Here is a 72,089-nt window from a genome sequence, read left to right as displayed (position 1 = left end):
GAGGTCTTGCTACTAGTAAAGCCTCGCTAGACCTTCTCTTCAATTATGAAACATCGTTAGTGAGTTCCTTTAAAGATCTGTTCAAGGTATCAATATACATATAATCCTTTTCTTTGGCCTTACTTGAAGAACACTTAGACTTCTTGGCAGTGTCCTTGGAATCTTTAAATTCATCGTCATATGTAATATATCAAATGGTGCGCAAGTATTTCTCCACGATGATCGCTTCTGCAAAGTTTAGAGCTAATGTCTCCTTTGAAGCTCATTTAACAAAAGAGGAAATGTTTCTGGGCAAGGAAGTTGTATAATAATCAATAGTAATGGAATCGTGAGGTGGCGTCCCCTGGGGAAACATTTTCATTATAAGATGGAAATTTTGATTGAAATACTTAACTTTTTCCTTCCCCCCATATTAATATTTCCAAGCTCCTTTAATAGCATGATCAATGTCTTGTCGTCAGCAAATTTATCCAAAAATAGTTTCTTAAACTCCCTCCATCCATGGATTGAATTAACAGGCAGACTTTGTACCATGTTGTTGATCTACCTTCTAAAGTGAAATGGAAAAGGCTACAAGAAACATCTTTGTACCATACCTCTAACATCCATAGATGCATCTAGAAATCATCGATATGATATTTTTCCTTAGTCTTATTATCTAGATCAAACTTAGACAACAACTTATCCAGATGTTTTGGAATTCTATGAAGATTATTCGAAAGAGTGAGTGACCCTTGTGCCATCCAATCCAAGTCCTGATCTACCATGTCTTTGTCTCTTTTCTCCTCCTCCCTTTACAAATTTGATGAGCGTTATCCTTCCCCGTTCAGGCCTTCATTGAACTCAAAATCAAGTTTCAGTTTTTATCCCTTAGAAAGAATAATGTCCTCCTCGTGCTCTTCATGAATGGGTGGAAGTGGCTCTTATTTAATTTTGTCTTACGAAGACTCTTTTAACTCCTTAATAGCAGCGAAAACTAGATATTCCACTGATGTGACCAACACACCAGTACGAGTGGTTTCTTTCTTCTTAGGACGATGAGGAAGATTATAAGCAATAGGGAGTAAACTGATAGCTTTCACAAACTGATGGGTAATAGGCTGAAGTGACCAGAGTTGTTTGTAGGTAACCTTGTAAGCCAACTCCAGACAATGTTGAGAAGACCCTCCTACTTCAGGAATAGGAGTTTGGATGGTGCTTAAAATATTATTTCCTTGACCAGAGGATGGATGATTGGGATGTTTAGAGTTATCAGCCATAAAAAAATAGGTTTCCTTCCTTCTAGTGCCAAAATGTTGATGGTGTTGGAGACTGCCAACATACATGGGATCTCCCTGATATGAATCCCCAATTAGATCTCACATCATTTGGTGTAGGATTCTCATCCGGAATATGGCCCAACTACCGTCTACTTAAATATTTTCCTTGGCTTAAGTGATTAGCACAAGAGAGAGGAGCATATGTGCTTTTGAATGAGCAAGAGAGTGTGCCTTGTGAATGTTCAGTTGTCGATGTATCAAGGTTCTTTCACTGCGAGGAAGAGATAATGAGTCTATAAAAGATAAGTATTGGTACTAATCTAATGGAGACACACACACACATAAACAATAAATAATCATTGAACATCAAGCGAAATAATTCACATAGATGCCACAATCGTTATATCATTATAACACATTTCCAACAAGTTAAGCACCAAATTCACCGAAATAGTTCAATTACTTTAGTATATATGTAAGCCAACATAAACCACAAAAATTAGAAGAATATTCTTAAAACATTCATGATTCATGCATGAAAATGTGTTGGCCAAAAGGCTTCAAGTATTAAGTTAAAGTTCCAAGATACATAAGTACAATGAACATCACTAGCTCCAATAGTGGAGCGTTAGAACCACTACTTGCTCCCCAAAAGTACTAATTATATCTATCTAATGCATATGGGAGAAGCCAAAGTTAACATTCCTTTGCATGAGAAATGAGGATCCTTTTATAACTTAAGGCATGACCTTTCACATCCTCGTGACTCTTGACTTTCCAAATTCTAATTACCTTTGGACTTCTAGAACCTTTGGACTTCCAAATGAATTTTGAAATTACGTATGACTCTTGCTAGTATATGTATTTTGGACTTCTATACATGGCTCTTTTTTCCATACATGACTCTTGGACTTCCACTTCTTTGTCTTTACAATGATTACATGATTACATCATAACTTCCACATCATCATGTGATAAGGACATGACAATTCACTACTATTGATGACTTGGACTTGTAGTGGCTAATGACATGAACTTTTTCAATCGTGACATGTTTTTCACTCATCTCTTTTCTTTTGCATGCAGCTTCTGATTGTTGATGTCTTCACCCTCCAAAGGGTCTTAGTGCTTAGGGAGTCTTTTGGGGGCTTCGATCATCAAGAATTCAATGTGTTATTTGTTCTTTAGTGCTTACTTTATCTACCTTCTTTGCCCAATCTTCTTCATGCATCCTTGCAATGTTGTTCTTTGAATTACCTGTAACTACAATCACTCATGGAAAGAAAACATTTTCTAAAAATCTCTCATTCTATAATTTTTCATACAACCTTTTCTATTTGTGTCTTAATAGTGTGCTTGGGAGGAGTAAAAAGAGTTTTTGCGCACAAGGGCACACTTTTAAAGGCTCAAGAGAAGGAGCTTCAGGGTGTGGGGATGCAATCATGTGCTCAAGAGAAAGAGGAACTCAAGGGAGGGCGCAGGGCAAATGTCCCTCAACTTTCAAATGTTCAATAATTATATTTTTAGAGCTGAGTCATATCGTGAATTTTATGTGGACCACTACTATCAGTTATTTCATAAAGATCACTATTATCCAAATGGAAACCATCTACATCACTGGTTTGATAAGATATTTCAGCCTCAACAAACATATTAATCAAGTCATAAGGTTCTTCTTATTGCATATCTGAGGATGTGTAGATCAAAGAAATTCCATGAGAAACCTAACTTGACAAATTATCCTCATGCAAGACTAGAAATTGCAAGGCATGGGATGGATGGGCAATGATTTCATTATTTTCTTCCTCATCATCTGTGACCCTACCACCTTGTGTCAATTCAAAATTATGCTCATCAAATTGTGAATTTAAAGAGCACGACATATTTTCATCACGAGTTAATTCATTATGAGTGGTAGGACACAAGGGATAGTGAGCTGAAGATGAAGTTCACATAAGAAAATCTTCTTTGGCCAGAATAGATTCTAGATTTGAATTTTGAAAAACAAAGTCTTCTTGAGAAATCAAAAGATCGGTTGATGTACCTGGAAATTCATCACCATATATATCAGTGGAGTCAATGTCATCAGAATAATGGTTGTCTAAGGCTTTATTTTGATTAAGCATCTCGATTTTGTTTGACTGATTAACAACATCACAATATTCTAGATCAGCCAAGAATGATGGAACAACATCTTGACATAGAGGACTTTGAAAGAGGGAAGAGAGATTAAAAGCATCTTCACCCTTTTGCTCCTCTACCTTAGGAATGTGACCACCTTGTACTTAATCACCATTTGGCCTAGAAAATTGAGAATTGAGAGTATCTAAAGAACTTGCTAGTGTAGTGGATTTATCAAGTGAATTGAGGTGAGCCATGAAGTGTAGGTGATAGAGGATGACAAGTATCCCTTGAAGAAACAATACTTTCAATAGAATGAGATTCAAGATCAAAATTATGTGTGTTAATGTCACATTGGGGAACCAATGGATTTAACTTTACACTAGGATCCATGAGATTATGAGAACGTTGAAAGTTTTCCTGAATAAGATCTTGATCATGGAAAATAGAAGAAGGTGGAAGAGGCGGATCAACTATTTGATTTTTGGATTCTCCAATTTCAACAACATCACTAGATACTACCTTGTTTGGTAATGAAAAGGGGGAGGAGAAGGGACAAAAAGGGTGGAAACTTCCTCTTCTAGGGGTTGAGGTGCCTCATGATTGAGAAAAGTTGGAAGACCCAAATTAATAGTGAAAACAAAATAAAATTGTTTAAAAAATATTTGAACCAAATGTCGAAACTTTTCATCAAAAAAAATCCTAATCCACATCTTCTTAAGGAAACTCATAACATAGGTGAATAAATCTATCAGTGAAATCCTCTACTGATTCATTCTAAGTTTATTAATCCTTTTATAAAAATCTTGATAATCATACATGTCAAGGGATCGATGAAGCTCCTTAAAGAGTTGTTTGAATGAGTGAATGGAAGTGACTGGTAAAGTATGAAACCACTACTTAACTCAACCTTCAAGTGTGAGGGTAAAAAGTGTACAAGCAACCTTGTTTTCTAGACAAATACCTTCTATGGACAGAATATATCTCCATAGGTTTAGTGGCTTAACCTAGAAATAACCAAACAAACTACACTATATTTCCCTAGAGATATTCAAAGTGAAAGAAGAAGACCTACCTGGTGTCCAGCGCAAGCTTCCTTCTCTTCACTTGCTCACTCTAGCTACAACTTTAACTCTTGAAAGCGTAATCTATAAGTTAACCAAGAAAAGAAAAGAGATCGAAATATACAACAACTATAAATAATATATCAAGGATCCTTATTTTACACACGTATAATCAAAGACATGATGTATGGGGAAAAACAATGCACTTTGGATTAAGGATAGTAGAGAAAGATTACAACCCTTTTTGAGGCCTTGATGTTGCAAATCTCTCCCAGCCTTCTCGTTTTTTCTTTGCCACAATGATAAAGCCTTTAATCTCACCAACGTATAAGGATGGATTTTGGACCTCCAAACTCAAACTGACACCATAAGGGAAAAATCAGAGTCTCCAAAAGCCAACCCAAACTCTATAGAAGATATTGCTTTTATAGGGAAAATAAGGAAGTTTTAGATCGAGCATACTAGGGCTAGATCCGCATTGAAAGGAGGTAAGTTCCATGAGATAAGGGATAAAGCCTAATTAGTAGGAATTTGAGATCATATTCAACATAAAATGGATGAATCAACTCTTGGATATTCTAAAGGGGGAAGCTTCAAAATTAATTTTTATTTTTCCTCATTTTTAGGTGTCATTACACTTTTAGTAAAGGAAACCTGCATGACCAGCGCAGGTTGTATGTATGAAACATGCATCATTGTAGGTTGTAATGAAGCTAAGTGCAATGGAGTCTCAAATTAGGGTTTTGAACCAATGTAATCCAGGATTCTTATCACTTTTGAGAATAATTTTGCTATTGACCTTGCAGGGGATTGATGCAAAGTGTAACAAATGTCGAAAGATTCGGGTTCGAGGCTTTTTTCCTAAGTGTGACAAAATGGCTTGTAACAGATTTCCCCCTAAAGTAAAAATTCAAAATTTGTGAATGAGGATTGAAGTGATTTACCATGTGAAAAGTCAAGATCAAGAGTCAACTGGTTGAGATATAACAATCATTAATTAATTGTTACAATACATTATCATCATAATATCATCGTTGAGGTAAGCACACCGATACTCAACATATAAGCCATTCAAGTTCCAAGGCACTAAGGTGAGTTTCTAGATCAACTTCAAAGATAATGTGTTGAAGTCGATAGGAAGTGACCCATCGCAAGAGGGTCTTAATGTATCCCCCATAAACGACATGCAACCGATACCAATATTTGAGACAAAATGTGATGATGCATATTTAGTTCAGGGATGGTTGACATGAAAGAAGGCTATAGGTATTGCAACAAATGTCGACTGAGGGTGGAGTTCTCCTGAACATATCAGTGAAGCTTATATGGAATTTGAAACGTTGACTCAAAGAACCATTAGAAAGACTTTCAATAAGTTGTAATAAAAAAAGAGGAAAGAATATTTCCCAACCCAAAATAGTCACGAAGGTGAAAGAGGGTCATGTTCAATAGCGACTTATTGCCAAAAATTAGGTTTTATGCCCTGCTTCCCCAATTTCCCTACCATTTATGGCAAGTACCTCTTTGTTTTTTTACAAGTTTCATTTTCATATTTAGAGAGACTAAAAAAGAGGTCAAAAAGAAAACTCTGAGAGGTTCCTTTTAGTAAATTTGGTCCCTTGGGCCCAAAAAGGCATAAAACAATACCCAGGAGAACTCTTTTAGTCATGATTTACTAAAGTATTCCTTTTTTGTACATAGTCAACCTAGTCCGTAAAAGGGGTAAACTTACACTGGACATACATTCTTTCATTTACTTTAACGAGTGAAAAAGAGACAATTGTGCTCAGTGATATTTTCATATTTCGTGTAACAACCCTGGTAAAAATTCCATGTAAAAATATATAAGACCATGGTTGATGGGACACATATTCCAAGTTGAATGGTAGGAAAGACGTCCTAGTGTGGGTGTTCATTTGGTTGTTTATGGCTAAGGAAATTAGCGAAGGCAATGGATAAGGCTTTGGAAAGGAAAAATGGCATTTTTGGCACATTTATTTATGAAAATAATGGAAATTAGGAGAAAAGGAAGGTGAAAGGTCACAGGTTACATGTGAGGAGGAAATTGAAGGAAATTGAAGAAAATAGAGGCCTCATTGATAAAAAGGCTTCTAAGGATCAGTTGGCAAACTTGATCAGTTCAGTTTTGGAGCTCTCTTTTATTATCTCTCTCTCACCCACTCTTGGACACGTAGACTTTTCTTAGAGAACTTTGGCATTGGAGAAAGAAAGGCAAAGAAGGCAAGAGGAAGAAAAGATCAAGCAGCTACAATAGGCTTGATTACAGGTATCGACTTGCATGTGTATTTTCCTTGCTAGATTTGGCACGCATGGTAATGCATGTGGTTATTTTCTATCATGGCATGGGTTTTTCTAAGTGTGACATGTTCTTCAGCCTAGCCTTGCCATTTCCTAATAGCCTTGATGAGAGGGGTTCTCATACTTCGGTTGATGTGGGATGGTCGGATGGATTCGAAGTTGAGTGGGGAGGATCTCCGAAATGACAAACACATGGCCTAGTGGTCCCTGAGCCGAACTATGGATCACGGTAAATCCACTGGCCTAGTAACCCCTGAGTTAGACTGTGGGTTGTGGTAAAGTCAGGATTGTGTGCCTCGGTGGGCCTAGGAATCCTTGTCGGTGAATGGCAGGATATACGGTAAAGCCAAGAGGTGGATTTATCTTTATTGGGCCTATTAGTCCCAAGATGGGATGTATGGTAAATCCTGGAGAGTGTGTCTCGGTCTAGGGCCTAGTGATCCCTATATCGGACTATGGATTACATTAAATCCTAAGAGACTAGGAGGAACTCAAATTCCTCACGGTGTAGGTGGAGAACTCTAGTGGCATCTGTGCTTGTTTGGTATTTTTTTTGGTGCTTTCTATGAGTCCCACATTCATGATTGAAATATGGCATGGGGGTGATTGGCTGAAGAGAGACTTGGCTTAGCCAATCTATGGTCGGGTGGAACGTGGTAGTCCCATCTCCGGTTGGTTTATTACATTCATTAATGAGACATTCATTCCCTTGGTTTTCATGTGTAAATGTATTGATGTATATGCGGATTTTATGGATGATATGTTTATGATATTTTTGTCCCTATTATTTTGGTTACATGTATGTTCTATGACAACAACTATGTATGGATCTCAGCATGTTTTTACTTGTAAATGAAGGGATAATGTATATATGACCTAATAGATGATAATGCAGCAAATGACATGAGGGAACAATGGTTCTTAGTGATTCTCAGATAATTACGAGATCCCTATGTTTAATTTTGTTGGTTATACCTATAGATTACATGTTTGTGATACGTTTGCAAAAATTCTTGTCATGGCTAGTAGGGGTTTGATTAAGGTCTTGTTTAAATCATTGCTTTTGCATCATTATTTCCCTGTTCTTTTACTGGTCTTAAGTTATCATTCCACTGCGGGCAGTGACCTGGGCTCTGGGCCCTAAAAGTGGCTCAAATCTCAGGGACGCTAGCATAGGTCTGTTGAAAAGAGTCCAGGGACGTTGGCACATAGGCCTGTGAGAGCGACTTTGGCTTCTGGATGTTGTCATGCTTATAACATGAGAGCGACTAGGGGTTAAAAGGCTTAAAAATTTAGTAGGACCCAAGGGAAAGTTGTCTGAAGTGTTGGATTGGTTCCTGAGGGTCCTAAAATTGATGTGGAATGTCTATGTGTTATGTTTCCATTGATTCCACTTCCTTAAGCTCACATAGGAGGTTGAATCCAAACATAGTAGCCTCTCATCACATGTTTACCTCAGTTGGCTAGTTACTTGGGTAGATGTGGGAGGAGGGTGTTACATTTCGAGAGTCTGAAAAGAGCTAAAAGAGGACTCTAGGGGTTCCTTTTTTGTAAGTTTTAACGAGCACAAAAAAGTGATAAAAGTATGCTCAGTAATGTATTCTCATGTATTTATGAGCAAGGAAAAGAACAAAGAATAAGCTCGGTAACATATTCTCATGTATTTATGATCATGAGAAAGAACAAAGACTAAGCTCGGAATAGGTTTCATTTTTTGCACAGGCTTGAAATTGAGAAAAAACTATGCTTGAGATAAGTACATTTCCCCTATAATAACGGTAGAGGCATGCCCCCCCAACTTCATTTCGTCTGCCAACTCTTCTCATGGAACCAAATAGATTGTTGGTTACTAATAGAAATATGTTCACCAGAAAGGAAGGAAGAGGATCATGTGATACAGGTAGATGAAATGAAGGTTCATCTCTGAGCTCAAGCAAAAAAAACTGAAATTAAAATTTATGAGATCTAGTCAAAGATTCAAATCAACTAGAGGGGATTTGTTTCATTTTTTAATGAGCTTGACAGAGTAAAAGGATTATGCTCAAAGGTTTGTTTCATTTTTATGTGAGCTTGAAATAGTAAAATAACTATGCTCATGGAACTATTTACCTTGATCATGGCTCCTAAGAGGCCAAGGATCTAGAAGGAAAGGGATCCAATAGGGTTAAGAATATTATGCTCCAATGCTTTCAATAAATAATTTACCATGTCACCTACTAGATATTGGTTAAAAGAAGTGGAGAAAATATTGAGACACTCTTCTTCATAAGTAGGTGCAGGCATGGAACATGTTTCCACATACTTAAATTTTGGTGAGGGGGATACCACTCACATATTAGGAACATTTAGGGAAGTTGGATGATTGGTAGTCAAATAAGGACCAACGAATGAAAGCTAGTCAATAGTCACAATTTTTCCATCATGCAGGAAAGACATCACTCGAATGAGTGTGGGCATGATAACGTTTATGGCATAAACATAGTCTTTCCCAAGAAGAAAATTGAAATCCAAGGGACCTTGGACTACCATAATATCAATAAAGATAGTTTTTCCTTCTAAGGTAATAGGAAACTGAGAAAGGATCCCTAAAGTTTCACTAGTTCTTCTGTTGAAAGCCAAAAATTTCTAAGAAATAGACACAAACTGGGGGGAACCTAAATCTTGCCAAGCAGTTGAGAATATAATGCTAATAGAAGCACCTTCATCTACGACAATTCAATAAATGTTCTTATCACAAGCCTTCACCGTGATTTGGAAGGGCATGTAAGAAGGGAGACGAGGCTTTGTCAGTTGATTCCAATCAAAGGAAATGACCTCATTACTTGGAGGGGATTCTATGAGGACGGGAGAAATGCCCCCTTTTCAGTTGGATCTGAAGTAAGAAGAAGAACATGAGAAATATTAACTTCACTCTCTAAGGGGAGAGTACGATCGAATAAACATGGAATCCAATCAGCCACATTCTCAACGAATGGGTGGTTGGAAAAGTACTCATGGGATTCACACTCATGGAGAGTGGGATTGACTGAAGATGGAATGAGATCGATCACTTCATCAATTAATGAAGGATTGGGGGAAAACTTACGGTAACCAGTAGGAATTTTTTGCTGAGAAACAATGAGGTTTCCCAACAATTTTTAGGCTTCGTCCATATGAGGGAAAAGGTGAGTTTGATGACTCCCTTCACTTAACCTACAAGGAAACCTAAATTTACCCTTTTTCCCAGGAACCTTATTATCACTAGTTGACGAATTATCACCAGCATGGTCTCCAGAAGTTGAATATAAGGGATGATGTGAGACTGTCGACCACACTTCTAATACTTGGGGAATACCAAGGAAACCTCTAAGAAGGTGGTCACCCTTACAAATCTTGCAAGGGAAATTAATTTTATGAGGCATTTTGTAAGGTTTTTCAACATTATCCACATTCATAACAATGGTTGTTTGGTTGCCTCCTTGCTTATTTTTCTTCTTACTCTTCTTCATTTTCTTCTTCTTCTTAACTTCCTTGTTACTGGCATCAAGACTTTCACTAGGCGAAAAAAGAAGAAAGGGATGAAGATACGATGGGAGAATAAGGCAAAGGGTCAATATGAGGTTGGTGTTGTTGAGGTGGAGAACTTGCCTATGAAGCATTTTGGACATTTGGGATCAAGGAGGTTGAAAACCACCATATCAGTAAACCTATCGTGAATTTGGGAAGTCACAACGTAGCTATGTAAGGAGGAAAAATATTTCCAAAAGAAGGAAAAGGACCAGGATTCCCATCAAAGGGGTTTCCTTGAATTGTAGAATCTGAAATTATTTCCATTAGACTCAACCTAAGGTCTACTAAGGAGTAAAAAGCGAGAAGTCAACCAAAGAAACAATAGCAATGAAAAGGGTCACAAGATATGAAGGGATTACTAGGTTGTTATGACGTACAATATACCGTTAAGTACATACAAAAAATATTCCCAAATGTTGTGTTTGGTGTATCACAAACAATAATGCGTCTGACTCAGTTACCTAGGGTTGGTTTGTAGCATAATGGGGACTTCATATATACCCGAGGGTACATGGAAGCACAGTCTGTGTTAGTGTTGTCTAATGCATAATTGTACAATGGTAGCATTACTACATACTTGTCATACATGGATCACCTTCTTATATACCCAAATGTACGTAGAAGAATGATCCTATATACATTGAATTGTGTGGAAAACCGACCATAACCAGAATGTAACACAGTCAGTTAACGATAACTCCTATGTTTAGAGACATCGAAACACGTCTTATAACCTATACCAATTAGATGTTTTTACTGTTTCATATGCTCCTTATATTCATTAATAAATTTTAAAAGTCTCTCTTTGATTAAGGTTTCTGTTTGACTGTAAAAGCAAAACATTCACCTGAATTCTTAAAATGTAGCTAATGTGAGAGAACTCTTTTCGATTCGATGAAGATCTAACTAGAGAAAAGGAAGAGGTTTCAATTCAAAAGAAAATAAAATTCAACCAAGACCTGCAAAGAAACTATTGCAATTCTATAATTTCAAATTTGTAAGGCATAAGAAAATTAAATTTTCCTTTTTTTTTTAGTTTTCGGTGTAAAGAAAATTAAAACTATGACTAGATTACTGAAACAAAATAAGAAATTTGAACAACTAACTAATGAAATATGAAATGTCTTTGAACAAATCGATAATCAAGCCAAATTTCAAAAAACTGTGATTCAAAAGGAACAAATAATTTATTATCAAAGAGCAATCAAACTCAAATTTCACACAAATTGTTGGTTTTACAAAGAATAAGATAGACTGGAGACTCAGAAAACCATAGCAAGCAAGAGACAAATTAAAAGCAAGACAGGAAAATACTATTTTTTTCATTTTTCAGGTATCATTGTAGATAGTCTATAGGAATTAGTGCGATGGTCACACTTACTGAACTAAAAAAATGATAAGGTTCGCATCGTCACAGAAGAATAAGAGTGTTGGGGCTGATCCACGCAAAAAGTGAGGAAAAAACCTTAATCAATCTCAAAATAAAGTTTTATGAAGTCAAAATATAGTCTGGACAAGACAAAAAAGGTTGACTATAGAGGTCTTAAAAGGCCATGGCAAAGAAAACCACCGAAGAACAACTCGTTCCCCAGTCGAGTTGCCAAGTTTTCTGGAAAAATCCCTTCTGTAGACAAAAGCGATCTCCCTAGGTTCTGTGGCTTAACCTAGAAACAACCAAACAAAATATACTATCTTTCCCTAGATAGATTTGAAGTATAAGAAGAATATCTACTTGGTGTCCAGTGCAAGCTTCCTTCTTCTCTTCACCCACTCACTCCAGCTCCAACTCTAACTCCCTAAAACATAATCTGCAAGTTAACCAAGTCAAGAAAAGGGATTGAGATATATAACATGATATACTCATATAACTCTAAATAAGATATCAAGGAACATTATTCTACACATGTATAATCAAAGACATGATGTATGGGAAAAAACAATGCACTTTGTATTAATGATAATAGAGAAAGAATACAACCCTTGTTGACGCCTTGATGTTGCAAATCTCTCTCCGACCTTCTCATCCTTTCTTTGCCACAATGATAAATCATTTAATCTCACCAATGTGTAAGGATGGATTATGGACCTTTAAACTCAAACTGACACCATAAGGGCAGAATCAGAGTCCCCAAAAGCCAACCTAGACTCTATAGTAGGTACTACTTTTATAGGGAAAATGAAGAAGTTTTAGATCCAGCATACTAGGGATATATCCACTTTGAAAGGAGGCAAGTTCCATGAGATAAGGGATAAATCCTCAATAGTAGGAATTCGAGACCATATTGAACATAAAATGGATGAATCAACTCCTAAAGCTTCTAGATGGGGAAGCTTCGAATTTCTTTTTTATTTTATTCCATTTCTAGGTGTGATCAAAATTTTATTAAAGGTGACCTGCGATGACCAGCATAGGTTGTATGCATGAAACATGCGCCATCACAGGTTGTAAGGAAGCTAAGTGTGATGGAGTCTCAAATTAGGGTTTTGAGCCAATGTACTCCAACATTCGTATAACTTTTGGGAATAGTTTTGCTTTTGGCCTTGTAGCAGATTGATGCAAAGTGCAATAGATGAGAAGAGATTCGGGTTCAGGACCTTTTTCCTAAGTGCAACAAAACGGCCTGTCACAGACTGCCCCCTGAAGTACAAAGTCAAAATCTATGGATGAGGACTAAATTGTTTTACCATGTGAAAAATATGGATCAAGAGTCAACTGGGTGAGATCTAGCAATCATGAATTAACTGTTACAATACATTATCATCATGATATCATCACCGAGGTGGGCATACCCATACTCAACATCTAAGTCATTTTACATGTACAATGATCAAAGTCGCATCCACTAATTGTGCATTGTCGACCCATGAATGGAGAACTTTATGTACAACCATAGCCATCATAATTCAGAGATCTATGTATGAATCCTAAATCGCAACCCAAGTGGATGGAACTAGATCTGAGGTCTTCCATCTCGTCACTCGATAGTAAGAATCTAACCATGTGAACACATGTGTTGAAGTCGAACATTGTAGACACCATCTAATTACCGACCAATGATGAAAGTCGTTAACAGATGTGAGAGGGATCATCGATAATGGTAATTTCCCTCAAGGTACTAAGCACAATTTAGGAGGTGTGAATAAATGAGTTGAAGTTAAACACCACATAGAACCCTCTTGTCGAGGGCCAATGATGAGAATATGGTGCCGAAAGTGACAAAACTTTCTATTGAGGCATGCAAATTCCAAGGCACTAAGGGGATTTTCTATATTAACTTCCTAGATAATGTTCTAAAGTTGATAAGAAGTGACTCGTCACAAGGGTGTCCTTGATGTATCCCCTATCAATGACACGAAATGGATATCAAGATTTGAGAGAGAATGTGATGATGCAGAGTTGGTTCAGGGTTGGATGAGATGAAAGAAGGTTATAGGTATTGCAACATATGTCAATTGAGGGTGGAATTCTCTTAAACATATCAACGACACTTATATGGAATTGGCAGCATTGACTCAAAGAGCCATTACGGAGACATTTGATAAGGTATAATCAACAAGGAGGCAAGCATATTTCCCAACCAAAAATAGTCACAAAGTTGAAACAATGTTCATGTTCAAGAGCGACTTACTGCCAAAAATTAGGTTTTATGCCCTGTTTCCCCAATTTCCCCACCATTTATGGTAATTACCTCTTTATTTTTTTACAGGCTTGAGGAGGATAACATATTCTTGATATGTAAGCTCTTCCTTTGGATGAGTCATTTTGAGTATTTTTAATGAACCCTGAGACGTAGTGGTTTGGTCTCGTCATGCTTGATAAGTCCTATGTTGTTTATGTTTTTATGACTTTAGTAAAGGGGTAATACAATTTCTTTCTCATATTTAGAGAGTATAAAAAAGAGGTCAAAAATAAAACTTCAAGAGGTTCCTCTTCATAAATTTAGTCCCTTGGGCTTGAAAAGACATAAAATAATACCTAGGGGAACTATTTTAGTCATGCTTGACTAAGGTATTCCTTTTTCGTAAGTAGTCAACCCAGTTCGTAAAAGGGGTAAAATTATACTACATAGACGTCCTTTCATTTACATTAACGAGTGAAAAGAGACAAGTGTACTTAGCGATTTTTTTCATATTTTTGGATTTTGAAAAGAGCTTAAAGAGGATCCTTGGGGATTCCTTTTTCGTGAGTTTTAACAAGCCCGAAAAAGTGATAAAAGTATTCTCGATAACTTTTTCTCATGTATTTACGAGCACAATAAGGAACAAAGACTAAGCTCGATAACATATTCTCATGTATTTACGGGCAGGAGAAATAACAAAGACTAAGATCGGTAACATATTCTCATGTATATACGAGCACGAGAAAGAACAAAAACAAAGCTCATAATAGGTTTCATTTTTTACAGAAGCTTGAAACAGAGAAAAATTATGCTTGGAGTGGTTTCATTTTTACACACGCTTGAAACAAAGAAAAACTATACTTGAGATAAGTACATTTCCCCTAGCATAACGGTAGAGGAATTCTCCCCAGCTTCGTTTCGTCTGCCAACTCTTCTCATGGACCCAAATAGACTGTTGGTTACTTATAGAAATATGTTCACTAGGAAAGAAGGAAGAGGATCATGTGATATGGGTGGATGAAATCAAGGTTCATCATTGAGATGAAGTAAAAACAATTGAAATATAAATTTATGAGATCTAGTAAAATATTCAAATCAACTAGAGGGGATTTGTTTCATTTTTTAACGAGATTGACAAAAAAAAGGAACTATGCTCAAAGGTTTGTTTCATTTTTATGCAAGCTTGAAACATAGAAGATATTATGCTTGTGGTGACCTGTTTCATTTTTCAACGAGCTTGACACAATAAATGAACTATGCTCATGGCACTATTTACCTTGATCATGGCTCCCAAGAGGCCAAGGCTCTGGAAGGAAAAATTATCAAGGGATCCAATAGGGGTAGGAAGATTAGGATAGAATTCTTCCAGTAAATAATTTACCATATCATCTACTAGATCTAGGTTAAAAGAAGTCGAACAAATAGTGAGAGGATCTTTTCCATCGGTAGGTGCAAGCATCGAATCAGTTGCCACATAATTAACTTGTGGCGAGGGGGATACCACTTGCATATTATGAATGTTTAGGTAATTTGGTTGATTTGCATTCAAATCAGGATCAACGAATCAAATTTGGTCAATAGTCATCATTTTTCCATCATGTGGGAAAGACATCACTCGAAAGAGTGGGGACACGACAATGTTTATGGCATAAACATAGTGTCACCCAAGGAGAAAATTGAAATACAAGGGGCCTTGGATTACCATAATATCAATACAGATAGTTTTTCCATCTAAGGTAATAGGAAGCTAAGGAAGGATACCCAAAGGTTCAATGGTTTTTTTGTTGAAATCCAACAGATTTAGAGTAACTAACACAAGGTGAGGGGAACCTAAATCTTGCCAAGCAGTCGAGGATAGAATTCTAACAGAAGCACCTTCATTTATAATAGTGTGATATATGTTCTTATCATAAGCCTTCACCATGATTTGGAAGGGCGTGTAAGAAGGGAGACATGGCTTTGTTAATTGATTCCAAACAAAGGAAATGATGTCATTACTTGGAGGGGGTTTTGTGAGAAAGGGAGAAATTCCCCTTTGTTCAGTTGGATCTGATGTAACAAGAATTACCTTATTGGTATTAACTTCACTCTCTAAGGGGAGAGTACGATCGATTGAAGATGGAATTGAGTTGACCAGTTTATCAACCAATGGGCGGTTAGAAAAGGACACATGGGATTCACGCTTAGGGAGAGTGGGATTGATTAGAGATGGAATCAAATCAATCATTTCATCAACTAATGGAGGATTAGGGGAAAACTTATGGTAACTAATTGGAAGTTGTTGCTGAGAAATAGTAAGGTTTCTCAACAAATTTTAGGCTTCATCCACATGGGGGGGAAGGCGAGTTTGATGACTCCCTTCACATAACCTACAAGGAAACATAACTTTACCCTTTTTCTTGGGAACCTTATTATCACTAGTTGATGATTTGTCACCAGCATGGTCTCCATAATAAGACGACAAGGGATAATGTGAGCTTGTGGTCCACACTTCTAATACTTGGGGAATACCAAGGAAATCTCTACGAAGGTGGTCACCCTTAAAAATATTGCAAGGGAATTTTACTTTACGAGGCATGTTGGAAGGTTTTTCAACATTATCCACATTCATAACAATGGTTGGTTGGTTTCCCCCTTGCTTATTTTTCTTATTCCTCTTCTTCCTTTTCTTCTTCTTCTTAGCTTCCTGGTTACTAGCATCAAGACTTTCACAAGGCGAAGAAGAATAAAGGGATGAACAGACGATGGGCAAAGAAGGAAAAGGGTCAACATGAGGTTGGTGTTGTTGAGGTGGATAACTTGCTAGTGAAGCAGTTTGGAAATTCGGGACCAAGGCGGTTGAACACAAAGATATCGATAAACCTATCGTGAATCCGATAAGTGACAACATAGATATGTAAGGAGGACCAATATTGCCAAAAGAAGAAAAAGGATCAGGATTCCTGTCAAATGGGTTTCCTTTACCGAAAAACTCCATAACTATTTCCATTAGACTCAACATTGAAAAGTGTCACTAGGTATAGAGGGATTACTAGGTTGTTGTGAACTGCAATAGACCATTAAGTATGTGTAGGAAATCTCCCTGCATGTTGTGTTTGGTGTATCACAAATAATAAGGTGATTGACTTGGTTACCTAGGGCTAGTTTGTATCTTAATGGGGACTTCATACATAACCAACGGTATGTGGTAGCGCAGTCTATGTTAGTATTGTCTAATGTGTAACTGTACGATGGGAGCATTCTTATATACTTGTCGTACGTGGAGTGCCTTCTTATATACCCAAAGGTACATGGTGTGCCTTATTAAGTTTAACTAATATGTATTAGTTGGTGTGTGTCATGCAGAGACACAAAATGAAGAAGGTGAATGAAAAAATACTATTCAATATCATTTGCTTTATTTTTTCATTAATAATATACATAAGAATATTAGATAACATGTTTCAAACAATCCATTATTTCATATATGTTTAATTTACTACAGGGTTCAACAACAGAGGAAAAGATCAATCTCGTTCTAAGAAAATAAAAATTATGGAACATGCAAATGACGATGAATTGGTCCTTAGCTCATCTGGAGTGGTGTTGGAGGTTAATGAAGGGGGGGGGGGATTTTTATATAACTATTAGGTATCTAGTGGAACGAACATATTAACATATTTTCCACTCACAATACAAAAATCAATGCAATTATTCTAAGAAAGAAATTATATCTAAACTACAGAAAGCATGTCCAGAGCAATGGTCAATGAGACATGTGAGCTTGCAATAACGAAAACGTACAACAACAACAACAACAAAAGAATAATTCAAAAGGTAATATTCCTAATTGTATAAAATGATTTTCTAGAATTATATGTATATAATACTACAAACCATTAATTTATTAATACCTGTTTTGTTATATTTAGTTTTCATATATCATTATAAAAATAGTTTATTACTTTTTCAGGAAGATTATGAAAATCTCAAATGATCAATGCGTTGATATACGAAACATGCCAGTAGGGATGTAAAAAAAAAATGTATAAGGAGATAGTCAAAGAAATGGACATAATTGCATCATGGGAGGAGCCATATCAACAACAACATGCTTCAAATGTATGTAATCAAGATTGACTTTTTACATATTAAAAAATAATTTAGCATTAAATATTAATTTTCTAATAATTTCTTGCAGAAAAGAAAACAAGATGGAACTCATTCAGCACATAAAACAAGATGAAAAGGAAGAAAAGGGTTGATTTCAAAGTTTGTGAGTAATTGGTAATATTACCTTATGACAACTCAAGGTTTCATTTTCTAAATATTTTAAGTTGTTTTACAGCAACCATCCTTGAATGTCTTCAAATAGGTGTTAACATAGAAAGAAGAGTCATTGGAAGAATTGATTGACATTGAGTTAAATACCGATTGTGAGTATATGTTGGCATATCAAAAATTAATTGTGGAATTTGTGAGTATCTATGTTGTTTTACTTCTATGAGTTTATAATTAATAGAACAAAAAAATCCTTATATTAAATCTATGATTCATAATGGGGTTTAAAACACACAGGAAACAAAGCATGTAATTTGGCCAACATAAGACTTGTTGCATAAGGCATGAGATGTGGCTTTGAAACCACGTGCACAGTTTATGAGTCACTTCTTGCTATGGTACATTGCTATTCGATTTACATTTATGTATATTATTTATTTCAATTTTCATTATTCTCACCAATGTATATACACTCATTACACTTTATTTGTATGTTTGAAGATGGAACAAGATCAAGAAGATGAAAACAATCGATGCAATCAACAAAACATTCTTCCAAATAACCCAAGTCATGGAAGTAGCTCGAGCACTGATAACTGTTCCAACGAAGAATGATGATCTATTTGGATATCAATGCAACCTGTTGTATTTTTTGAAATAATTGTCTATGAATATCATACATTTTGTTTAATGTAAACATAGACATAGTGTCCCAATTGAAAGAAAAAGGGCTACCAATAACAATCTTATTTTGTATGGAAAAGAGCCTCTTATCGATATATAATAAAATACATTTTAATTTATTTTATTGTGTTATCCAATGTCGTTGTGAAATGTTACACCATTGATTAAATATATGGATGATTAAATATTATAATGAAGAGATGCAAAATATGATAATATAACAAATTAATCCAAACATCATATACAAATGCACTAATCAAATATTAATTTATATGAACATTGTTATAAGATATATGTTGATTTCTCAATGATTAACTAATTTTAAAAATTACAATAATTACACTATCAAAGGTCAATGTCTCTGAAAAAGAGAAAATATGATACAAAAACATTAGTGCGCCCATAACATAAAAACGCGCCTATGCTTTACTTTAAACAAAAGCACCGTGATGCCATCTTTCAGCATAGTTTGTGCTTTTTCAGAAAACGACAACACTGGGGATTTATGTTCTTCAAGCACTGATATTGTTTTTAATTAATGCCCTGATGCATTGTAACTCGTAAAGCACCAGTTATTTATAGAAATAACACCCTCGGTTCTACAAAATATTATTTCCATTCCTGGTTGACTATTAAAATTAACAGCACTAGATGCTCTATATAAAAAACACACCAGTGTGTTTATGTAAACAAGACGTTATGGTGTTGCATGTTTAAGAAAATGCACCAGAACTGCAATTATTTTTTGCATGCCCCAAAGTCGTTCCTTCATCAAAAAACGACCGAGGGTTTTTTATATAAGCACTAGTGCAGTATACATTTCAAGGTATGATGCTCTTTGAGTTTAATGCACCGGGAATTTTTTTGTTGTAAGCATCGGGGTGGTATACATTTCAGGTTTCGGTGCTCTTACAATTAGACGCCTCGGTGATTTTAATTATGTATAAAGCTCAGTGCATTTCTGTAAGTAGCACATCAAAGAAAAAAATGGCAAAGGCAGAGAGACAATCATTGGGATTTAATTATGAGAAATAATAGAAAATAGGAGAAAAGGAAGGTGAATAGAAAAAAATTTGCATGTAAGAGAAATTAGAGGGAAAAGGGAAAATAAAGGAAGATGAAGGAAAAAGGGAAATCAATGATAAAAAAGGCTTTAAAGAATCAATTCATAGCCTTTGATGGTACAATTTTTGTCAGTTCAGTTTTGATTATCTTCTTTCACACTCTAGTTCTCTCATACTCTTGCACACTTAGAGCATTGTTGGAGCATGCTTGGAGGACTCTAGGATTAACTTGGATTGGAGAAAGAAAGAAAATGAAAGCAAGGGAGCGCAAGGGGGACAATCAGATCAACAACTACAACAAGCTTACTTGCAGGTAACAGGTTGCATGTGTGATCTCTTTGTTGGTTTTTGGATGCATGTTATGTGCATGTAGTTCTTTGGTTATTGTTGGGCCTGAGTTTTGGTCTATTTTTGCTTAGGGAAACCTACTTAATTCTTATATTTTCCATCCATTTTCCATCACATCCATCTCATTTTGATGTATTTTATGCATATTCAGGTGTTTAATTTTAATTTTGCAATTTCTAGAAGTTTTTATGAAAATTGAGTTTCAAGTGCAATTTTGGACTGAATCAGAAATTCCTGTAATAGCTATGTGGATGACCTATTTGCAGGACACTTGGGCTCGAGTTTGATGCATGGATGGATAGCTTGGGAACTAGGACTAAGCTAACTCCACTTGGTTCGGCCAGAACAAGCTTTATTAGGCCCGGTCAAGGCTGGTCAAACATGACTAGTCACCAGAAAATCCCTAGGAAATAGGGCAGTTTTGAGATTTTATGGGATTGACCATATTTCTTGGGATGGATTGGATGAGTTCGACTTAGATAGGTGGATATGAGTAGATATGAGTGTTAGAGATAATATAGATCAGTTTGTTTCATTAAACCTCTATTTAAAGCCAACACTTTGATGGCTTTTGTAATGGAATTTGTATGTAACTGCTGTATAATTTGAGTTGGGAGCTAATTTGAAGAACTTGTTTCATCCCAATTTGTTGTTCATGCTTGGTTGATCTACTGAAGTTGTTTTAGCTGATATTTCTTCAAGTGTGCAAGGCAAGGGTGGAGGGCCCCCACACCAAGCTAAGTACACTTCTTGGTTTAATTTTCATAGTTTTCATAGACTAGTTTTTGTTTCAAATGTATTTAGATGTGTGATGATTGTTGAATGAATATTGGTTTAATTCTAATCTACATATGAAGGGACACACAAGAATTTAAGTTAAATTCTCCTTCTATGTGATCTTGAACTAAAACTGAATTTCATTCTCTTTTTTTATTTGAAGTTATTTATGCATTTCTGGTTTGAAGCAATGGTGATTGTGATATAGTAGGATTGTGAAGAAGGACAATCTGGACCTCCTTAGTTAGGAGCATCTTCTTTTACATCTTCTGCATCATAAGCCATTGTTAATTAGTGCTCTTAGATTTATCTTCATGAAAGTAGTATTGTAGGGAAGAACAACCTGGTTCTCCTAAGTTAGGAGCCTCTTCCCTCATATATTACATAAGTGAATTAGAAATTGTTAAAATAGGTTTATATTTGTAATATGTACTTCTTTAAATCTTCAAATTTTATCTTCTAAACTTGATTATATCTGATGTCCATATACAGTGGATTTGCCTCCAAGTTTTACAAACTCGGATTGATAATTAAATACTTGTGTTAATTTAGTCAATAAATTAGCCCAACAGTTATGTGTTGTCATTGGCATGGATATTTTCTTGGAATGATAGTGGTTTCAACCTTGCCTTGCCATTTCCTGGATAACCATAGTGTTTTTGGTTTCCCACTTGTATTTATGATGGGATCTCAGGTTCCCTGTGGCTGTGGGTTGGAATAAATGCTCTGGAGCCCTGAAACAGCTTGTATTGAGTTACTAGTTCCTAGAGCCTGCAAGTTGGGACAAACGCTCTAGAGCCTTGTCGGTTGATTTATTAGTCCCTTGGAACAAATTCTCTGGAGCCCTGATTTAGTTGTGGGTTGAGTTACTAGTTCCTAGAGCCCTGGACAACTTGGATAAAGATCAATATGGTTGATGTTAGTGACTTCTAGATCATATAGGTGAGATCACTGTGATTGAGGGTTGAGGTGGTTTGGCCTCTGGAAGCTCTGGTTGGTCTTTTTTTGGTTTAACCCTTATTATCCCACATTTCATGTTTGGAATATGGCACGGGGTTGATTGACTGAAAGAAAATAGGAGAAAAGGAAGGTGAAGAGAAAAAAATTTGCATGCAAGAGAAATTAGAGGGAAAATAAAGGAAGGTGAAGAAAAAAGGGAACTCGATGATAAAAAGGCTTTAAAGAATCAGTTCATAGCCTTTGATAGTACAAATTTTGTTAGTTTAGTTTTGATTCTCTTATTTCACACTCTCATTCTCTCATACTCTTGCACACTTAGAGCATTGTTGGAGCATGCTTGGAGCACTCTAGGATTAACTTGGGTTGGAGAAAGAAAGCAAATGAAAGCAAGGGAGCGCAAGGAGGGTAGTCAGATCAACAACTACAACAAGCTTACTTGCAAGTAACAGGTTGCATGTGTGATCTCTTTGTTGGTTTTTGGATGCATGTTATGTGCATGTAGTTCTTTGGTTATGTGTTGTCATTGGCATGGATATTTTCTTGGAATGATAGTGGTTTCAACCTTGCCTTGCCATTTCCTGGATAACCATGGTGTTTTGGGTTTCCCACTTGTATTTATGATGGGTTCTCAGGTTCCTTGTGGCTGTGGGTTGGAAAAAATGCTCTCGAGCCTTGAAACAACTTATGTTGAGTTACTAGTTCCTAGAGCCTACAGGTTGGGACAAATGCTTTGGAGCCTTGTCAGTTGATTTATTAGTCCCTGGAGCCGCAGGTTGGAAAAAATTCTCTAGAGCCCTGATTTAGTTGTGGGTTGAGTTACTAGCTCCTAGAGCCCTAGACAACTCGGGATAAAGATCGATTTGGTTGATGTTAGTGACTTCTAGATCGTATAGGTGAGATCACTGTGATTGAGGGTTGAGGTGGTTTGGCCTCTGGAAGCTCTGGTTGGTCTTGTTTTGGTTTAACCCTTATGATCCCACATTCATGCTTGGAATATGGCACGGCGGTGATTGAATAAAAGAGAGATTTGGTTCAACCCAATCTATGGTTAGGTGGTACTTGGAAGTCCCTGACTTGGTTAACATTTCCATATGTTAATAAGATTAATTTTTTTTTTTTTGATTTATGAGCACTTCTACTAGTTATTATGCTGACATTATGGTTGATTTGTTATGGTCTCTATTCTGGTTATATGTTGGTTATATACCTGGTTATATGACGTGCTCTAGCTATGCCTCTTGTTCATGATTTATTAAGTTATTGGAAGGTTGATGAATGCATGGACTAACAAGTGTTGTTGCAACTAGTTAGAGAGGGCTAAAAGCCTTCTTGGTGATTCTCAAATGAAATTTAGAAGTTTATGATCATATATGCATTCATGACCTATAGCTTTCATGTTTATCATGTGTTTGACGAAATGTTTGTTGTGTACCAGTCATTTCCTGGTCAAGGTCTTGTTAAAGTTCAAATGTTTGGCATTGTTGTCATCTTAATCATAATTCTGGAAAGATACATAAAGTAGTCTTGAGGCTTTCCCGAAAAAGTGGCATAGATCTCGCGCCCGCGTGTACTAAACTGGGGAAATTGGGTCATAATCTCACGCAGGCAAGCTTGTGAATGCGATTATATCCTTCCAACCACATGCATGTAGTCTTGTGGGTGTTGCTAGAGGGTAAATTGTGTGAAAAAAGAGTTCCAACTCAAGGATCAATCATTTGAGGTGGTTTGTAAGCTCCTGAGTGGTTCGTAGTTCTTGAGGGATGTCAATTTGTTTGTCCCTGATCCAAGATCTTTTACTTATAGATGCATCAGAATTACATGAAGCAGAGCTTATTAACTATGTAACTTAAAAGCACATAAAACAATGGGGAAATAACAAGGTAAGCAAGAAACCATAACACAAAGATTTGATTACGGAGTTCGTCCAATTTGGACTACGTTTCCAGGCCCTGCTTAATAGTGGGGAGGCCTTCATTCATTAAGTGGCATAAAAAGAGATAACAGTACAAGAAACATTCATTTACAATCCTTATACCTCCAAGCTAGAATATGGATGAAGAATGAAAGGCCCAACTTCAGAAACAGACGGTACCACTAAAATATTGGCAAAAAATTGTGCAAAATTGCCTATCCGAACACCCAATTCGGATAATCGGTTTTTTTGCACCCTCTCAGAACCTCCCTGCTGCTCAAGGTGAGGTCTCGGCTTGCTACCAGGTCACGTTATCGCTGTATGCAATGTGTTTTGAACTATCATGCCAATCTCCCTTTTTTCCGATGCAGACAGTCCATTATATAATCGGGTGGCTAACTCCTCAATCCTTGGGCAGTTCTTAACAAACGACAAGTTTAGCAGGCGGTGGTTCCTACACCAAGGATCTCAGGCCTAGAATAGTATGTGGGTAATGACTTGTTTAAACATAGAAAACCTTCATAACCTCTTAACCACACATTACCTTAACCCGACAGTTTTAGAACAGAGTGTCGAAGGACAGATTTGTGTCTTTACATCAAGCGATGAGCGAAAGGTGATCAAGGCGAATGAATTGGCGTTTTCCTGAACTAGTGGCTTTAACATCAACAGCCATAGTCTATCGACATCAATAACCCATCACAAATCGCAATCGGTTGGAACCAGGGGTGATTCCTCATACGATCCATTTCATTATGCAAACTAGCGGACCCTACGAGTATTCAAAACCACACCCTATACCATATAGCATTCGAGAACATCGGTGTATCGCAATCAGCGCAACAGGTGAGTCTTTCTGTTTATGAACTTGTGTTGTGCGACATGCAATTGCGATATTACAATCACAACCCTGACCCTGTCGGGGGTCGATTCTGTAAAACATCATCCCTTTGAGATGTGCGATCATCACATCGCAACCTGACATCTGACGGGGTTGATCATCGCAGCGCACCTGTCGGGGCCAATTATCGCATCGCAGCCTAACTTTGTCGGGGCCAATTATCGCATCGTAGCCTAACTTTGTCGGGGCCGATTCTTTACCACCAACCTCTTCCAATATGTGATTGCGAAATGCGGGACCAATGGCAGCCTGCCACTTGTCGCTTCCCCATTCGCCGAAGAATTCTGCCACATCACCTTCTCTTGCCACCTGTCCAAGTCAAACATGAACTTTGACTTGCTCTAACTTCTTGATATGAGCTCGTATTCGAGTGTCATTCGCATCGTTGGAGTCAAGATTACAAGCACTTCGATCCGATGCTAAGTTTATCTAGATTCTGCGACTTTGAATCTTTAAGCCTTTTTACCATGCCACGGGAACTTTTTAGAGATCCACCTGGATCAATCCTCCCCACTAAGAGCATTTGGACCACCAAAGGCATTTTTAGTCAATTGGAAAGTGAAGAAATTTCTCCCTCACTTTTTCCTTCTCCATCCACCAAGCTTTACTCGGATGCATTCCTTTGAAGCCCACATGAATGTACTCCACCAAAAGCATTAACACATCCAACACACTGCCTGTGTCCTCGCCAAACCACACTTTCAACCACCTCCACGCAAAGCCAGTACATCCTTTACAATCATATACAAACCATACATGACTCAGACAACACCTCACTTGCCAAGAGTTTATAGCACACACTCTTTGGTCAAGGATTACATGATAAAATCAATACCTCAACTACTCATAAGAAAAGGCCACAAACATCATTGTTGCATTTTGAAGCGATGGAAAACACATCATCACTTTTACATTTACTTGCAACACATGATTTACAAATTGTGGCCATAACAAGCTACTATATCTAAAAAAAAACCATATTTTACTTAATAAATAAGACCACCATGAATGTGGTGGATTCGTTTGTTGAGGATTTTCACCTGTTAGCTTCTTTATTGATGCTTTCTTGACATGGAGCACATGACATGTGGCTCCGTGGTGTCCCACCTTGTTGCAATGACTACAACGATTCTTTCTGCTCCAAACTTTTCAGGTCGTCTTGGAGCACTTTCCTCTGATGTGCCTCTGATAAGTGTTCATGGATCCCTCACTGTCACTGGAATGTGATGAGGTGCCCTCATCATCTGTCGTTGGTGGGTCACTAGTTGTTTTAGAGCATTCCACAACTTTCTTCCTGACATATCCGAGTCCTGCATGACGAGGAAATTCCTCCACTTTGATGGGGTTTACAATGCCCTGACCACTAATGTTGAGGCCCTTCCCCTGATACCCCATTTTCTTCAAAAAATTGGATCTGATACACGTAGTAAGTTTTTCAAAAATAGAAAAATCATCATCAGGAAAGGTACCTGAAATTGAAGAATCACATTTTACCTCAAGGTGGTTATGTTGTAGCTTTTCAAAGGCTTCGTCCTTGGCTTGCAACTGGTGTAGCAAAATTTGTTTCTCCTTTTCTGCTTCATGTAGGAGTCTCCTTAGCTCAGTATTCTCTACTTGAATGCTTTGGTTGATCTCCTCGAGTTCCTGGAGCCATGTCGCATTGGGTGTCCTTTTCATCTTTGATACAATATCTACTGAGAATTTTGTTTCATCGCCCGAATCGGAACCCAAATCGATGGGTCCATCTGCTGCGATCCCAAGGGCCACGATCTTCCTTTCATCGCTGGAATCTGACCCCAGGTCAATTAGTACACCTTGTGTAAATCCCGCAGCTGTGACCTTCCCATCTTCCTTTGATTTAGACTCGTGATCTTGTTGCATGGTGGCAGTTGTGTTCTACCTCTCCTTTTTGTCATTCCTCTCAAGTCTCAACTCAAGGTGCAGTTTCCAATAGTTCTCTTCGTCGTGTCCCTCTTTCTCACAATGTGTACAAGAGGGATTTTCCCCTCTTCTCTTGGTTGTTGCGGCTCTTTTTGGGTGGTCATTTTGTTCATGTGTCCCCCTGCTTTCAAGATGCATGGCCTTCACACTAGCCTCATCGATAGTAGTAGACTCGAATAATAATAATGAATGCCTTATGTAACTATGTAAGGAATTGATATACTTGGTTATAATCTCTGGTGAATCTAATGGAATGCTCAAATTCAATGCTTTTTTCCTAAATCATTTAGTGAAGTTTTGCACATTTTGACCCTTGCTTTTCCTTAGGTGTTGCCATTCCATTAATGCTTTTTCTTTATATCCCAGAGGGTAAAATTGATTCTTCAATGCAGAAACAAAATTTGACCATGAGGAAAGAAGGTTACCCACATTTTTGTTGTCTTGCAATTTTCTCTCCCACCAAATGAGAGTAGTGCCACTCAGTTGAAGGGATGCCAACTAGATCTTTGCCTCATCTTCTTCGATCTATTGAATTTGGCAGTAGACCTCAATCTACCTAATCCAATTGTTGATATTTTCTGCATTACATTCCCCAGCATACATAAGCAAGTCAAATTTGAGATCTAATTTAAGGAACGGTTTCTTAGATGTATGTCTGGAATCACGATTAGAGTGATGAGAATTATCACTTAAAGAAGGAGAGGGAGGAGGCTCTTCTCTACCACCTTCATGATTTGTTGATCCATTGTCACCGACATCTTTCTTCTCATGCCCAAGTGCCTTCTCATACCCTGAAAACAACTTGTCCACTTTCTTTGCCAGTTTTGTAGAATACCTTGCAGAAATTTTGTTCCTCTTCCCAACGAGCTTCGTCATTTGACATGTTTCTTCTTCATTGTGAAAATCCTGCTTTAGGATCAAAGGAATTAAGTGTTCCTTCGCCTTTTCACAGCTTGTTCCGGGTTAGAATATACTCATGCAATTCGCATCGATAAAGATCTGGCTCTGATATGAAACCTGATCCAAGATATTTTACCTATAGATGCATAAGAATGACATGAAACAGAGCTTATTAACCATGGAACTTAAAAGCACATAAAATAATGCAGAAATAACAAGGTAAGAATGAAACCATGACACAAATATTTGATTACGGAGTTCGTCCAATTTGGACTACGTCTTCGGGCCCTTCTAAATAGTGGGGATGCCTTCATTCATTAAGTGGCATAAAAAGAGATAATAGTACAAGCAACATTCCTTTACAATCCTTATACCTCCAGCTGGAAGATGGACGAAGAATGGAGAGCAAAGGTTTAGAAACAGATAGTACCACTGAACTCCTAGCGAAAAATCGTGTAGAATCACCTATCCGAACACCCAATTTGGATAATCAGGCTTTCTGCACCCTCTCGAAACCTCCCTATTGCTCAAGGCGAGGTATTGGCCTACTGCTAGGTCAAGTTATTATTGTACGCACTGTGTTCTAGACTATCATGCCAGTCTCCCTTTTTCCTGATGTGGACATTCCATTATATAATCATGTAGCTAACTCCTCAATCCCCGGGCAGTTCTTAACAAACGAAAATTTTAGCAGGCGGCATTTCCTACACCAAGGATCTCGGGCCTGGAATATTATGCGGGTAATGACCTGTTTAAACATCGAAAACCTTCATAACCTCTTAACCACGCATTACCTTAACCTTGCAGCTTTAGCACAGAGAATCTACATTTTAATCAGCAAACATACATGTGTCTTTACATCAAGCAATGAGTGAAAGTCGTTAAAGGTGGATGAATCAACATTTTCCTGAACCGACGGCTTTATCATCGACAGCCATAGCCTATTGGCATCGATAACTAATCCATTAATGAAAAAGGTATTATAGACTAGTGAATTCGCTTATGTTACTTAGTGCAACAGATCGAAAAGATTGAGAATAACATAAACACATAAACAACTTGAAAACACATCAACACAGCTAAATTTAGTAAAGGATTTCACCATACTTTCTGGCTACATCTCCTGGTCCTTTCACTTCCAGTGTTGATCTCTTTATTTTGTCTTCAAATTGTTGTTACAGGTATGAGCTCAAAAATGGAGTCTCAAATAAGAAAATGGACATCACCACTGCATTCAGCTCGAGATTTTGAGCCAAATGAGTATAAACTCAACCATATTTAGCCACTGTGACCTCCAGACCCCGTGGAATAGTCCAAAACCACCTCTGTCCTTGAAAAACCACCCTTTGTCCAGCAAAAACCACCTCAGATTGCGCACTGGTGGTAGGGCGGGTTTGGCACCTGCAATGGTTTATTAAAAAGTTGGTGGCTTGGTTAACCAAGTCCCACCCTTTGGCATGTTCGTTCTGTTTTGGTGATATGGTATTGATATACCATATGTAGTTTCAATCTGCAGTGAATGTTGGATAATGCGATAACCTAAAATCAAAGGATCGACGGTCGTGGGGTTGACCCCGAATGTCCGGCCTTTTTCTAGCGGAGATCCCGACACCAAAATAAATACCAGTTTATCATATCCATTACCGATTCCCTTCCAATCCAACGGCTATCACGTCACCCATTTGCTAACTATCTTGGCCAATCTCCACAGTCGATCAATCTCACTCGATCCAACAGATATCGCGTCGTCCGCTCGCCAACTAGCCCGAACGATCTCCACCGTCGATGTGGCTCATCCAATTGAACGGCTCTCGCGCAAATTCTTGCACTACCGATATCATATCGAGAATGCGTGATAAAAGTAGTTTTCTCGTGCTACGTTTCGCCCGCTAAGGTTAATCGCGTGAAATTGAGGAATATCGTTTACCATTTTATAAGTTCACAAGATACTGCTTACCACTTACGAATACTACTCCTCTGTTTTGCTAACATGTGGCTTAATCTCATCTCTTCATTTCTTAACTTTATTTTGCACGACTTAATCCTAGTCTTCTATCTCCCTCACTCTCATTTGTTGATCTGATTGATCCAACGATTGTGCTTCGCTGCTCTGATACCACTTTCATCTGCATTTGAAGACTTCGATCCGGAGGCAAAACTGAATCCAGTTTGGATCAATAACCCATCGCAAATCGCAATCGGTCGGAGCCAGGGGTGATTCCTCATATGAGCTACTACACTATGCAATATGCAATGTGTGAAACGGCAGACCTGACGAGTATTCAAAACCACACCCTATACCTTATTACATCCGGGAACATTGGCATATCACGATAGGCAGAACCAGTGGTCTTTCTGTTTATGAATGTGCGTTGTGCGACATGAAATTGCGATATTGTAATTGCAATAGCAACCCTGGCCTTGTCGGGGGCTGATTATGTAAAACATCATCCCTTTGCGATGTGCGATCATCGCATCTCAACCTGACATCTGCCAGGGCCGATCATCACATCGCACCTACCAGGGTCGATTATCTCATTGCAGCCTAACTCTGTCGAGGTTGATTCTTTACCGCCGACCTCTTCCGATCTACGATTATGAAATGTGGGACCAATGGTGGCCTGCCACTTGTTACTTCCCCATTCGCCAAATAATTCTGCCACGTCACCTTCTCCTGCCACCTGTCCAAGTCAAACCTAAACTTTGAATTGCTCTAACTTCTTCATATGAGCTCGGATTTGAGTGTTCTTCACATCGTTCGAATCAGGATAATGAGCACTTTGATCCAATGCTAAGCTTATCCATATTCTGCCGCTTTGAGCGTTTTTACCTTGCTACTGGCACTCTTTAGAGATCCACCTGGATCAACCCCACTTCCATAATTGGAACTTGGAGGTTGCATCTTATCATAGTAACACTCATCTCATGTTTACCCTGGAGAGCTTGTCAAAGTGGGTAAATGTGGGAGGGGTGGTTACAGGGTGGTATCAGAGCTTCCAAGTTCAAACACTTGGACTAGATGGGAAAATGTATATTGTTATGCATGCATTATGATGGTTATGGTTATCATGCATGTGGGAATCATTACAGTTTTGTGTCATCATGCATGATGTTGAGATGTTGATATATATATATATATATATATATATATATATATATATATATATATATATATATATATATATATATATATATATATATATATGGTGCTAATCTGGATTGATTTGTGCAGATGTGATAGCCTCCCATGAAATACACTAAAGTATGTGTTTGATTATGTTTATATTTCGTTTATCTAAATTGGCATGTTTACAGGAGATAGAAGATAAGAGATGAAGAGCATAATGGTGGACTAAAGTTCACATGACTCCCCTTAGATGCCTGATGTGAATTCAATGGAATGGGACATGTCAGTTGAGCAAGAAGGAGAAGGAGCATAATGGTGGACTAAATTTCACATGACTCCCCTTAGATGCCTGATGTGAATTCAATGGAATGGGACATGTCACTTGAGCAAGAAGGAGAAGAGTACTCTCCTAATATAGAAGATACATTGAGAAGTTTGAAGGCAAAAATCATAAGATGTAAGGTAAATAATAGCAGGCTGAATGAGGGACAAGAAAGGCTTACCATAGCTCAAGAAAAGCAAGCAGAGGTTAATGCAGTCATCCTTCAGAGCCTTACAGATTTGTAGAAGTAGTGACAACTAAGGATCAGTTGTGGACAGGAGGAAAAGGATAATGGGGCATATGGCAGCAGGTCTCGATCAAGTTACAAGTTGAACAGGGATGACACAGTCAAAGGTGGCAGATCTTTGAATACACTTGAAGGCGGGCTAGCACTAAAGGGTTTTATCCCAACTCTGGTTCTGATAGACATCATCATCATTACCGCCAACATCCTTATAAGAGAAGTGAGAAGCAATATTTTCCAAAAGAGTTCAAGAAAGCCAAGCCTCCTACTTTGATGGGGTTGTGAAGAAACTAGAAGATGCAGAACCCTGATTGCTTGGGATGAAGAAGTTCTTTGGATTGCCTAATTATTCAAAGAATATGAAAGCCAAGATCATTATTTTCAATATCAAGGGAAGAGCAAACATCTGATGGGAAGATGTGAAGCATGTCAGAGGAATCAGGGTAGAGGAGATTAGTTGGCTTGAGTTTAAAAGACTCTTTAGGAAGAAGTACTTATTTGAGAGATATTATGATGGGAAGGCCAAGGAGTTCTATGAGTTAAAGATGGGTTCCTTGACAGACGAAGAGTACACGACCAAGTTCCTGGAGTTGTTGAGGTATGTGTCATATCTCAATGATGAGAAGACAAAGATCCAAAGATTCATTAATGGGATACTGTTAGCATTTAAATATCGGATTGAGTATGATGACCCTTGATCATTGGAGGAAGTGATCAAGAAGCTGAAGCATTGTTATGAGTAGTCTAAGTGTAATTCTGAGCAAAAGAGAGATTGGAAAGGTAATGAGAAGACTAAAGGGAAGTGGGTTAAGAATCTAGGACGACCTCAAGATGTAGATGATAAGAACATAATGTTATGAAACTAGCTCAAGAAAAGATAGAAAAGATAGATCAACGCCTTAGAATTCAGCCTCTTCGAGAGGGCAACCTCCTTTACATTACATAAATGAACAATTCTTCGATGATAGAAATGAAAAGACCTCCTTTCTATATATAGGAGTCTAAGGGGTCATAACATAATCAAAGCCGACATAACAATAATAATGTAAGGGCACAATAATAACAATAGTGGGCTTCTATGGGGCACAATAGTAACAATATGGGCACTACATGGGTACATCAATATAATAAGTGGGTTGTACTAATAACAATAAGGGGTTACACTAGTAGTATAGGGGCCTAACATGCCCCTCTCCTTCAAAAAGTGTTGTCCTCAACGCTTGAGTAGTTCTTGATCCTTCTGTATAAAATTCTTGTCCTCCCATGTGGAATCTTCAGCGGGTAAGTTCTTCCACTTGATGAGATACTCTAAAATTGATTGATTTTGTAGCTGTCGGGTTCTTGTTTCTGTGACTGCTCCAGGTTCCAATATGATTTTTCCTTCCTCTTCAATTTTTGGCAATATTGTTTGAATTGGGATCTTTTGCAACTTTTGAATAAGTGGCCATACTTCTTCGTCCTTCTTCCATTCATCCCTTGCTTCGTTTAAACAATCTGGTTGGATAATAGAAATAGTACAAAACCATGCTTCCACATCCTCATCCTTGAAGAGTCTTCCCATTCGGTAAGGTCGCCATTTTTTAAGTGCATGTAGTATTGCCAACATTTCCTTCACATAAATAACTTGCTTGAGATGTAGCAATAAAAATACCCAATCACCTACATCAAAACATTTTTCACTACAATGTTGATCTACCTGTTGTTTCGTTTGATTTTTCACCGAAGTGGCATTATCCTTTAAAAGTTGGAGAACTTGTTGTTGATGCTCGATGTGATCTTTCACTGCTTGAACCTTTTTCTTCTTGATATGTCCTTCTATCTCTAGAGTATGAGGAGTGGCAATTTCTTCCAATCCTTTTCAAGATATGGTCGTATTCATTTCTTGATGCTCGATGTGATCTTTCACTTCTTGAACATTTTTCTTCTTGATATGTCCTTCTATCTTGATAGTTTGAGGAGTGGTAATTTCGACCAATGAATTACAAGATATGGTTGGATTTATTTCTTTTTTCTCGATGTGATCTTTCACTTCTTGCACCTTTTTCTTCTTGATATGTCCTTCTATCTTGAGAGTTTGAGGAGTCGTAATTCTTGCCAATGCTTTACAAGATATGGTCTGATTCATTTCTTCTTTCTCTCGGGTGGGGTCTTGGCGTATATCTTCTTCTTTTGATGTTTCTTGATCCTTTTCTTCCTCCTCTTCATATTCTATGTAAAATACTTTCTTCTCAGCACACTTATGACCTTTAGTGCATTTGCTATCACAATTGTAACAAAGCCCTTTTTCTCTTTTTTTTCCAATTGTCGTGGTGTAACCCTTGTAGGTTGTGGAAGGCTAGGAGAAACAACACTTCCATATTTATAGTTGTGAGGGGTATGCTTCCTGGTTTCCATAATTTTGCTTTCCACTATGTCACAAAGCCCTTTTACTCTTTCCAATTGTTGTGGTGTTGCTCTAAAGAAGGTGTTGCTCTTTGTATCCTCATATTGTGCTATCATTTCCTCTATGAAAATTGACTACGTAACAAGTTGTTTACGAGAACAAAGCCCTTCATACCATAAAAATTGATCTGGTTCTAAATATGAAGATGCAATACATACCTTTTGTAACAGTGGTACACCATGTAGATCAAAATATTGCTCCATATGAAGTATCCAATTTACTAGATCCTTGCCATCAAACTTCCTCATCTTGCTTTTTTTTTAGGAGCTCGATCTTGAAACAACTGTAACTCTGTACTTTTGGATCTTTAATTTCTAAAATTGCGACCTGTAGTAGCCTCTGTGTCCTCTTTCCAATGCCACTAGTTTGATCCAAATTGGATTCTCCAAGGAAGAGTTATGCACAATCTCCCAAGATGACCTGATTATAGACTAGTTCAGTAGAGCGAACTTGTATGACGTGCAATGAGTCACTGTTTCGACCTTTGGATCTAAAAAAGATATAAAAGAAACTACAATCTGTCCTCTTTCTGTACCTTCTTACGAAATTTCAATCCGATGCTCAGAGAGAAAGTTATGACAATTTTCCCCAGGTCACCTGTTTGGAATGTAATTCAGGAGTCTGCAAAAAGACCAACTTCCTCATATCATATCTCCGCAAATATAGCACGAAAAGCTCTGAAATTTAGATCCAAGATTCAGCGCATTTCTTCTCAAATGGGTTTTTTTTTAGCTTCTGAAATGACGCAGAAAAAAGTTATAGCGAAAATACCACGATGACCTGTTTGGAGCAGCGAAACCCTAGAATCCAAACCTCTGATACCAAATGTTATGAAACCAGCTCAAGAAAAGATAGAAAAGATAGATCAACGCCTTAGAATTCATCCTCTTCGAGGGGGCAACCTCCTTTACATTACATAAATGAACAATTCTTTGATGATACAAATGAAAAGACCTCCTTTCTATATATAGGAGTCTAAGGGGTCATAACATAATCAAAGCTGACATAACAATAATAATGTAAGGGCACAATAATAACAATAGTGGGCTTCTATGGGGCACAATAGTAACAATATGGGCACTACATGGGTACATCAATATAATAAGTGGGTTGTACTAATAACAATAAGGGGTTACACTAGTAGTATAGGGGGGCCTAACAATGTCGTACAAGAAGTTCAATGCAATTGACAGAGGATATGGATTTCAGCCTAAGGAGCAGAATAAGGGTGATGGTAGAAAGTCTTTGTAGTGTTGTACTTGTGGTGGAGAGTACTGCAGGAGAGATTATCCATCGCACCAGGGTGGTAGACCTCATATTTATAGCACTCAAGAGGCACAAACAGTTGGAGATGTTGGTCAAAGTATTCCTCAGATGTATGTAGTAGTCGATAATAGGCAAGTTGGTCATTAGGCATCCATTATTGAGATGGAAGGTAAGTTGCATGAACAAGTTGTTTCTATTTTTATTGATCCTAGATCTAATTATAGTTATATCAATCTTAACCCGGTGGATAAGTGTTGCTTGAATAAAGAAGTGCATGAAAAATCTTAGTTGGTGTAGTTGGTTAAAAGGACCAAGAGAAGAGTTCATCATTGGGTTAGATCTTGTGCGTTTGAGCTGAATGATATGCCTACATCAACACATCTAAATGTGCTTCCTTTGGGATCATATAGTATGTTTTTGGGCATGGATTAGTTGTTCATTCATAGGAATAAGGTCGATTGCTATGACAAGGGTATTAAGTGTCTAGATGACGATGAGGAAAGGAGAATCTTGCAAGGAAATAAGAAGCCTATATCATTGAGAACAGTTACAGCTACGCACACAAAGTGCAGTTGCTGAAAAGCATGTGTATTGTTTGCAGTTCATATTTCCAGTGACAAAGGGAAGGATATTGAGGATGATGAAGTCTTGAAGAAGTATCACGTTTTCCAATAGTTTCAGGATGTGTTTCCAGTAGAGATTCTAGAGTTACCTCCTCATAGTGAAGTGGACTTTTCTATTGAGTTGATGTCGAGAACAACACCCGCTTCTAAGGCACCATACAGGATGAGCACTCTAGAGTTGGTGGAATTGAAATTGTAGCTTAAGGAGATGCTTGATAAAAGATATATAAGGCTAAGTGTGCTACATTGGGGTGCAACAATGTTGTTTGTGAAGGAGAAGGATGGTTCTCTCATATTGTTCATTGATTACAGGCAGTTGAATAAGGTGACTATCAAGAACATGTATCCATTGTTGTAGATTGATAATTTGTTTGATCAGCTGAAGGGAGCTGCAGTGTTTTCCAATATTGATTTGAGATCATGATATCATAAGGTGACCACATTTTGTACCAGGTATGGGAATTATGAGTTTGTGGTTGTTCCATTTGGTCTTACTAATGATCCAACCACTTTTATGTGTTTGATGAACAGTGTGTTGCATCCTTACCTGGACAAGATTGTGATAGTGTTTATTGATGATATATTGATATATTCCGAGAATGAGGAAGAGCATGTAGAGCAGTTGGAAACAATGTTGATATTGTTGAGAGAGCATCAGTTGTATGCCAAGCTCAGCAAGTGTAGTTTCTTTCAATCTTACACTTACTGCTTGGGACGTGTTGTTTTCAAGGAAGGGATATCGGTGGACTTGGAAAATATTAAAGCTAACATGGAGTGGCCAACTCCTAGGAATGTGGATGAGGTTAGATCATTGATGGAACTAGTAGGTTATTACAGGTGGTTCATCAGGAAATTATCAAGAATTTCCTATCCTATTACATCTTTGCAGAGGAAAGGGAAGAAGTTTGAATGGACTGAGTGTGCAACTAGCTTTGAGAAATTGAAGCATTTGCTTACAAATGCTCTAGTATTGAAGATTGTATATCCTAATAAGGAGTTTGTGGTATGTACATATGCTTTCAAGGAAGGACTTGGTGAGGTCCTAATGCAGGAAGGGTAAGTGGTATGCTATGAGTCAAGGAAGTTGAATGAGCATGAGCAAAACTATGTGACTCATGATCTTAAGTTGACAATTATCATTCATGCATTGAATATGTGGAGACATTATCTTCTTGGTAGGAGGTTCGTATTGATTAGTGATCATAGTGGACTAAGGTACTTATTTGACCAACCCAATCTAAATTCCATGCAAGCTAGATGGGTGGCTACCCTCAATGAGTTTGACTTCGGAATCATGGGCGCTAAGGGCAAGGAGAACAAGGTTGCAGATGCTCTTAGTAGAAGAGTGTGGGTGAATCATAATTCAAGCAAAGATGAAGCAAATATTGCAGTAGTCGCAGGATGATAGGTACTAGCAGTTGAAGCAAAGATTGTAGTAGCAGGGTGAAGGTGATAGGGATGAGGAGTGTCACCTCACAGCAGATGGCTTGGTGAGATTGAGGAACATGATTTATGTGACACATAGCAATGAGCTCAAGAATCTTACCTTGAGGTAGTTTCATATCAATTCATACTCAGGTTACCCGGGATATTAGAAGACTTTGATAGTTGTTAAGAAGTTCTATCATTGACCGAATATGAAGAAATAAGTGGTTGAGTTTGTTGCGAAATGTTTGGACTATCAGCGGGTGAAAGCATAGTGTAATCATCCATTTGATTTGTTGCAGCCTATTCCGATTCCAGAATGGAAATGGGAGGTCATTTCTATGGACTACATTACAGGTTTGTTGATTAAACATCGAAGCAACATGATTCCATCATTGCAGTGAAGTCTACAAATTCAGGTAGTGATGTAGCTCCTATCTTCATTAGGGAGATAATGAGATTGCATGATGTTCCCAAGAATATCATATCAGATAGAGATCCCAAGTTCACTTCCAAGTTTTGGAAGGAGTTGTTTGCTGGCTTGGGGACAGGGTTAGTCTTCAGTACAACTTATCATTCGTAGACAGATGGACAGGAAAAGAAGGTTAACAAGATTCTTGAGGATATGTTAAGGATGTATGTCATGCATTAGAAATGAAAGTGAGAGGAGTATCTTCCACTGGTGGAGTTTGTGTATAACAATGGGTATCAAGAGTCCTTGAAGATGAGTCCATTTAATGCTCTTTACGGGCGGAGTTATAATACTCGTATCAGCTAGAGTGATCCAGTGAACAAGGTGTTGATTGGACTGGATATGTTGGCTGAGATGGAGTAGGAGATGCAAGTCATCAAGAAAAATTTAAAGGCGGCACAGGATAGAAAGAAGATTTATGCGGATCAACATAGAGCATTCAAGGAGTTTAAGGTTGCAGAGCATGTGCACTTGTGCATCGATCCCAAGAAGAGCTCCTTGAGGATTGGGTCATGTACCAAGTTGGCACCTTAGTATTGTGGGCCTTTTGAGACCCTTGAGAGGATTGGACCAGTGGCCTACCAACTTGCACTGCCCCCAACAGTGAAAATCCATGATGTTTTTTATCTTTCATTGCTTAAGAGATATCTACAGGATGTCGATCATGATTGATTGGTTTGTATTGCAGGTGGAACCAGAGGGAGAATTCCAGCTAGAACCTCAGTGCATTTTGCGACGGAAACAACTCATGCTCCGTATCAGAGCAATGGAGCAAGATAAAGTGTAGTGGAAGCACTTTAGGATTGATGAAGCTACATGAGAGATGGTTGATTAGATGTGGGCTTTGTATCGTTCTTTATTTGTTGGTTGAGCAGATGTGTTTGGTTTATGTGTTTCAATTTATATTTATATATGCATATATGTATTGTAAATACTGCAATGAGTTGTGTTATAAAGCTCCAATAAGCAGTATGGTGTTCATGGTTTCAATAGTTTGGTATGATTCCAATGTTGCATTGAGTTGTGTTATAAAGATCCATGAGCAACATATTTTGTGGGTTATAAGCATCATTGAACACTAAGGATGGTGTTCCCCCAAGGGGGAGGGGTTTTTAATAACCCTGGTTGATTTTCCATGTAAATAAAATAAGACCAAGGTCATGGGACATGTATTCCAAGTTGAATGGTGGGGAAAACATTATAGTGGGCATCACTTCTAGATTAATAATGGCTATGGAAATTGGAAAAGGCAAAGAGGCAATAATTGGCATTTAATTATGTGAAATAAAGGAAAATAAGAGAAAAGGAAGGTGAAGAAACATAAATTTGGATGCAATGGAAATTAGAGGGAAAATGAAGAAAAAGGGAAATCAATGATAAAAATGCATTAGAGAATCAGTTCACAACTTTTGACAATACAAATTTTGTTAATTCAATTTTAGTTCTCTTCTTTCACACTCTCATTCTCTCATACTCTTGCACACTTAGATAATTTTTGGAGCATGCTTGGAGCACTCTAGCATTCACTTGGATTGAAGAAAGAAAGCAAAGGAAAGCAAGGGAGCGTAAGGGGTACAGTTGGATTAGAAACTACAACAGGTTTACTTGCAGGTAACATGTTGCATGTGTGATCTCCTTGTTGGTTTTTGGATGCATGTTATATGCTTATGGTTCTTTGGTTATGTGTCGTCATTGACATGGAGATTTGTTTGGAATGACAATGGTTTGAGCCTTGTCTTGCCATTTCCTGGATAACCATGGTGTTGTGGGTTTCCCACTTGTATTTATGATCGGTTCTCATGTTCCCTATGGATGTGGGTTGGAAAAAACACTTTAGAGCCCTGAAACAGATTGGGTTGAGTTACTAGTTCCTGGAGCCTGCAGGTTGGGACAAATGCTCTGGAGCCTTGTTGGTTGAGTTATTAGTCCCTGGAGCAGTAAGTTGGAACAAATTATCTGGAATTTTGATTTAGTTGTGGGTTGAGTTACTAGTTCCTGGAGCCCTTGACAACTTGGATAAAGACCAATCAGGTTGATGTTAGTGATTTCTGGACCGTATAGGTGAGATAATTGTGATTGAGGGTTGAGTTGGTTTGGCCTCTGGAATCCCTGGTTGGTCTTATTTTGGTTTAACCCTTATGATCCCACATTCATGTTTGGAATATGGCACGGGGGTGATTGGATGAAAGAGATATTTGGTTCAACCCAATCTATGGCCAGGTGGTACGTGGAAGTTCCTAACTTGGTTGGCATTTTCATAAGTTAATAAGAGTTATTTTCCTATTGTGATATATGAGAACTTGTACTGGGTATTATGTTGACAATATGGATGATTTGTTATGGTCTCTATTCTGGTTATATCTTGGTTATATACATCTTCATATGATGTGCTCTAGTTATGGCTCTTATTCATGATTTATTAAGTTAGTTGATGGTTGATAAATGCATGGAATAATAAGTGTTGTTGTAGCTAGTTAGAGAGGGCTTGGAGCCTTCTTGGTGATTCTTAGATGACATTCAGAAGTTTATGATAAGGTATGTGTTCACGACCTGTAGCTTTCATGTTTACCATGTGTTTGACAAAATATTTATTGTGTACTAGGCATGTCCTAGTCAAGATCGTGTTCAAGTTCGAATGTTTGGCATTGTTGTCATCTTAATCATAAAGTTACAGGCAGTTCTAGGTAGCGGTCTCGAGGCTTGCTTGAAAAAGTGGCATAGATCTCGCGACTGCATGCACCAAACTAGGGAAATTAGGCCATAACCACACGTAGGCAAGCTTGTGAGTGTGGTTATAGCCTTCTAACCACATGCATGTAGTCTTGTGGGTGCGGTTGGAGGGTAAACTGTGTGAAAATGAGTTCCAACTGAAGGATCGGTCACCTGGGGTGGTTTTCAAGCTCCTAAGTGGTTTGTAGTTCCCGAGGGATACCAATTTGTTGTCGTTTTTTCATCCCCACTTCCATAATTGGAACTTGGAGTTCAGGTCATATCATTATAACACTCATCTCATATAATGTAATTCGACAGAGTTAAAATGTTTTATTAATAAGAATATTATGTATTTTATCTTATTATTATTTTTATTTTTATAACCGAGTCAAAATGTTTAACAGGACATTACAACATCTCTACCATACTGGGTTGGAGAGCACCTCTTGGCACAATAAGCTTCTTTCTATTAAATTGATACCAGATTACATAATATCAAAATCCTTTTGATGTAGTCTACCATATTGGAAACCAAACCAATTTCAAAGGTTAATGTATTTTGTCCTAAATGTCCATTTATTAATTTTATACATACAAAAAGGTCTATTGAACGATACTTCATTATGCAAGACATTACGCCACATTACTAATAAATTCCAAGCGAAGCAGAAAAACCATAACTCAACTCAACTTAAACCATCATATGGATATGGAAATATCAATAATGCCTAGAATGACTGGATTGATTAGAGGTGCAAGATTTGGATTGTTGCAGAGTTGCCCCTAAATGCAAGTTAGTTCTTCATGTTCTTCCACCCCCAATAAGGTTTCTTGATCTGTATTTATTAGATTGAGTCTCCCTCTCCATACCTCCCATAAGATATTGTTCTAGCTTGCTTAAAGATGAAGGTGAATGTCATTGCATCCCAAGTTGGACAGAATGCATGCTACCTTATTGCCTATTCTTCTAACATGAAAGGGAATAATGACTGGAATCATATGGATCAAATGGCTAATATGTATGATATATTTTTCCAATCTCCAATGATGGAAATTTGTTTTTTTTTTGGAGAAGCTCCATTGATAAATTTCTTTGCCCTTGAGATGACTAGCTAAGAATCACCCTCCATAATAAGCTCGAAGAATCCTTATGATGATGTGATAAAAGACTAGTCTCTAAAGATACAAACTCAGTTTCTTTGTTACTTGAATGTCCCATATTATCTGTGAATAGAAACATCGGTTGCCCTTAGTTGTCACGGAAGATTCCTCCAAGACCAAAAAGACTTGGATTGCCCTTAGATGCCCCCTCAAAATTAATTTTAAGGAATCTAGGGGGAGGATGGCTCTACGAGGTTGAAGGACTATAATATGGGCTTCTTGGAGGCAAAGGATCGATAGAAGGAGATGAAAACAAATGTAAATTACGTAAAATTATGGAATCCAAACCTTTATCTTCCTAGTCGAATGATGACCAAGGTTGGAGTAGTATTGTTTCATGGACACTTTGCAATGTTTTTGCCCATATTACCTCCCCTTTTAATGATTGGTTATTAAAGATGTGACTATTCCTCTCCTTATATATGTTCCATAGCAAAAACCCTAAAATGAGGGCCCAAGCTCAATTTACAATAGTATTCTTTGTCATATAGGTTCTCTAACCTTCAATTGTTTATATAATTCCATCATTATTTATGTTTGCTTGTCCAAATAAGATGAAGATTTGATACCATAAAGTTAAAAATAAAAAAAAATAAAAAAAAAAAAAAAAACATATATATTGAGCAAGTGTTGCATGTCCTCTACATTCAATCTACACTAAAAATGGAGGGAAGGGAAATCGAATCCTCTACGAATTATTTTATCCCATGAAAGGGCTATTTTGTGTACTAACAACCAAAGAAAATGAGTGACTTTGGGCCAAATGTTTTGATCCAAAACATGTTTCTAGATCGGCTGATGAGGAATATTGGCGTGACCTACAACTTGTCGATATGCACCTTTAAATATGAACATACCCTTCTAGTTATAACCCCATTAAATTTTATCATATCTCTCAGAGAGTGGCATCTTTCATTTGTGAAGTTATTCCATTAATGTGTTCAGATTAGCTTGATCAAGAGTTTGAGGCCAATTTTTCTTATTTTTCCATTCTTTCCACAAGGTGTGCTCCATTGTGTGGTTCTAATAATTTGCTACTATCAAGAGACCTCTATATTTCATAAGCTCTTCTATAGTAAGAAATTTTTCCTTGTTGCCAAGGTTTGGATATTGCTACCATGAGTCCATCCAAAAAAAGGCATCCTTTCCATATCGAACTACCCAAAAAAGATGCCTTTGTATTGTGAATTTATTAATGCTTACCAAATTCCATATTAAAGACTTTTGAATAAGGTTTTGAGCTCTCTATTGTTATTAACATGATTGAGATGGGTTGTATTTCTTGCTCCAAAGTTGCCTCGATAACTCTTGGCCACCTTGGAGCCACCTCCACCATAATTTTTCCCTCAAAAAATTGTATGGAATTTCTAGATCACAAAGACCAAGACCTCTAGACATTTTGGGAAGAAATAATTTATCATGGGGTATAAGGGCCCACTTTTCTTCCTGCATATCCCATCCCCAAAGAAAGGATATGTAGATAATCTTGATGGATTTGAGGATTATTTTGGGCATTGTAAATGGAGAGAGAAGATCAACCAAAAGGGCCTACTATACTTATTTGGCAAGATTATTTTGCCAACAAAATTGAGGGATCTAAAGGTCCAATAATCCATTTTTTTTTATTAATTCCTTCTAGTGAATAGTTCTAAGATATTTTTCTACTAAAGGCACCCCCAAATATTTAGCAAGGAGAGGACTGCGTTGAAGACTTGGAAATTTGGCTAAGTGCCCCTGCACTATTTAGTATTAAAAAAATAAATTTAAGATTTACCCACATTAATGGATATGCTTGAGGCCTCCTTTAAAGTCCTCAAATATTTGTTTTAGAGTTCTAGACTCTCTTAATATAAGAACTCCCACTAGCATCATATCATCAACAAACTAATAATGGGATATGGGGAGATCATCACCATAGAGTCTTAATCATTTTATATTTCCTTGTGCTAATGTTGCATTTATGGTGCATCCCAAACCTTTTGCGACAACAATAAATAACAATGGCGAGAAAGGGTCACCTTGTTGCATTCCACGTGAAGAATTGTGTTGATGAAGGAGATCCATTTAGAATCACTAAGAAAAAAGGGGTTGCAGCCAGAGCTCCTACCTAGTTAAGCCAACTACTTGAAAAGCCAAAGGTTGTGACAATAATGAAGAGATAAGCCCAACTAAGTGTTGAAGGCCTTACATAGGCCAAACTTAACTAGCATGCCTTCCATTTTAGATTTTTTCAATGATTTGAGGACCTCATGGGCTACTATTATTTTTTCCAATATCTTTTTTCCCTCCACATAGTTGATATACTCCATTCAAATTAGATTTTGGTAGGAGCGGTTTTAGACGATTTGCAATGACTTTTGAAATAATATTATATATCACATTGCATAAGGATGTTGGTATGAAGATACCAATATATTGGGCCTTATTAGACTTGGGTGCTAGTGTTAATAGTGTGGAATTCAAGAATGGAAATAAAGAGCATGCACTGTGAGATTCCTCCATCGGGTCATGGATTTCTTCACCAAGGAAGTGCCAACAAGCCTTGAAAAAAATAATCTTTGGTGAACCCATTCGAACATGATGCTTTTTTTTCTCGCATGGACATTATCGCCTCTTTGACTTCGGCATATGATAACTCTCATAATAAGGAAACATTATGATTTGGTTGAACTAGTGCTAAGATGTTTTCTTTGATCTTCTAAATTGTTTTCCATTAACTTTAATTTGGTTAAGCTAAAAGTGATACATGGTATCCAACCAATTCTTGCTCCATCTCTTTGTGATTTATGAGTTTTAACCTTGATTCATCTTTTAGAAAAAATATCCTATTATGATGTCAGTGTTTAGTCATCGATTTATGAAAAAAAGTTGTTTTCTTCTCCCCCTATTTAAGCTAGTGGATTTTTTTATTTTTGTCTCCATAATATTTCCTCTTGTTGCCTTTTGTCCTCTATTTTGTGAGAAGTTATCCTTCTTTTGCAATAAGATCCTTATTTCTTCACTCGGTAATTATTTTTTGTTGAACCTATGCATCAATACCTACAACTCTTGTTTTGCTTGGAAAATATTTCCAAAATCCTCTTTATTCCATTTTTTTTTTACTTAAGAATCTTGAGATTATGTTGAAATTTGACCATATCGGAGGGACCCTGGACTTGAATATTTTCCCTCCATGCCTTTGTATTCTCAAAGAAGGATGGATCCTTAAGCCAAAAACTCTCAAATATAGAAGGCATATTTTTACGAGTAGCTTTGATACCTATTTCTAAACAGGTTGGCCTATGATCCAAACATGTAGAAGGATGAATAAATACTTCTAGGAAGACATTCACTTCTAAGAGAGATTTTGATACTTAAAATATATCCAAGCACAAGATTATTAGTTTCTTACCATTATGGTGATTGTTCCATGTGAATATTCCATTAACTAATTCCATGCCGCCCAACTGCATTTGTTGCATCAATTATTTTACTGTTGGGAGTTTGTGTCTGAGCGACAAGTACCTCCTTTATTTTCCTCTAATGATGTCACCATGTTGAAGTCTCCTCCTAAAATCCATAGCTTATCTTAGTGAATCTCTCTAATGCTAGCCAAGTTTCTAAGAAAGCCTACCTTTTTGTTCACCATATTTAGCCCATAGATTGTTGTTATAAATCCCATTTATTTTGATCCTAGGTAATAATCTAGTAAATATTATCCTTGGGGTAGCCATCTTTTGGCAAGATAAATCGTTCTTGCAGACAAGACCGATCTCCCTAGTATCAACAGATATCTAGCAACAAGCAGGACAAGCAAATCTACCTTTCTTTAAATATATTGCGATTCATTAATAAAAACTAAGAGGTGTTTTAGACCCTACCTTAAGTGCAACGCTAGTTTGTGGCCGCCACGCTTCGATCGTCCAAAAGAGTTTCCTTTTGAGAACCTGCAATCACAAATAAGCACACATCAAATAACACCTGCATAGCTAATATAATAAATCATATTCATCATGGTGATCAAGGAATCCATGAAATAAACCATAAAACACAGCTTATTGAGAAAAATAAACTTGATTGTATTAACTTTGAAAATAGAAGAGCTTTACAACCTTTGGTGCCTTGATGTTGTACAAGCTCCTCCTAGGGTCCGAAACAGGAGTCTCCTCTACTTTGAAAAGCCTCACACTCTTCCAAATGAGATCAACAAGGTATGTAATCTTTCCTCACTTAAGCTCAATTAGGAAGACTAAGTTCCAGCAGCATTTCACCTCAAAAATCTTTAGCTTTCAACCTCCTCAATAACCAACCCAATGCTTCATTTTATAGTGCAAAGGAAGGAGGTTACAGGTCCACCTATGAAGGGATAGAGTCCTCCTTCAAAGGGATAAGCTCCTCACATCAAGGGGTTAGCTCCTTAAGGTATGGGATGCATGAACCTTAAAGGAGCGAACTTGCCACCTCAAGATTCCTTCTAGAAGCTTCCAGAAATGACTCAAAGTGAGTTTTTAAGAATGTACTTGTGCCTTTTTTACTTTTACAGGGGTCCGCACCCATTACATAGAGACAGAGCAGTCAGGTACGCAGGGGACATGACTAGTAGGTGCGGGACCGCAGGTAATGCTAAGAGAAAGTGCAGAACCAGAGTTTTAGAGACTTTTAAGGGCTTTCTCTTATTTTCAAGGCTTGACATGAAGAACTGAGGTTTAAGACTTGCAAAGGAGGAAAGTATGAGTGGTGATAGACTCACACCGATTGCAGAATGTCATGGTGACAATATTTTGTGCAACACCATCCAATTAGTACATTCCACTTCGTTTGGATTCCATAAGGTAGTCAATCCCTTTAATTGCCTCGCAACATTTAGTGTTAGATTGACATCCTCTCCAATAATGAGAGGTTATTGAGCTAACTTTATTGATGTCACATTTAATCTCCTATAACATTACTACTGTAAGGAGTTCCTTGCAGATTCTCTATTATAGAAGCCTTAGTTTTCCTCGACAATTAACACCTCTTATATTCCATGAAATTATCTTCATTGGCAAGAATTTTAGGTAGAGGAAAAAATCTCTATTAAGAGAGCCATTGTTAAGAATTTATCAGCCATCCCCATCTATTGTGTTAACTCTTTCTTACTTTTCCTTCCTCTCCTTTTGTCTTCCTTCACATGCTTGGGAGTATCTTTGAAGCTTTTTGTTCAGATGTCGAGACTTGATATGGATGAGCTTGCTCCCTTTGAAGTCACATTCCTTTTATTTCTTTAGTTGCAGATATGTCTATCTAAATAACTTCTTTTGCTAAGATAGTATCTTTCCTAGGTCCTTACTATCCATTCTTTAATGAGGTTTCAAAGTGCAATTTCATCCGTATCCATGTCCTCTGGTCCGTCAGCATTCCCTATTCCCTATACGTATGGAATATTAGTTTCCTTTATTGGTGCATTCTTTATGGATTCCTATAGCACTTTTATCTTATGATCTTTCACCTTTGGTTTTTCATTTTCCTTCTCTTGATCCATTTCTTGAGGATGTACTTGATTTGACATTTCTCACTCATCTTTGCTTAATGCCTCATAATAGTTTTTGGACAGAAGGGGCTCCTTTGGTGTTGCCACATTTTGTGCTAGATGGTTTTTCTTATCAGGATGGAATTTCTAAAAACCCTTATGATCCACTTTTTGTTGATTTTCTTTTGTTTCCTTTGTGGAATTTAGGGGACAATCCCTGAAGAGATGGTTATATTAATGGAACATGTTGTAACGACGCCTCCCATCATATTTATCCACTTTCACTGGCTTACCCAGGGTAAACATGAGATGAGGGGCTACTATGACAAGACTCGACCTCCTAGGTGACCTTAAGGAAGTGGAATCAACAGAAACCCACAACACAGACCTTATATACCTGCTACATGACTCATATAAACCTTCCCAATCATCCCCATAACTAGTCTTTGGGTCCCATTGAGTTTTAGACCATTAAACCCCCGGTCACTCCCTTGATATGGACAAGGGTGCCTTTGGGAGGCTCCAATCGCTCACACAAGAAGGCATGGGTGCATCTGGGGACTTTTCTCCTTAGACCTATGCCTGCGACTCCATGATTTGTGCCAATTTTCAAGCCCATAATCTAGGTCACTGCTCATAAACCCCTATAGCTTTCAGAATCCATAATCTACATGACAACAAGATTTGCAAGCCAAAAACTAGCTCCAGGACAAAGCCTGACCATCCCCAACTGGGACTGACATTCTGTCAAACACTTGGCATCAATGAAATCTATAGGACATGAATATAATACATAGCATAAATGACTGATAACTCATATGATACTTGACAAGAAGGATCACCACCCTCTTCCCTTAACTGTTTTGACATCAATTAGGTCTTGCATCCATTATCCTTTCTATTACAAGTAAATACATGAAATAACCATGACTATAAGTAGTCATATAACCATGCTTATAACCAACATTAAACCATGTAAATAACAATGAGACAACAACCATTAAGGCCACATATTAACAAGTGCAAAAGCAAAAGAGCTTAGTTTTTATTAAACATACGCAAGGGCCAACCAAGTTCAGGACTTCCACGTACCACCCAACCTTAGACATGGCTGAACCAAATCTTTCTTTCAACCAGTCACCCCTGTGCAACATTCCAAGCATGAATGTGGGATCTCATGGATAAACCAATCCAAAAAACCCAAGGGAATCCAGAGGTTAAACCACCTCCACCCTCACCAAACCGTTATCTCACCAAAATTGGCACCGAGATCACAAAACCAAACCGAGCTTAGAATGCCTCACTATCCTTGAGGAATTTTATGTCTCCTTGTCTCTCAGGATTTACCATAATCCACACTGGATCACTAGGCCCTAAATTGAGACTCCACCCCTAGGATTTACTGTGTATCCTACCGAAACTGGTCAAGGGATTCCTAGGCCTTTGGGAATTTTCCCGAGACCATCTCCCCCTTGGATTTTGAAACCATCTGGCAATTCCAAAGCTCAAAACCAAGAAACAATCCCATCACACCATGGCTACCCGAAAAAAGGCAAGGCAAGGCTAAAAACCACTGGCATAACCCAACAAGACCATGCCACACACATCCAAAGAACCAAATACCAACATGCAAAGACATGCATGTCAAAACCAACTAGGAAATCACACATGCAATATGTTATCTGTAAGTATTCCTACTGAAGTTGCTTGATCATGTTCTTCCTTACTTGCTCTTTGTTTTCCTTGTCCTTCCTTTGCTTGATTTTTTCTTCCTTGCTTCAAAGATAGAATGCTCCAAGAAAACTCAAAGTGTCCAAGAGTGTGAGAGAGAGAGACTAACGAGAGAGCTCCACAACTGAACTAACAAAAGGTTACATTGTCCAAGCCTGAGCAAAAGCCTGCCAACTGATCCTCATAAGCCTTTTTATTAATGAAGCCTCTATTTTCTTCATTTTCCATTATTTTCCTTCATTTTCCTCACGTGCAACCTATGACCTTTCACCTTCCTTTTCTCCTAATTTCCATTATTTTCATAAATAAATGTGCCAAAAATGCCATTTTTCCTTTCCAAAACCTTTGCCAATTTCCTTTAGCCATAATAACCAAAATGAACACCCACTAGGATGTTTTCCCACCATTTATCTTGGAATACGTGTCCCATGACCGTGGTTATTATTTTTTCCTTTATTAACTTTGACATGGGATTTTGACCAGGGCTGTTACAGAACCCTCCCCCTTGGGGGAACACCGTCCTCGGTGTTCAATGACACATAACCAGTAAGACCACTGCAACTGAACATACTGCCCAGGGAGCTTTCTAACTTAGCTCATTGCAGTATTTACAATGACCACTGCTGAAACATGACAAACATATCGTTTACTAGAGCTTTATAACATAACTAATTACAATATTTACAATAACCACATACATACATATGCACATTTGCTAAACTATCAAATAAAATGATATGTGCCTGCATCAGAAACAAGGGAATCCAAAGGCTTACAACTCCACCCTCAAAAGTAGTGTCAGTATTCACTTCCTTCCTAGGAAGTTCAGAATCCACTGCCAAAGTCAAAGCCGCATCTAATGTCCAGCGCTACAATCCTGTGCCACTTGTCCTCTCAGCGAATAGTTACCGGCTCATTGTTCCAAGGCGCACTCCTAATGTGCATTTGATTCTTTGCTACACAGTCCCTCAGGCAATCTGGTCATCCCTTCCATGCAGTCACTCACCTTCCAAGTTCCCCAACATCCCCTATCCTGGGCGATCCATCCCTTGGCAAAGGCTTCCTTGAATTGGAAGGTCAAACAACCAAGGCATATACCTGCCTCAAAACCATCATATCAGTCATAACATGAACATGGAAATCAATGGACACTATTGGGTACAGGTGTCCCACAATGGCCTTGCTCCTAAAGTGCTTTACTAACATATTGTTGCATTTTCCAATTCCTTTAGTTGTTGCTAATTCTTGTAGTCAATTTCAACCAGCCAACCGAGCATGTTCATGCATTCTTGGGCCAAGCACTTTTCATTAGATTTAAAATAAATTGAATTAAATTCACATCATACCTAATTGTTAACTGGTCAATAAGGTACACTTGCATTCTTGTTCACTTCTTGCCACAACAAGTCAAACTAGGTGTTCAATCAAATCATCATGTATAAACATATCACATCTAGTTAGCTCAAAACACAACCATCATAATCAAAATCATAGATCACATGTACCCATCATAAACCAGAATCATAGATCACATGCATAATAAAACTGAATGACATATTGATACTTATCCTTCAATCGGTCCTTTGCTTCTACCTTTGTCCTTATTCTGTATGCACAACGAATCGGTTGCCACACCTCAAAAACACCCAGTTCCTTCTCTTCAACCACGTACACATACACATAGTGTACATCCCACGCATACAACCGCAAACGACATACAACACCATGCAATACGTGCACCTACACCTGACATACAACTCATACACCTACACCCAGTGTACAACACAATACATACATACACCTACACCCACTAAACGAAACAACACAATACATACATACACCTACACCCGCTAAACGACACAACACAATACATACATACACCTACACCCGGTATATGACACAACACAATACATACATACACCAACACTTAGTGTATGACACAACACAGATACATACACATAGTACAACATAATGAATACACATGTCACGATACCACGACTACACAATGCACATACATAGTACCGCATACCCGCAACACAACATGTATGACATGCACACAATACCACATGTACTTCAGTACTATATGTACAACATGTACACAGTACCACTTGTACACAACACTGCCTGCACAACGTGTGCACAACATCACATGTACATGGCACCACATGCACAAAGTGTGCACAACATCACATGTGCACGACACCACATGTACAAAGTGTACACAAAACCACATGCACACAACACCACATGTACAATCACACACACAAGACCATATGTAGATAGAACCACATGCACAACATGCACACAACACCATATGTACATAGCATTTCATATACAACATGTACATAGCACCACATGTACACAACACCGCATATCCAACATGTGCACAACACCATATGCACACAACACCGCATATCCATCATGTGCATAATAGAATATGTACATAATGTCGCATATCTAACACGTACATAGCACCATCTATACCCAACACTACATATGCAATATTCACACACCACTATATGTACCACCCTGTACATAACATTGCATAAACAACATGTACACACACTATATATACACAACACTGCATTCGCACAACATCATAGATGCAACATGTAGAACATATACAATATATGCACAACAATAGTACCACACATCCAAAACCACACTGTCTCTACCAAGCAACCTTGCTTCCAGTTTATTATCCATGCTTTCATTCTGCTGATGTATCCTTCAGCTTTACCTATCATAACATAAATATAGACATAATATAATCAAATAATATCAAGTCATATCCACATGATACTGACCTCAGAGATCTTTCAGGGCTACTCTTCCCATTTGACTACTCATAAACCATGAAGTGTCCAAGAGTGTGTGAGAGAGAGAATAATAAGAGCTCCAAAACTAAACTAACAAAAGGTTACACTGACCAAGCCTGAGAAAAATCCTTCTAATTGATCCCCGTAAGCCTTTTTATCAATGAGGCCTCTATTTTCTTCATTTTCTATTATTTTCCTTCATTTTCCTCCTCACATGCAATGTGTGACCTTTCACCTTCCTTTTCTCCTAACTTCCATTATTTTCATAAATAAATGTGCCAAGAATTCCATTTTGTCTTTCCAAAGCCTTTGCCAATTTCCTTTAGACATAATAACCAAAATGAGCACCCACTAAGATGTTTTTCCCATCATTAAGCTTGGAATGTGTCCCATGATCGTGGTTATTATTGTTGCCTTTATTAACTTTTACATGGAATTTTGACCAGGGTTGTTACACCTGCGACATTTGAATGGTACATGCTCATAATCGAGAGGCTATTTCCAAACTTGATCATGGTGGGAGATTTCAATTAATTCTGATGGTGGCTAGGAGATATTCATATACACTCATATCCTTGCATGTGAGGTGTATCATCCTTGTTTGATCACTTCAAATATTTTCTCAAAATCTTTGATCACGTTTCTAATACCTTCTAAGATTTCCTCCTCCCATAATTGTTTTGACAAAGAAAATAGGCGATCTTGAATTAGGGCCACCAATATTTTTTTTTTTTTTAGTCAGTGTTGTACCTTTCTTGCCATAATTTCATGAATAACCCTGCATTATTGATAGAATACGAGCCATTCTTGAATACCCTGTTTCTATCTTCTAGATTTGCAAAAATCATCGTAAAGAAATAATTTTCTCCTAGGTCAAGATCAATGTATCCCTTCAACTACCATTTTTGTTGCATTTTTCCAAACAATGCTCTCTTCGTTGACCTAATGTTGATGAACTTACATATGAAGGTGTGATCCTTCATATGCTAGATGTAGCTCTCAATTTTGTTTGATTCTACGAGTACTTCAAATCCTTGACAACCTTATAAAGGCATCTCCTTTGCATATAATTTTTCCAATTCACTCCTAGTGGAGGATTGTCTTTGTATTTTTCTGCATGACTTGGGCCTGGAATTGATCAATAGGGTGCTTGCATTTGACAGCTTGGATCGAAACCTCCTTCTCCTATGACCAAATTCTCGAAGGAGGGGTTTGCAACCCCATAAGGCGCTTACCATGGTTGCTCTCACACCCACCAGATGGATTAAGCACCAGACTAATGGAGCAATAATGTGAGGGAAAAAAAAAATTGCACAACAACAATTTTGAGCCTTGCAAAAAAAAAAATCATTCACTGGATTCAAAACATTTTCATACATATTTCTTTTATCCATGATTAAACATAGTCAAATAAGGTGACCTTAATCTACCACTAGGCAAACTAAATTTGTTGGCCACCTTCTGAATAACAGTCACACTAGTACAAAAATAACTGAAAGTCTACCATTCTAGCAATGAACTAATTGAAAATAGAAATATCTTTGGAGGTCGTCAATTCAAGTCACTAAAGAAGTCACGAGTGCAGGGTCTTTGGTGCTGGAACTGAGAGGTGTTGGTGGCTTGAGCTCACATCAGAGGTGGCTCTCTAAGTGTGCTAGCCAAGCATCCAATCTTTCTAGGCATGAACACTGGAATTTCTAGCCACATTTGATGTCATTCAATGTTGAGAAAATATCGTTCCTCTTGTTTTTCATGTAACACTCTGCCAAGAAGAATTTTAAGCTACAAGTGGAGAGTAATAGAGTTTAAATTGTGTTTTCTCCTTCCCCTTGTATGACCAAGGTTAGGAACCTAGTGGGAAACCTCTCCAATAATATTTGAATTCAAAAAAGAAAGGTGTTTATCAATGGGCAGGGTCTCAAGGCACTAAATTTCATCTCTGATTTCAAGGGGAACAACAACATGACAAATTTTCCAAGCCTCACAGGCTTGGGCCTAGACACCCTAACTTCCTCTTCTTCGCGGCCACCCCGCCCTCCTCGATGTTTTGCATGTGTTGTCGATTATGGGAATACATTTTGTGCACTCCTAAAAAAATCAAAGTTGCATACTAAAGACCAATAACATAGGAGTAGAAACCCAAGATGGGAAAAGCAGTGATTAAATGTAGGATAAGAAGCATGCTCCTAATAGAGGGCAGGAAACAAGGAAAGGAAGAAAGATGGAGAAGTATGCCCAGAAGAAACTTATAGGCAGAGACCACAATCTAGACTACTTAATATAGAGAATATCAACAATTAAAACACTAGCCACAAGCATACCTACAATTACCCTATCTAGAATAAAAGTAAATAAAACAATAAGCATAGAGAAAGTCACCTGTAAAGACGTCATGCCAAGCTCAGAAGTCAAATTGGGGCAGGTAACAGAAGATGCCATAATGAATGAATTCAACAATGGAGAAGTCTCATCCATACCATCAGCGAGTTGAAGCATTCCTACTTTTATGAACCCTAGATGCCACCTACTCCGAGAAGCAAACATCCCAAGGAGATCAATGACACAAACATTGGTATGTATATTCATTGTAGTTGTAACACCCACATAGAGTTTATCCTTGGCCGATACCAATACTGTGACAATGGCCTTAACATAATCTGTAGGGTAATAAACTTTCCTTTGAATTGTGGCAAGGAAATTCTCCAGCCACAAACCTGTTTGCGTTAGATATGAAGAGCTAACCTTGACAATCTCCCTCAACCTCGGCCCTCTTATAGATTTTTTTATTTTTTTAAACTAAAATGAGAATTTGTGGAGAATCGACAACTTTGAAAGATCAATTGTCACTATTACACCAAATACAACTATTTCATAAATTCCATAAACAAACCAATCAAAACATGTCTCCAAAGACTTGAATCCAAATAGCTAGGGAAACAAATTGTTCAGTAAACAACTTGAACTAAGGTCCTTTAACAAAAATATATAGATTTTTTACTAAAATTTTAAAAACACATTATCCTCAAATGAATTTATGATTTTTTTCATAATAAATATTTTAAACTAAATATTATAGTTATATTCCTAAAAAAAAACTTTTTATTGGTAAAAAAACCTTTTTATAAATTGAAATTCTTTTTTAATGAAAACTTTGAGGAAATTCTGTATTATTGTTTTGCATGTCATGAGTGACCTTTAATGTAAACTCATTAGTGCATTGCATAAATAGAAAAAATTAATATAAACTTTGATTGTGTACTATATTAAATAAGATGTATAATAAAGGAATAAATGTGAAGAACATTTTTCATAATTTTTATATAAACCTTTAAACACTTAACTAATTGGATTAATTTATCAAACTTAATCAACATTATATTATTATTAAATCAATTTATTTAAATTTAAAATTAAATTATGGTTCAAAATCAATATAATTTAATAATTAAAATTGAATATTACTTACTCTTAAAACTTATTTAAATATTTTCACTTACAACTTGGAAGTACACTTTCTATTGAGAGGTCACATGTTCAATTCTCTTGACACCCTCGAAGTCAAGCTCTGGAATTCAAGCTTTGTGGTTGGGTCGAAAGGAAGTGATTCCTTCGAGTGGATTTGTCTTGTACAAATATTCCATGGATGTAGCAATCACTGATCTTCAAAGTTCGTGAACCACATAAAAAAATGGAAATATACATTCAAATGAATACACAGACAACACATAGATGCCAAAACTATCTCAAGAGAGACTTTTCTATTAATGTAACCTCTCACGCCCCCCATGGACGGTGCCTAGGAGCAAGCATTCCCCCCCTCTCCCCCCGCCTTGATATGATGTCAGTGCACAAGAAAGGGGGTTGCAGCTCCCACTATACTTGGTGGATTGCATGTGCTCCCATCACTTCGTCGATCATGGAATGAAGTCAACACAGGGTTAAACATCACTTAAATATTGTAGGCTGCATAGTAAGGTACAAGAGGGCTCAACAAAATAATTCTATTAGATTGATAGATCTAGAGGAAAAAATTAATAGTATGATTGTAAATTGACAATTCTAGACAGGAGATCAATGAACGTCTCCTTATCCTCAAATGAGGGTAATGACCAACCAACACGGATGCCTAAATATTTTTCCCAATAGTTGTTATGACTCACTGGTTTTTTTCTTGTAGCACTAGTAGTTTTTTTTTGTCTTCTCATGTCGATGTATGTCAAGGTCTGGCAAAATCGAACTGGTTTCATATGTTTTTACTTATAAGATGCTCTATTTAGACGAGGTCTTCACAACCTCAAGACTATGAACTTATGTTATTGGTTTGGTTTCCCTTCGGGCAAACCAATGGTAGACATTTTTTGGTCTATGTAATCATATTTGACAAATGCAAAGTACCTAACTTCAAAAAAAAATGAACCTCTTACACACTAAATACATAATAGTCTCATTATAGAACAATGGAATCGATAGACTAGATAAGCATAACAACCTAGAGGACTCCTACTTAGCTGCAACTCACTTTTATATTGGAAAACAACAAGTTCTAGAACATGACATCAAAACTCTAACAATCTAGAATTTCATTTCTTTGTTATCTCTAACATCCCCCCTTAATCCCCGGATGCGGGTGTTCGCACGGCAGAGGAACGGAGGCCACATGGCCTACATGTGCTGCCTTGTGGTGATTTAAGGGAGGAAGCACAGAACGCCGCCGAGGTATTAATGACCAAGGCTTTAGCTCAGGATTGTTAATGAATCCTCAGGCGAAAGGAAGTGGCTGCAGAGCGCATTTATGGCGCCCAAGGTCCAAGAGAATGTCGAGCTGGTTAAATCCAAGTTGGGCATGGGGACGAACCATTCTCAGTGTGAGAGACTCGCTGCGCAGGCTGGTTTGGGTAATTGTTTCCTTTTGGCAGACGCTGTGGATGCCACAGGCGCTGCAGCTGAAGATTTTTTTGCGCATGTCCTCCCTGGTGACAGAGTTGTGGGTTACTTTGTGTTACGACCAAGAGGAGAGGAGAGATTTCTTCGCTGCGTTGGGAGGAGATTCGAACAAGGGCTTCCAGCTATTGAAGCTCTGTTCTTCTCTGCCAGCTCCTCTGCCAAGATGGTCAAGCTACGAGAAAGAATGCCATGTCAGAGGGGCTCGGGTAGAGGGAGCTCCTCACGTCATCCAGCAGCGGATTCACACCACCATTGCTGTTGTTGCTACTGTCACCGAAGAGCTGGGGCTACACACATGCAAGCTTCCCAATTCATGGATGCGGGCAGCCCCAATTCAAATTCACCCTCCCTTCCAGCATTCGGCACTGCTGTTTTCACTCTTGGGAGCATTAGTGCACACCTCTCCGTCCTATTCGTTAAGGAATCCAAGGATTATGAAGATGGTGAGGGCAGCCAAGCACCGTTATCCGTTGAACATCGGGCAACTGAGGAGGAACGAAAGGGAGAAGCTCCGGAGCAGGCTCCTGCCCAGAATCAGAGGCCGGAAGCGTCATCCTCCAAGAACGCTGCAGAGGAAGAAGGGGAAGGCGTCCCTGAGGAATATGGATGGGTTCCAATCATTGAGGAGAAGCCCGAGGATTAGCACTCAATGGCAGGCTGCGACAAACATCTTTTTGTTCAGGTCTTGTTCACGTCTTCTGTCTAGTTCGCGCTATGTGTCTGGGTATGGGATAAATCACATGTTTAAGTCCGAGTCTTTAAAGGTTCATGTTCAAGTCTCTATATGCTCTGTTTTAGTAAGTGGGTCGCCCCTGCGAGGGCAGTTTTGCTGCATAGCCCCTGCGTGGGTGTTCATGGTCTGGAATGAAATTATTTTGTATTTTGTTGTTCTGGGAGCAACTCCGGAGAGAAACGGCCGCCCCTGTAAGGGCTATGTGGGAGTTGCAAGAAGCTAACCCACAGAGCCACAGTTGGCCTTGGGTAACTTGTTTTTCTGACTGTAATGTTTATTTGTACATAATATAATACAATAGCATAGTTTCACTGAGAAAAAAAAACATCCCCCCTTAATGGAGAAATGAATTATTTACTACACCTAACTTGTCTCTATAGAGTGCGAACTTACCTTTTCCTATAGGCTTAGTAAATATTCTCGCCACATTAACATTTGTATTTCAATAGATCAAATAAATTTCCTTTGATTGCAATTTTTCTTGTACAAAATGATATTGTGTTTTAATATGTTTCGATGTTGCATGATAGACTAGGTTGTTCGCTAGTTTGGTAAAGCTTTGATTGCCACATTTGATGATTGTTGGTCCTTCCTATTTTTCTCACATGCCTTTAAGAATTTTCCTGTTTTAATACGTTTTTATATTGGCATTAAGTTACTTTTTTATATATAATTTAAAATCCTATCATAAAATCACAAATTTAGCATGAATGGAATGTTTAAAATCCATTTTTATAAAAACAAAATATATTTTTTCTTATAAAAAAAAATACCAAAAACTAAATATATTTTTTTAGAAAATAAAAAAAATACTAAAACTAAATACATATTAAAAAAAACTAAAACATAAGCAAACTAGAATTTGAATCACACTCTCTTGTTCACTTTTGGAAACTCATATGGTGGAATGTGATCCCTTTATCCTCATCTTTAGCTTTTTCCTAAAAAATAAAAGCATACAAAAGCAGGAAAGAGCCATAAAGCATGGGGAAGCTTTTTCCTAAGCACAAAAGCATCTAAAAAGTGGAAAAGGCCATTTTTATATGAGGAAACATTATTCACCCAAAATATTTTGCCCAAATTGAACTAATGAGGAATTTGGGAAATCTTCATAGCCTTCACTTTCCTATATATTGGAGGCTTGGCCATTATGATGGGAATTCTTGTATTGTCACGCTGGTGAGATTTATCTTGAGAGGGAGAATTTTGGAGCTAGGAGTTGGGGGAGGTGTTGCTGCAACTACATTTAATGGTTGTAACTTTCCTCAAACTCCTTTATTATTATAGATAAGTTGTTCTTCCTTCCATATGTTTCTATTCATTCTTTACTTATTTAATTTAACTAATGAATGTATGGGATTTTGGTTTATATTTATTTATTCAAAAATATTTATATGCTTTTGATAGTTTCGACTATCAAGATATTATGCTCTGAAGGTTGTTTTATTCTCTCTCTTATGTGTAGGACCAAGCTTTGGAGCTAGCTTGGAGTGCTTCCTAGCTATAATAAAAACTCCAAGAAGACCTGCATTCGAGGACTCACAGGAATTCCTTCTTTTTTTCTTAATCTATACTCTACATCTTGATCTACTAAGAATCTTGAGCCTTAGAACAACCTTTCTCTTAATTGGTTTGTCCTAGGTTTTTGGGATAAACTGAGAGGTTTTTATGTTCATCTAATTGTGCATTAAATCCTACAGCAAAATGATATTTAGAAACTGTAATATATTTCACTATGTAAATGAAATTAGTAAAATGAACCCATAGAGGGGGTCATAAATGGAAATGAAAGTAAAACTCTAAACAAGAAGCCAAAAGTGGATGTAACCATGGATGCAAAATTGGGAGTAGAATTGGATGTTAAACTAGCCATCAAAACAAGATGCAAACAATGACACAAAAATGGTTTTAAAGTAAAATTAAAAAAGGGTGCAACACTAGACACAAAGAAGGGAACAAAATAGGGCATACAAAAGGATACCAAATTGGGCGCAAACAAGGATGAAAAAATGGACACCAAAATGAGGATGCAAAGAATGGTGTAAAATTAGGATGCAAAATTGGGTGCAAAAAGGATGTAAGAAAAGACACAAAACAAGATGCAAAATGGGACTAAAAAATGGTGAAACCAAGGATGCCAAAAATGATGCATAACTAGATGAAAATTCAAACTAAAATCTAGGTGCAAAATGAGATGCAAATGTGGACACAAAATGTGGCAGAAAAAAGAATGCAAATTTGGATGCCAAAAAGGATGCAAAATTAGATACCAAAAAGGATGAAAATTTGGACATAAAAATGGTGCAAAATTGGACACAAAATAAGAAAAATGGTGCAAAAATGGGCATAAAAATGGCTCAAATTTGGATGCAAATTGAGATGCAACATTGGAGGTAGAATGAGGTGCAACAAATGATTCAAAACTTGGTGCAAAAACAAATGCAAAAGTAGACGAAAAAAATGGCTCAAAATCGAACATAACAATAGACAAAAAATGGGATGCAAAGGTGGACGCAACACATGGTTCAACATACGATGAAAATTTAGATGCTCAAAAAGATGCAAAATTGGATGCAAGAAATGGTGTTAAAAATGATGCTAAATTGGATGCAACAAATGTTGCAAAATTAGATGCAAAATATGGTGCAAAATAGGATGCAAAAAAGGGAGACAAATAAAACGCAAAAGTGGATGCAAAAAATGGTGCAAAAATGCATGAAAATTTGGCACTAAATTAGATTCAACATATGGTACAAAAGTGGATGCAAAAAATGGTGCAAAAATGCATGAAAAATTGGCACTAAATTAGATTCAACATATGGTACAAAATTGGATGGAAAAAATGACAGAAAAAAGGCAGAAAAACTAGCACAAAAATAGATGTAAAAATAAGTACAAAATTAGAAGCAAAAAATGGCATAAGCCTAGATGCAAAAACTGGCACAAACTGGATGTAAAAAAGGCACCAAATCAAATGCCAAATATGGTGTAAAACTCGATGAAAATTACAATACAAAATTAGAAGCAAAGAATTCCACAAAAGAGGAAGAAAAAATGATGCAAAAATGGCACTAAACTAGAAGCAAAACCTATTGTAAAACCAAATGCAAATCTTGGTGCAAAATATGATGCAAAATTTGGCGTAAAAAGGATGCAAAATTTGGTGCAAAAAAGGATGCTTTAAAAATTGTACAATAGAGCCAGATTTAGCGCCATGCTGCTCATCCCAATTGAGAAAAAAATGCACTAAAATCTGGTGTTAAATCTAGCGCAAATTGCTTGTTTTGTTGTAGTGAAAGAACATGAAAGCCAAAGCATCTACATTCAATCTCAAAGGTAAAACAAACATTTGGTGGGAAGATGCAAAGAATGTCAGAGGTATACATGAGGAAGGCTTGACTTGGAGTGAGTTTGAGTGGCTATTCAAGAAGAAATATCTATCAAAGAGATACTTTTATGACAGGGAAAAGAATTCTATGAGCTAAATATGGGATCTATGACAAATGATGAGTACACTAACAAGTTCTTGGAGCTACTGTGGTATGTGCCTTACTTCAAGGAGGTGAAGGCCAAGATTCAGATATTCACTAGTAGGTTACTGATAGCATTCAAATACAAAATTCAGTTAGATGACCCTAGTTCATTGGAGGAGGCCATCTGAAAGCTAAAGCATTGCTATGAACAATCGAAATGCAGATTTGAGACTAAACCAGACTGGAAAGGTAATGCAAAGAAAAAAGGAAAATGGGACAAGAAGCTAGTAATACCTCAGGGCACAGGTAATAAAGAGAATGCAACACCATCAAAGAAGTTCAATACATCTGACAGAGGATAGGGATTTTGATCAGAAGAATAGAATAAGGATGCAGGTTGGAAGCCTATAAAGTGTTGGACTTGTGGCAAAGATCATCACATGCGATATTGTCCATAGAATCAAGGGGGTAGGCCTCAAATATATAGTGTAGAGGACACACTGACTATTGGGGATGTTGGTCAGAGCGTTCGTCATATCTATGCAACATTGGATAACAAATAGGCATACCATCAGGCATCTATCATTGAGATGGACAATAAGCTTTGTGATCGAGTTATTTCTATTTTGATTGACCCTAGATCTAATTATAGCTATGTTAGTCCTGACTTGGTAGATAAGTGTGGTTTGAGTAAGGAATTGCATGCATAATATTGGTTAGTGCATTTGGCTACTGGTACAAAGAAACGAGTTCACCATTGGGTAAGAGCTTGTGCATTTGATTTAAATGGTATGCCTACCAAAACACATTTGAATGTACTACCGTTGGGATCATACAGTATGTTGTTGGGCATGGATTGGTTGTACCTTCATAGAACCAAGGTGGATTGTTATGATAAATCTATTGAGTTCTTGGATGAAAATGGAGAAACAAGAGTCTTACAGGGAAAGAAGAAAGCCACATCAGTTATGATGGTAACGGCTATGCAAGCAAAGCGCAGTCACAGGAAAGGGTGTATGTTATTCACAATACACATTTCTAGTGACAAGGGTAAGGAAGTTGAGGATGCATATGTCTTGAGCAGGTATCGAGTTCTACAATAGTTTCAGGATGTATTTACTGAGGACATTTCAGAGTTGCCACCTCATAGGGAGGTAGACTTTTCTACTGAGTTGGTGCCAGGGGCAGCTCCGACATCAAAGGCACCTTATAGGATGAGCACACCTAAGTTGGTAGAGTTGAAGTTGCAGTTGAAGGAAATGTTGGACAAGGGATACATTAGGCCAAGTGTATCACCATGGGGCGCATTGGTCTTGTTTGTGAAGAAGAAATATGGTACTCTTAGATTATGCATTGACTATAGGTAGTTGAACAAAGTGACCATCAAGAACAGGCATCCGTTGCTAAGGATTGATGACTTGTTTGATCAATTGAAGGGAGAAACAATGTTCTCGAAGATTGATCTGAGATCCGGATATCATCAGGTACACATCAAAGAGGAGGACATTTACAAGACAACTTTCTGGACCAGGTATGGGCATTATGAGCTTGTTGTAGTTCCATTTGGTTTGACTAATGCTCCAACTACATTTATGTGCTTGATGAATAGTGTGTTGCGTCCATATTTGGATAAGTTTCTTATTGTGTTCATTGATGACATATTGGTATATTCTAAAAATGAAGAAGAGCATGTCGAGCATTTAGCAATAACGTTGAGGTTGTTGAGAGAGCATCATTTGTATGCTAAGCTAAGCAAGTGTCGTTTCTTTCAGACTGAGGTACATTACTTGGGGCATGTTGTCTCCAAGGAGGGAATTGCAGTAGATCCAAAAAAAATAAGGGTCGTCATGGAGTGGGTGGCCCCTAGGAATGTATACGAGGTAAGGTCCTTCATGGGATTGGCAGGTTATTACAAGAGGTTCATCAGGAACTTCCCACAGATTGCTTATCCTATCACATAAGAAGTTTGAGTGGATAGAGGAGTGTGAGGCTAGTTTTGAGTAGCTTAAGCAGTTGTTGACACATGCACCAATGTTAAAGATTGTAGATCTAGACAAAGAATTTGTAGGATGCACAAATGCTTACAAGAAAGGAATTGGTGGAGTCCTTATGCAAGATGGACAGGTGGTATGCTATGAGTCGTGGAAATTAAAACTACCCCACACATGATCTTGAGCTGGCAACAATCATACATGCATTGAAGATGTGGAGACACTACCATCTGGGCAAGAGATTTGTGTTGATGAGTGATCACAATGGGTTACAGTATCTATCTAACCAACCAAACCTGAATGGTAGGTAGGCTTGGTGGTTGGCCACAATCAATGAGTTCGATTTCAAGATTCGATATATAAAAGGTAAAGAGAACAAGGTGGCAGATGTTCTTAGCAGGCGAATACAGGTAAATCACTTAAAAGCTATGAGCTCTTATGGGACAAACTTACAAGATATGATCTCGTAGGCATGTCAGCAGGATGTCAGGTATATGAAGATTATGCATAGGTTGAAGCAAAGTACATGTACAAGTACATTTGATGGTACAGGTACAAGGACAGGTCCAAGTGCACAGGATGTGGACTATTGCCTTACAATAGATGGATTGGTTAATTTCAGAGACATGATATATGTGCCAGATAACAGTGAGCTCAAGAAGGTGATCTTGAGGGAGTTTCATGAGAAACCTTATTCAGGTCACCCAGGTTATCAGAAGACATTGACTGCAGAATAAATTTTATTATTGGCCGAATCTGAAGAAGGATGTAGCAGAGTATGTGGCTAGGTGTTTTGATTTTCAGTGGTGTGAAGGAAAAATGTAAGCATCCAGCTGGAATGCTACAACCTATTGCAATGAGTGGAGATGGGAGGTCATTTCCATGGACTTCATCATAAGTTTGTTGAGGACATTGAGATAACATGATTCCATCATGGTTATTGTGGACATGTTGACAAAGGTTGCACACTTCATTCCAGTGAAGTCTACGTTCTGAGCGAGTGATGTAGCACAGGTATTCATCAGAGACGTGGTCATCTTGCATGGTGATCCGAAGAAGATTGTGTCGAATAGGGATGCAAAGTTCACTTCCAAGGTTTGGAAGGAGTTATTTTCAGGTTTGGGCATAGAGTTGGCCTTCAGTACAACTTACCATCCGCAGACAGATGGATAGACAGAGAGGGTCAACAAGATATTGGAGGTCATGTTGAGAATGTATGTGATGCAACAACAACGAAAGTGGGAAGATTATCTTCCACTGGTAGAGTTCGCTTACAACAATGGGTATCAAGAATATTTGAGGATGAGTTCGTTTGAGGCATTCTATGGGTGGAGTTGCAATACTCCTATCAGTTGGAGTGATCCAGTTAGCAGGGTGTTGATTGCACCGGACATGTTGGTGGACATGGAACAAGAGATGCAGGTTATAAAGAACAATATAAAGGCAACATAGGATATGTAGAAGAGCTATGCAGATCGAAACAGTTGTTCAAGGAGTTCCAGGTTGGGGAACAGGTGTACTTGCGCGTCAAACCAAAGAAGAGCTCCTTGTGGATTGGATCATGTGCCAAGCTATCACCACGGTTTTGTGGACCCTTCAATATTGTTGAGAGAATTTTGCCAAAAACCTATCAACTTGTACTGCCTCCAATAGTGAAAGTCCATGATGTTTTCCATGTGTCATTGCTTAAGAAGTATGTTAAATATGTTGATCATATGGTTGACTGGTCTGTATTGCAGGTGGAACTAGATGGAGAATTCCAGCCGGAGCCTTAGTGTATATTGCAGAAAAAGGTGCTCATGCTCCAGAATCGAGCAAGTTAAGGTGCAGTGGAAGCACTTTGGACCTGATGAAGCTACATGGGAGATGGCGGATAAGATGTGAGCTATATAACCTTCTTTGTTTGCCGATTGAGGCAAAGCAGTTTTGGTATGGTGTTTTGGTATATGTTTTGGTACATGTTTTGGTGGTGTTTGGTATATGTACATTTGTATATGGATGTAAATACCGCCATGAGCTATGTTATGAAGCTCCAATAAGCGGTATGGGTGTCATGCCATTATGATGTTATACTTGTTATGTTTTCATGTTGGTTTACTTCTCAGCAGGATGATAATTATAAATACCGCAACAAGCTAAGTTATAAAGCTCCATCGATAATATCTTTTGATTACAATAGTTTTTTGGTTATAGGTGTTGTTGAACACCGAGGACGATGTTCCCCCAAGGGGGAGGGTTTTGTAACAACTCTCGTGAAAATTCCATGTAATAAAAGTTAATAAAGGGAAAATAATAACCATGGTTGATGGAACACTTATTCCAAGCTAAATGTTGGGCAAGACATCCTAGTGTGTGTATTCATTTGGTTATTAGTGGATAAGGAAATTAGCAAAGGCAATGGCTAAGGCTTTGGAAAGGCAATGGCATTTTTGCACATTTATTTATGAAAATAATGGAAATCAGGAGAAAAAGGAAGTGAAAGGTCACGGGTTGCATGTGAGGAGAAAAATGAAGGAAAATAATGGAAAATGAAGAAAATAGAGGCCTCATTAATAAAAAGGCTTTTGAGGATTAGTTGGTAACCTTTGGTCAGTTCAGTTTTAGATCTCTCTCATTATTCTCTCTCTCTCTCATACTATTGGACACTTAGAGTTTTCTTGGAGCACTCTTGAAGAGTGTGGCATACTTGGATTTTTGGAGCAAGAAGGCAAAGGAAGAGGAGGAAAGTGCAAGAGGACATCGAGATCAGTAGCTACAATAGCTTTTGCTTGCAGGTACCAAGTTGCATGTATGCTTTGCTCACTAGTTTTGGCATGCATGTGGATTATTAGCCATGATCTGTCACTAGCACGGAGGATTGCCTGGATTAACATTGGATTGCCTAGCCTTGGAATTTCCTAGATAGCCATGGATATTGTGAGTTTATTTCCTTGTTTTGTTTTGATTGGTTCTCATGTTTCCCTAGCTTGTGTTGAGTTACTAGTCCTAAAAGTCCTGGTTGGACAAACACACTGGAAGCCCTGTATGGTTTTAGTTACTAGTCCTGGAAGCCTTGGTTGGACAAATTCTCTAGAAGCCCTTGGTGGGTTGAGTTACTAGTCCTGGAAGCCCCGGTTGGACAGATGCTATGGAATCCCGGAATAAGCTGTGGGTTGAGTTATTAATCCTGGAAGCCTTGGTTGGAAAAATGCTCTGGAGCCCTGGAAGGCTTGAATAGAGACCAATATGATGATGGTTTTGTGATGTCTGACTGTGAGCTGGAACTTGTTGAAAATGGAAACAAGAAATGCTAAAAATAGCATTGCTATAAATAGCATTTCAGGATATACTCCAACTCTATTGGAAATAACAAAAATAGAAATGCTAAAAATAGCATTGCTATAAATAGAATTTTGGGATAGATTCCAATTTTAATTAGTCCTTGAATTAAAATTCGAATTTGATCTTAGCCGCTGTTTGAAAAATAATTAATTAATTCATCTTGAGTTAATTAGTTGTAGGAAATCAAACATGAAGTCTTTGTGAAGACATGCAACAATTATCCCTTCAATTGAGGAAGTTATCCCTTAATTAAGGAGATAAGGATGAGTTGTATTTGAGTTGTGATTAGTTAGCTCAGTTAATTGACTTAAGTCTAGTTAAATTAGTTACAAACAGTTGGAGGAACTAATTGTGAGTTCAGTCAGTTAATGCATGCATGCATGCAACTAGTGTTCTCCAGGTAACTGCATATTCTCTCATAAATAGCTCATGCATGTTAGTTCAGACAAAGACCCAGTTGAGATCAAAGGTAGGGACAGTGTACTATCAGTTGCTAGAATATTCCCATGTGAATATCTCTTGCATGCAGAAGGAATTCATTCCTTGAGGATTGCGCAGTTACTAAAGAGGTCAGAGCAGTGTGTGAGGTGATAATCACACAGGTGGCAGCTGGAGGACCCAGAAGAAACTGTGCAAGGAAATAGGAGGCTTGGAGGACTGAAGGAAGGCATATGTGTTGTCTATTTTGTCTATGAGCAACAATGAGAGATTGTACTGAGAGCTGGATAGCTTGAGAGCTAAAGCTTTGTGTAATCCTGAGATATTCCCACTTGTATGATAATACAGATAGAGGGGTTTTTTAGCTGAGGCTTTCCCCAGAGTATTCTTCTGTGTTTCATGTGTGATTGAATCTTCTTCTTTGTTTTATGTGTTCTGTTTGATCTTGCTCAAAATCAATTAAGCTTCCGCAAGTTTGATTGTAGAAGTATATTAAGTATTTTGCTTTAGTACATTGCATAATCGGTTTAATCTACAATGAGAATTTCTACAGAACTATTGTTTGATGGGTTGAGGTGGATGGAATCTAGAAGCCCTGGATGGTTTTGGTTGATGTGTTTTATGAGATCCCACATTCATGCTTGGAATATGGCACGAGGGTGAATGGCTGAAGCGAGATTTGGCTCAACCATTCTATGGCCTTGTGGAACATGGAAGTCCCATTCCGGGTTTGGATTTTGCATCATCAATATGAGGTTATTTCTCCTTGTATTTCTATGAGTATTATACTGGTCTATATGTGGATTATATGGTTGTGATTTCATTTGCATTTCTATTGCTATTATGTTGGTTATGTATGTGTTTTATGACAATAACTATATATGGATCTCATCATGTTTTTACTTGTAAATGAATGAACAATGTATCTACCTAATGTATGAAATGGAAGTTAATGTGTTGAGGCATTAATGCCTCTTAGCGATTCTCAGCTAAGTATGAGACCCCTATACTCAGATCTATTATCTACATATGCAAATTACATATTCGTGATATGTTTGACGAAATCCCTGTCATGGTTAGTGGGGGTCCATTCAAGGTCTTAATCAAGTAATTGCATTTGTACTGTCATTTGCCTATTATCTTGGTGTTATGAAGGTGTCATTCAATTATGGACAGTGGCCTGGGCTATGGGCTTGAAAAGTGGCTCAAATCCTGGGAACACTGGCACAACACTAAGCAAAATAGTCCCTGGACGCTGGCATGCCTATAACATGGGAGCGTCCAGACCCTCCTGATGCTGGCAGGCCTATAACATGGGAGTGCCCAGGGGTCAAATGGTCCAAAATCTCAGTGGGACCTAGGGGTTGGTTGGCAGAAAGGTTGGGATGGTTCCTGAGGGTCCTAATGTTGATGTTCAAGGTTTGTATGGTGTGTTTCTGTTAGTTTCACTTCCTTAAAGTGACTTAGGAGGTTGAATCATATCATAGTGGCCTCTCGTCGCATATTTATCTCGGCTGGCTAGTTGCTTGGGTAGATGTGGGAGGAGGATGTTCCAATTAACGTCTAAATATTAAAATTCAAATTTTTGTAGTTTTCTCCATCTAGTTTTGTCAACTAATTTAAATATGAATTCACTAATGGATTTGCCATATTTGAATAACATAATATTAAATTGAAATTTCCTCAATCAAAGAGAATGCATTGGATTTGAATCAAATTATGCTAGATTGCTTTATAGTATTGATGGCACACACATTAGATCTAAAGAATTACCAGATCCCATGTATCTTTATAATTCCCAAACATCGGGCATATGCTTCTTTTCCCACCACGCTTCCACTGCAGTGCTCTTTTTTTGGATCTAACAAAAATTAATAGATCTGGACAAAACCTCCTTATCAGTAACGTCTTCTAAGATATTCAACCAACAACCTTCTCTTGATATGTGTGAGATGTTATGGGTGCTCTTAACTTACACGTTGGTTCACTAAACATTAAAACAATTGTTCTTAGTATGAGGAACAATAAGTATACTAATGACATACTGAAACCTATAGAGAAGTGTCCCCCTTGCAAAGTACGTTCCCATAGAATGTTAATGGGGACACCATAACGACAGTTGATCCGGGCACCCCAAATGCCTTTGAAAACAACTACTACATAAATCTCCAAAATGAAATGGGTCTATTGCAGTCAGATCAAGAACCGCTTAACACAACTAGGGCAAACACCATTTTTATTGTGAATGACTACAATAGTGGTTAGACCATTTTTTTTTTAGTTCTCCAACTCTATGATTCACTTGGGAAACATAAATCCTCTAATAGGAAAAAGTGGAGAAGTCTGTCTAAATTGTGGGAAGGCTAATGTCTAGACAATCTTAGTCTCATTTTGTTTCATATGTTTGTAATTTTCTCAAAGACATAGCAGTATCAAAATAAAAGTTGCAAAGGGAACTAAGTTCTCTTTGTAACATAATGCATGTCAATAAAATATAGACAACAACTATTAATAAATCTAATTTGGGAAAACATACAATTACATTTGCATCAATCTTCTTTGATCTATCTTATAGCTGAAATGCACATAAAATATCTCATAACTGTGTCACAAAGATAGGGATGAACATTACAGATAATCAACTCTTCCATTCCAAACACACTTATGGAACCTCAACTCAGCTCTCACAACAGGGACAAGCTGGGGATGCTTCTAGTCAAAAGCAGATGTGATCCTTCAATAACTTGCCGAATCTCGGCTTACTGCTCAACTCAAGAACATACACCATTAGTGAAAACTATTAGAATCCCACACCTCGAGATAGATTACAAAGCACACACACCCAAACTACTCTTGCTCTGGTGCCAAAATAAGGATTCCAAGACAACATAAAGATGCCATAACTGTCTAAAGAGAGGCTTTTCTATTAACACAATCTCTCACACACCAAATACATAATAGAGTCTCAGTATATAGAAATGGGATAAATTGGGTAAGCACAACAACCCCAAGGATAAAGACTCCTACTTAGCTACAACTAACTTTTACATTGGAAAACAATAACTTCTAGAACATGACATCGAATCTCAAACAATCTAAAATTTTCATTTATGTATTATCTCTAACAATATCAACATATGATACATTAAAAATACAAATTATCAACATATGAAATATTAAAACTTAATGTGAACAACGACTTCCACAATCAATGTGAATGTATGAAATATTATTCACATTCATTGTGAACATAGAAAATATTAAAATTCAATTTCAAACTTTATAGTATATATCAACTTTGAGTTTGAACATTATTATTACAATATTTAATAATAGTAATATTTAAATTGATGCTGATGGTTAACAATCACTAAGAGTGAAATGGTCTATCACACCTTAAGAAAACAATAATTTATTTTTATGTTAAAAAAAACACTAAGAAGTGTTTCAAGATCACCATAATTTTGTTGTCTTCAAAGGTTAAGAAGTTTGGTAGTGTTACACACATTTTAAAAAGTATAAGTTTTACAATTGAAGAGAAAACGCTTTTTATTTTCAACCATCTTAGTATCACAAAGGTGACAAACTATTTTATTCTATGATGACCAACACCCATTTTCAATATGGAGCTCATGAGAATTTGTCCTTATTTGAACAATGTCTACTTTATTCTTTAAAGAAAGAAAATAATAAATCAATTTCAAGGTCTTAAGTCAAACATCAAATTGGTATAATAAGAGACCTTCCCTACACAATGTTTTGACTATTAAAGCTTAAGAAGTGTACATATTCTAACCCTTGATTGGATTTGAACCTATAATTTTTTACGAGAAAAAGCATATTTTAAACTATTTGAACTATTATATTTAAAACAAGTGTTAGGGTAGCTTGGTTCCTGCCACTTAAGTTAGAAATTATGCTTTTAGAAGAATTGCATGTAATATAGTTGTGTCCAAATTAACTTAGAGTCATTGGATAGGTTTGCAAAAGTTGAGCTTGAGTTGTAATTCATATGAATTTGGCAATAGTTAAGTATCGTAGGAAGACTAGAAATTTGTAATGGGTATGTGTTAAAATTATGCTCTTAAAAAAATTGCATATAAGATCATTGTGTCCAAATTAACTCAAAATTATTTGATGTATTTGCCTTATTTGAGCTTGAGCTATAATTGATAGGGAATTGGCACAATTAAGGGAAATGGATACATTAGGAAGATTTGAAATATGTGTTACTCATGAAGCATAAAGTTTGTGATAGATTGCATTCCCTATTTATTTTTCAAAGTTAAACATTATGACATTGTCTACCGAGGCGGAAAATTTGCCTAGACAATAGAAAATCGCTAGAATCCAACCATTTTTTCCTCAAAAAATCTGAGAGTAGGAGTGTTTGAATAATGTTTTTGATGGTGGAAATGGATTCAACACCATCAAAAACTCCTGGGGCACCCAAAATGTTGAAACTCGACAGCAGTAACCCATATTTCCAAAAAGTTCTGCTAGGTTTTATCAAAATCATGCCAAAGTTTCTATTGTTTTCCAGGCAAATTTGAAACCTTGTTAGACTACGTGAAACATTATAATTTGCATTGGTCAATGCTAAACTAATAGTGGTCAAGAAATAAATAAATGCTATAGTCATGCATTGATAGGGACTAATAACAAGGACTTGCATAAATTTTGGTGGGTAGTGACCACTAGCAACTATCCACATTTACATTTTACTCCTACTTACAGTAATTTAAACAAGTCTTTGCATAAAAAATGGACATGAATAAGAAGTAAATAAATATACTTACCAGAAGTTACAACCCACCATTATTTGTGTTCCCCAACACTTTAATAAGTGATAGTAAAAATGTGCATATTTTTTCTTTTTTTTTACATAGTCGGTTGTTGTTTGTATTCAAAAAAGATTGGAGAGGCTAAGCTCCACTGTTACAAGGCGAAGTGCCTGAGAAGCAAAGTAAGGAAATATAATAGGAGGGACAAAATTCCCCTTTGCTTCTATCATTCTTAACTTTTTGAAAGCCCGAACTAATATAGATTCTAACAAACTGAAACAATAGAAGGTAGAATTTGCAACTCATGTTTAATCGATGTTTATATGACTGATTTGTGGGCCATGGATTCTTCAGGATTGCCTTCAACGCCTGCATTCCTTAAATTCGTTGAGCTGGTTCTAGGAGCATTACTTTTTTCCATGATGTACTTTAGGATGTCAATGGACTCTTAAGCATGACTGCATCTGTTTGAGAGGTCATTGAACTACTCCTGAAGAGAGGTAACTTTGTGAAGAAAGAGATTGAGGTCGGCCTCATGTTTCTCCTTGGTGATCTAAGCATGGGTTTCAATTTTGGTGTCCAAGATCTTCTGTTGAGCTCGAATTTGCTCCAATTCTGCATGGAGATCATCACAGTGCAAACATTCCTCACTTCTCGCCATTGAGTTTGGCCGAACTGAATTACCAGTGCGCAGCAAATGCAGGTGGCTGCTAAAGCGATGTTCCAAAGAGCAGGGGGTAGATCGAATGCTCAAGGCAGCATGAGATCGGCCATAATCAAACAGAGGGTAGATCGAACGCAGTAAGGGGGAGAGAGAGGTGTGATTCTAGATGAAGGGGAATGCAAATAAGAAGGAGAGCTCAGACAGGGGAATAAGGTGGAGCGAAGAGGGA

This window comes from Pinus tabuliformis, chromosome 7 (assembly GCF_031772625.1).
Source record: "Pinus tabuliformis cultivar Carrire ecotype Pingquan chromosome 7, CPIR1, whole genome shotgun sequence".
NCBI classification, from domain to species: domain Eukaryota; kingdom Viridiplantae; phylum Streptophyta; class Pinopsida; order Pinales; family Pinaceae; genus Pinus; species Pinus tabuliformis.
Note: the sequence above shows the minus strand (reverse complement) of the source record.